The following is a 70,947-nucleotide window of genomic DNA, read 5'->3' on the forward strand; positions in this document are numbered from 1 at the left end:
GAAGGATAACACTAGACGGAGCAGGGGGCAACAGCCCTAGGCGGGGTCGGGGGGGCGACAGCCCTAGGTGGAGCGAGGGAATAGCACTAAGCGGAGCGAGGGAATAGCACTAAGCGGAGCGGGGGGATAGCAGTAGATGGGGGGGCACAGACCTAGGCGGGGAGGGGGGCGACAGCCCAAGGCGGGGCGGGGGGATACCAGTAGACGGAGCAGTGGGAAAGCACTAGGAGTGGGGGATAGCACTAGGCGAAGCGTGTGGGATAGCACGAGGCAGGGCCAAGGAGGGGGAGGGGCAGGTGGCCGACAGCCCAAGGCAGGGCGGGAGGCCGACAGCCCTAGGTGGAGCGGGGTGGTGGCAGCCCTTAGGGGCGGCAGGGGGATAGCACTAGACTGGAGAGGGAGATAGCACTAAGCAGGGCGGGGGGGTGACAGCCTTAGGCGGGGTAGGGGGGCGACAGTCCTAGGCGGGGCGGGGGAATAGCACTAGACGGAGAGGGGGGATAGCACTAGGCGCGGCGAGGGTTAACACTAGCGGAGTGGAAGGATAACACTAGACAGAGCAGGTGGCGACAGCCCTAGGTGGAGCAAGGGAACGGGGGATAGCAGTGGATGGAGAGCGGAAGCCACAGACCTAGGTGGGGAGGGCCGCGACAGCTCAAGGCGGGGCGGGGAGATAGCAATAGACAGAGTAGTGGGAAAGCACTAGGCGAAACGGGTGGGATAGCACTAGGCAGGGCGGCGGGCGGGGGGGGGGGGGCGACAGGCCTAGAGGGGGCGGTGGTCGACAGCCCCAGGCGGGGCCGGGGGCCGACAGCCCCAGGCGGGGCCGGGGGCCGACAGCACCAGGCGGGGCCGGGGGCCGACAGCAGCAGGCGGGGCCGGGGGCCGACAGCAGCAGGCGGGGCCGGGGGCCGACAGCAGCAGGCGGGGCCGGGGGCCGACAGCAGCAGGCGGGGCCGGGGGCCGACAGCAGCAGGCGGGGCAGGGGGCCGACAGCCCTAGGCAGGGCAGTGGGCGACAGCCCTAGGCGGGGCAGTGGGCGACAGCCCTAGGTGGGTTGGGGGGTGACAGCACTAGGCAGAGTCGGGGTGGGGGGATAGCACTAGGCCGAGCTGGGGGGACAGCACTAGGCAGAGCAGTGGGGGATAGCACTAGGCAGAGCAGTGGGGGATAGCACTACGCAGAGCAGTAGGGGATAGCACTAGGCAGAGCATACGGTGGTAGCACTAGGCAGAGCAGAGAGATAACACTAGATGGAGCAGGGGGATAGCACTAGGCGGAATGGGGGGACAGCACTAGGCAAAGCAGGGGGTATAGCACTAGGCAGGGGGAGATAGCACTAGGCGGGGAGCATAGCACTCGGCAGAGCAGGGGTGATAGCATTAGACAGAGTGGGGGGAATAGCACTGGGCAGAGTGGGGGGGATAGCACTGGGCAGAGCAGGGGGGGATAGCACTGGGCAGAGCAGGGGGGGATAGCACTGGGCAGAGCAGGGGGGGGTTGACACTGGGCAGAGTAGGTGGGGATAGCACTAGGCGAGGCTGGGGGAGACAGCCCTGGGGGGGGCAGGGCGCGACAGCCCTAGGCGGGGCGGGGGGGGGGGGGCGCAACAGCCCTAGGCAGGGCGGGTGACAGCCCTAGGTGGGGCGGGGAGGCGACAGCCTCATGCAGGGTGGGGGAGTGACAGCACTAGGCAGAGTGGGGGGGGGATAACACTAGATGGAGTGGGAGGATAACACTAGAAGGAGCGGTGGGGGGGATTAGGTGGGGACAGCCCTAGGCCGGGCAGGTGGGAGACAGCCCTAGGCGGGGTGAGGGAATTGCACTAGACAGAGAGTGGGGATAGCAGTAGATGGAGCAGGGGGATTGCAGTAGATGGAGCTCGGGGTGGGGGCGTGACAACCCTAGGCGGGGCAGGGGCCGAATGCCCAAGGTAGGGTGGGGGGATAGAAGTAGACAGAGGATGGGGATAGCACTTGGTGGTGCAGTGGGATAGCACTAGGCAGATCGGGGGTGATAGCAATAGGCTGGGCAGGGGGATAGCACTAGGGAGAGCTGGGGGGATAGCACTAGGCGGGGCAGGCGACAGCCCTAGGCAGGATGGAGGGCAACAGCCCTAGGCGGGTCGGGGGAATAGCACTAGACGGAGAAGGGGGATAGCACTAGGCGGGGCGGGGGGGATAGCAGTGGATGGACAGCGGGGACGACAGACCTATGTGGGGAGGGGGGCGACAGCCCAAGGCGGGGCGGGGAGATAGCAGTAGACAGAGCAGTGGGAAAGCACTAGGCGGAGTGGGGGGATAGCACTAGGCGAAATGAGTGGGATAGCACTAGGCAGGGCGGGGGGGGGGGGGGCGACAGGCCTAGAGGGGGCGGGTGGCCGACAGCCCAAGGCGGGGCTGGTGGCCAACAGCCCCAGGCTGGGCAGGGGGTCGACAGCCCCAGGCGGGGCCGGGGGTCGACAGCCCCAGGCGGGGCGGGGGCGTCGACAGCCCCAGGCGGGGCGGGGGCGTCGACAGCCCCAGGCGGGGCGGGGGGTCGACAGCCCCAGGCGGGGCGGGGGGTCGACAGCCCTAGGCGGGGCGGGGGGTCGACAGCCCTAGGCGGGGCGGGGGGATAGCACTAGGCAAGGCGAGGGGAGACAGCCCTAGGCGGAGCAGGGGGAGACAGCCCTAGGCAGGGCAGGGGGAGACAGCCCTAGGCGGGGCGGGGGGAGACAGCCCTAGGCGGGGCGGGGGGGAGACAGCCCTAGGCGGGGCGGGGGGGAGACAGCCCTAGGCGGGGCGGGGGGAGACAGCCCTAGGAGGGGCGGGGGGGAGACAGCCCTAGGAGGGGCGGGGGGAGACAGCCCTAGGAGGGGCCGGGGGAGACAGCCCCATTTGGGGTGGGGGGTGACAGCACTAGGCAGAGTGGGGGGATAGCACTGGGCTGGGCGGGGTGACACCACTAGGCAGGGTGGGGGGGCGACAGCACTAGGAGGGGTGGGGGGTGACAGCACTAGGCGGGGAGGGGGGGATAGCACTAGGCGGAGAGGGGGGCGACAGCACTAGGCAGAGCATGGTGGGGGATAGCAATAGGCAGAGCAGGGGGTGATAGCCCTAGGGGGAGCTGGGGGCGGCAGCAGTAGGCAGGGCGGGGGGCGACAGCAGTAGGCAGGGCGGGGGGCGACAGCAGTAGGTAAGGCGGGGGGGGCGACAGCAGTAGGCAGGGGGGATAGCACTAGTCAGGAGGGAAAGATAGCACTAGGTGGGGGGGGGGACAGCACTTGGCAGGGGCAGGGGGGATAGCCCTAGGCAGAGCGAGGGGGATAGCATTAGGCAGCGAGGGGGATAGCACTAGGCCTGGGGTGGGGGATAGCACTAGGCGGGGAGGGGATAGCACTAGGCGGGGAGGGGATAGCACTAGGCGGGGGAGAGATAGCCCTAGGCAGAGCAGTAGGGGATAGCACTAGACAGAGCAGGGGGCAGATAGCACTAGGCTGAGCGGGAAGATAGCACTAGGCGGAGCATGGGGTGGGGGGGATAGCACTAGGGGGAGCCAGGGGACAGCACTAGGTGAAGCAGGGGGGATAGCATTAGGCAGGGGCGCTATAGCACTAGGTTGGGGGGGGAAAAGCACTCGGCAGAGCAGGAGGGATAGCACTAGGCAGAGTACTGAGGGGATAGCACTAGGCAGAGCAGGGAGGGGATAACACTAGGCAGAGCAGGGAGGGGATAGCACTAGGCAGAGCAGGGGTGGATAGCACTAGACAGAGCCCAGGGGGGATAGCACTAGGCGGAGCCGGGATGGATAACACTAGGCAGAGCCGGTGTGGATAGCAGTAGGCAGAGCGGGGGGGGGGATAGCACTAGGCAGAGCGGGGGGGGATAGCACTAGGTGGGGGAAGGATAGCACTAGGCGGAGCGGGGGGGGATAGCACTAGGCGGAGCGGGGTGGGGGATAGCACTAGGCGGAGCAGGGGGGATAGCACTAGGAAGGGGGATAGCACTAGGAAGGGGGATAGCACTAAGAAGAGGGATAGCACTAAGAAGAGGGATAGCACTAGGTGGGGGGCATAGCACTAGGCAGAGCAGGGGAGCGATAGCACTAGGCGGAGCAGGGGGAACAGCACTAGGCAGAGCAGGGGGGATAGCACTAGGCAGAGTGGGGTGGGAGGATAGCACTAGGCGGGGCGGGGGGCAACAGCCCTGGGCGGGGGGGTGACAGCCCTAGGTGGAGCAGGGGGATAGCACAATACAGGGTGGTGGGATAGCACTAGGTGCAGCGGGGGGCAACAGCTTGGGGCGGGGGGCAACAGCCCTAAGTGGGGAGGGGGGGTGCGACAGCCCTAGGCAGAGTGGGGGGATAGCACTAGGCAGGGCGGGGGGATAACACTAGGCGGAGCGGGGGGGTAGCACTCGGCGGGGCGGGGGGATAACACTAGGCGGGTGGCTGGATAGCACTTGGCAGGGTGGGTGGCATAGCCCTAGGTGGGGCAGGGGGGCCACATCCCCAGGCAGTGCGGGGGGCAACAACCCTAGGCGGGGTGGGGGGCAACAGCCCTAGGCGGAAGGGGGGATACCACTAGGCTGAGTGGGGTGACAGCACTAGGCGGGGAGGGGGGGCGCAGCCTTAGGCGCAGGGTGGGGGCAGCACCAGGGTGAGCGGGGAGTGGCACTAGGCGGAGCAAGGTAATAGCACTAGGCAGAGCAGGGGGGCAACAACCCTAGGCGGGGCGGGGGGGGGGGGGGCGACAGCCCTAGGCAGGGCGGGGGGGCGACAGCACTAGGCAGGGCGGGGGGGCGACAGCACTAGGCGGGGGGGGATAGCACTAGGCAGAGCGGGGGGGGGGACAGCACTATGCAGTGGTGGATAGCACTAGTCAGGGGGTGGAATAGCACCAGGGTGAGCGGGGAATAGCACTAGGCGGAGCAGGGTAATAGCACTAGGCGGGGCGGGGGACAACCGCACTAGGAGAGCGGAGGGGGTAATAGCACTAGGTGGAGCAGAAGTAACAGTACTCGACGGGGCGGGCAGCAACAGCCCTAGGCGGGGCAGGGGGACAGCACAAGAGGCAGCGGGGGAAGAGCACTAGGCAGAGAAAGGGGATAGCACTAGGCAGAGTGGGGTGGATAGCACTAGGTGGGGCAGGGGGGCAACAGCCCTAGGCAGGGCTGGGGGTGACAGCCCTAGGTGGGTCAGAGGGATAGCACTAGATGGAGCTGGGGGGACAGCACTAGGCTGGGGGCAACAGCCCTAGGCAGGGCTGGGGGCAACAGCCCTAGGCTGGGCAGGGGGCTACAGCACTAGACGGAGCGGGGGAGACAGCACTAGGCGGGGGGCAACAGCCCTAGGTCGTGGGGGGAGACAGCCCTAGGCGGGGCGGAGGGGCGACAGCACTAGGCGGGGCGGAGGGGCGACAGCACTAGGCAGGGTGGATAGTACTAGGCAGAGCAGGGGGCGACAGCCCTAGGCAGAGTAGGGGACAGCACTAGGTGGAGCAGGGGGATAGCACTACGCAGGGCGGGGGGGCGGGGATAGCACTAGGCGGGATGGGGGGGATAGCACTAGGCGCGGTGGGGGGGATAGCACTAGGCAGAGCAGGGGGGAATAGTACTAGGCGGAGCAGGGGGATAGCACTGGAAGGAGCGGGGGGATAGCGCTAGACAGATCGGGGGGATAGCACTAGACGGAGCGGGGGGATAGCACTAGGCGGAGCGGGGGGGAAACAACCCTAGTCGGGGCAGGAAGTGACAGCCCTAGGTGGAGCGAGGGGATAGCACTAGACGGAGCATGGGGATAGCACTAGATGGAGCTGGGGGGACAGCACTAGGCGGGGGGGATAGCACTAGGCGGAGCCAGGGGGACAGCACTAGGCGGGGGGGATAGCACTAGGCAAAGCAGGGTGGGGATAGCACTAGGCAGAGCAGGGGGGGATAGCACTAGGCGGAGCATGGGGGCAACAACCCTAATGGGACCAGGGGGCGACAGCCCTAGGTGGAGCAGGGTGATAGCACTAGACGGAGCAGGGGGATAGCAGTAGGTGGAGCGGTGCGATAGCACTAGACGGAGCGGGGGGATAGCCCTAGACGGAGCGGGGGGAACAGCACTAGGCGGCTGAGATAGCACTAGGCAGAGCAGGGGGGGATAGCACTAGGCGGAGCAGGGTGATAGCACTAGACGGAGCAGGGGGGCAACAACCCTAGTCGGGGCAGGGAGCGACAGCCCTAGGCAGAGTCGGGGGATAGCACTAGACGGAGCATGGGGATAGCACTATATGGAGCTTGGGGGACAGCACTAGGCAGAGGAAATAGCACTAGGCAGAGCAGGGGGGAATAGCACTAGGCGGAGCCAGGGGGCGATAAGCGTAGTCGGGGTAGGGGGTGACAGCCCTAGGCAGAGTGGGGGCATAGCACTAGATGGAGCGGGAAGATAGCACTAGATGGAGAGGGGAGATAGCACTAGGCGTAGCAGGGTGATAACACTAGGCAGAGCAGGAGGATAGCACTAGGCAGAGTGTGGGGGATAGCCCTAGGCGGGGCAGGGGGGCAACAGCCCTAGCCTGGGCAGGAAGACGACAACACTAGGAACGGTGTGGGGGCGACAGCCCTAGGCGGGGCGGGGGGGCGACAGCCCAAGGAGGAGCGGGGGGATAGCACTAGACAGAACAGGGGGATAGCACTAGACAGAGCGGGCGGGGGGGTTGCACTAGACAGAGCAGGGGGGGATAGCACTAGACGGAGCGGGGGGGGTAGCACTAGACGGAGCGGGGGGGTAGCACTAGACAGAACAGGGGGATAGCACTCGACGGAGCGGGGGGGGTAGCACTAGGAGCAGGGGGGGTAGCACTAGACGGAGCGGGGGGGGTAGCACTAGACGGTGCGGGGGGCGGTAGCACTAGACGGAGCGAGGGGGTAGCACTAGACGGAGCGGGGGGGGTTGCACTAGACGGAGCGGGGGGGGATAGCACTAGACGGAGCGGGGGGGTAGCACTAGACGGAGCGGGGGGGATAGCACTAGACAGAATGGGGATAGCACTAGATGGAGCGGGGGGGGGTAGCACTAGGAGCAGGGGAGGTAGCACTAGACGGAGCAGGGGGGATAGCACTAGATGGAGCAGGGGGGTAGCACGAGACGGAGTGGGGGGGGTAGCACTAGATGGAGCAGGGTGGGGTAGCGCTAGACGGAGCGGGAGGTAGCGTTGACGGAGCGGGGGGGTTGCGCTAGACGGAGCGGGGGGGTTGCGCTAGACGGAGCGGGGGGGTAGCGCTAGACGGAGCGGGGGGGTAGCGCTAGACGGAGCGGGGGGGGTAGCGCTAGACGGAGCGGGGGGGTAGCGCTAGACGGAGCGGGGGGGAGCGCTAGACGGAGCGGGGGGGGAGCGCTAGACGGAGCGGGGGGGTAGCACTAGACGGAGCGGGGGGGTAGCACTAGACGGAGCGGGGGGGGTAGCACCAGACGGAGCAGGGGTGGTAGCACCAGACAGAGCAGGGGTGGTAGCACTAGACGGAACGGGGGGTAGCACTAGACGGAGCGGGGGGGGTAGCACCAGACATAGCAGGGGTGGTAGCACCAGACAGAGCAGGGGTGGTAGCACTAGACGGAACGGGGGGTAGCACTAGACGGAGCAGGGGGGGTAGCACTAGACAGAGCGGGGGGGTAGCACTAGACAGAGCGGGGGGGTAGCACTAGACAGAGCAGGGGGGGGTAGCACTAGATGGAGCAGGGGGGTAGCACTTGACGGAGCGGGGGGGTAGCACTAGACGGAGCAGGGGGGTAGCACTAGACAGAGCAGAGGGGTAGCACTAGACAGAGCGGGGGGGTAGCACTAGACAGAGTGGGGGGGTTGCACTAAACAGAGCAGGGGGGAAGCATTAGACGGAGCGGGGGGTAGCACTAGACGGAGCGGGAGGGGGAGCATTAGATGGAGCAGCGGGGGTAGCACTAGACGGAGCAGGGGGGGTAGCACTAGACAGAGCGGGGGGGTAGCACTAGGCGGAGCAGGGGGGGCAACAACCCTAGTCGGGGCAGGGAGCGACAGCCCTAGGCAGAGCAGGGGGATAGCACTAGACGGAGCATGGGGATAGCACTAGATGGAGCTGGGGGGACAGCACTAGGCAGAGGAAATAGCACTCGGCAGAGCGGGGGGTGGGGGGGGAATAGCACTAGGCGGAGCCGGGGGGCGATAACCGTAGTCGGGGCAGGGGGTGACAGCCCTAGGCGAAATGGGGGAATAGCACTAGATGGAGCTGGGGGGATAGCACTAGGCGTAGCGGGGTGATAGCACTGGGCAGAGCAGGAGGATAGCACTAGGCAGAGCGTGGGGGATAGCCTTAGGCGGGACAGAGGGGCAACAGCCCTAGGCGGGACAGGGGGGCAACAGCACTAGGAACGATGGGGGGGGAGACAGCCCTAGGCGGGGCGGGGGGGGGCGACAGCCCAAGGAGGAGCGGGGGGATAGCACTAGACAGAACGGGGATAGCACTAGACCGAGCCGGGGGGGGCGGGGGGGATAGCACTAGACGGAGCAGGGGTAGCACTAGACGGAGCAGGGGTAGCACTAGACGGAGCAAGGGGGGTAGCACTAGACGGAGCAGGGGGGGTAGCACTAGACGGAGCAGGGGGGGTAGCACTAGACGGAGCAGGGGGGGTAGCACTAGACGGAGCAGGGGGGGGTAGCACTAGATGGAACGGGGGGGTAGCACTAGTCAGAGCAGGTGGGGTACCACTAGATAGAGCGGGGGATAGCACTAGACAGAGCGGGGGGGTAGCACTAGACAGAGCAGGGGGGTAGCACTAGACAGAGCGGGGGGGTAGCACTAGACAGAGCAGGGGGGTAGCACTAGACAGAGCAGGGGGGTAGCACTAGACAGAGCAGGGGGGTAGCACTAGACAGAGCAGGGGGGGTAGCACTAGACAGAGCGGGGGGGTAGCACTAGACAGAGCGGGGGGGTAGCACTAGATGGAGAGGAGGGTAGCACTAGACGGAGCAGGGGACAACAGCCCTAGGTGGGGTGGGGTGCGAGAGCCCTAGGAGGGGCAGGGAGCCACAGCCCTAGGCAGGGCCAGGAGCGACAGGCCTAGGTGGGGAGGTGGGGGACAGGCCTAGGTGGGGCAGGGGGGCAACAGCACTAGGCGGGGCTAGGGGGGTGACAGCCCTAGGCAGAGTGGGGGGATAACACTAGATGTAGTGGGGGGATAGGAGTACGTGGAGCGGGGGGGATAGCACTAGGCGGACTGGGGGGGCGACAGCCCTTGGCAGGGCAGGTGGGGGGGAAACAGCCCGAGGCGGGGCGGGGGGATAGCTCTAGATGGAGCAGGGGGGATAGCACTAGGCCTAGCGGGGGTGTAGCACTAGGCGGAGCGGGGGGGGGATAGCACTAGGCCAGGCCGGGGGGGCGACAGCGCTAGGCGAGGCAGGGGGAGATAGCCCTAGGTGGGGTGGGGGCGATAGCCCTAGGTGGAGCGGGGGGATAGCACAAGGCGGAGCGGGGGGATAGCACTAGGCGGAGCGGGGGGATAGCACTAGGCGGAGCGGGGGGATAGCACTAGGCGGAGCGGGGGGGGGTATGGCCCTGGGGGGGGGTGAGGGGGGCAGCCCTAGGCGGGTTGGGGGCGCGATAGCCCAAGGCGGGGGGGGCGATAGCCCAAGGAAGGATGGGGGGGGGGGGCGACAGCACTAGGCAGAGCTGGAGGGAATAGCACTAGGGGGAGCGGATGATAGCACTAGACAGAGCCGGGGGAACAGCACTAGGCAGGGGGGATAGCACTAGGCAGAGCAGGGGGGGACAGCACTACACGGAGCAAGGGGCTAGCACTAGATGGAGGGGGGGCAACAACCCTAGTTGGGAAAGGTGGTGACAGCCCTAGGCGGAGCAGTGGTTGGGGATAGCACTAGGCGGAGCAGGGGGGCTACAACCGTAGTCCGGGCGGGGAGTGAAAGTGAAAGTGGAGTGGGGGTATAGCACTAGGCAGAGCGGGGGGATAGCACTAGGCAGAGCGGGGGGATAGCACTAGATAGAGCAGGGGAGACAGCACTGAGCGGGGGGGATAACACTACGAAAAGCAGGGGGGGATAGCCCTGGGCAGAGCAGGGGGATAGCACTAGACGGAGCGTGGGGGAAACAACCCTAGTCCGGGCAGGGGGCGACAGCCCTAGGTGGAGCGGGGGGATAGCACTAGATGGGGCAGGGGGAAAGCACTAGATGGAGCGGGGGGGATAGCACTAGACGGAGCGGGGGGATAGCACTAGACAGAGCAGGGGGATAGCACTAGACGGAGCGGGGGGATAGCACTAGACGGAGCGGGGGGATAGCACTAGACGGAACGGGGGTGGGAATAGCACTAGGCGGAGCGGGGGGATAGCACTAGGCGGGGCGGGGGGCGGCAGCCCTAGGCGGGGTGGGGGGCAGCAGCCCTAGGCGGGGCTGGGGGGGGGGGGGCGACAGCACTAGGCGAGGTGGGGGGGCGACAGCACTAGGCGAGGTGGGGGGGGCGACAGCACTTAGGCGAGGGGGGGCTACAGCGCTAGGCAAGGCGGGGGGCGACAGCGCTAGGCAAGGCGGGGGGCGACAGCGCTAGGCAAGGCGGGGGGCGACTGCGCTAGGCAAGGCGGGGGGCGACTGCGCTAGGCAAGGCGGGGGGCGACTGCCCTAGGCAAGGCGGGGGGCGACTGCGCTAGGCAAGGCGGGGGGCGACTGCGCTAGGCAAGGCGGGGGGCGACTGCGCTAGGCAAGGCGGGGGGCGACTGCGCTAGGCAAGGCGGGGGGTGACGGCTCTAGACGGGGTGGGGGACAACAGCCCTAGGCTAAGCGGGGGGATAACGCTAGATGGAGCTGGGGGATAGCACTAGGTGAAGCGGGGGGGGGAGGGCGACAGCCCTGGGTGGGGCGGGGGGGGACAGCCCAAGGCAGGGCAGGGGGATAGCACTAGGCAGAGCGGGGGGATAGCACTAGACGTAGTAGGGGGATAACACTAGATGGAGCGGGTGGGACAGCACTAGGCAGAGCCGGGTGGGATAGCACTAGGAGGAGCAGGGGAAAAGCACTATACTGAGCGGAGGCGCAACAACCCTAGACAGGGCAGGGGGTGACAGCCCTAGGCGGAACAGGAGGATAGCACTAGACAGAGCTGGGGGATAGCACTTGATAGAGCGGGGGGGGACACCACTAGGCGGGGGGGATAGCACTAGGCGGGGGGGAATAGCACTAGGCAAAGCAGGGGGCAACAGCACTAGGCTGGGTGGCGGGGGCGACCGCCATAAACAGGGCGGGGTCAACAGCCCTAGGCGGGGCGGGGGGGGCGACAGCCCTAGGCGGGGGGGGGGGGGGCGACAGCCCTAGGGAGAGCAGGCGGATAACACTAGATGTTGTGGGGGGATAGCACCAGGCAGAGCGGGGGGACGACAGCCCTGTGGGGCGGGGGGGGTCGACAGCCCTAGGCGGGGCGGGGGAGTCGACAGCCCTAGGGGGGCGGGGAGGCAACAGCCCTAGGTGGGGAGGGGGTGACTGCCCTAGGCAGGGCCGGGGGCAGCAGTCCTAGGCGGGGCAGGGGCGACAGCCCTAGGAGGGGTGGGGGGGCGACAGCACTATGCAGGGTGGGGGGTGACAGCACTAGGCGGGGCAGGGGGTGACAGCACTAGGCGGGGCGGGGGGGGGCGACTGCACTAGGAGACCGGAGCAGGTGATAGCACTAGGTGGGGCAGAACGGACAGTACTGGATGGGGCAGGTGGCGACAGCCCTAGATGGGTCAGGGGGATAGCACTAGAGGGAGCAGGGGGATAGCACTATGCAGAACGGGGGGATGGCACTAAGCAGAGCCGGGGGCGACAGCCCTAGGCAGGGCGGGGGGATAACACTAGACAGAGCATGGGAGCAGCAGCCCTAGGCAGGGCGGGGGGCAACAGCCCTAGGCGGGGGGGGGGGGGGAGATAGCACTACGTAGAGCATGGGTGGGACAGATAGCACTGTGCACAGTGGGGGGGTAGCACTGGGCAGAGCATGGAGGGGGTAGCACTAGGTGGAGCACGGGGATAGCACTAGATGTAGCAAGGGGATAGCACTAGGCAGAACAGGGGGACAGCACTAGGCAGAGCGGGGGGTATAGCACTAGGCAGGGGGAGATAGCACTAGGTGGGGAGCATAGTACTCGGCAGAGCAGGGGGGATAGCACTAGACAGAGCGGGGGGGTTAGCACTAGGCACAGCAGTGGGGGATAGCACTAAGCAGAGCAGGGGGGATAGCACTAGGCAGAGCTGGGGGGGATAGCACTGGTCAGAGTGGGTGGGATAGCACTGGTCAGAGCGGGGGGGGATAGCACTGGTCAGAGCGGGGGGGATAGCACTGGTCAGAGCTGATGGGGGATAGCACTAGGCAGAGCACTAGATGGGGCTGGGGGATACAGCCCTAGGTGGGGCGGGACAAGACAGCCCTAGGTGGGTTGGGGGGAGGGCAAAAGCCCATGAAGGATTGGGGGGTGACAGCACTAGATGGAGCAGGGGGATAACACTAGACGGAGCGGGAGGATAATACTAGAAGGAGCAGGGGGGCAACAGCCCTAGGCGGGGCTGGGGTGGGGCGACAGCCCTAGGCGGGGCTGGGGGGGAGCGACAGCCCTAGGCGGGGCTGGGGGGGGGGGGGGCGACAGCCCTAGGCGGGGCTGGGGGGGGGGGCGACAGCCCTAGGCGGGGCTGGGGGGGGGCGACAGCAATAGGCAGAGCTGGTGTAATAGCATTAGGCGGAGCGGGGGATAGCACTAGGCGGGGGTGATAGCACTAGGCAGAGCATGGGGGGATTGCACTAGGTGGAGTGGGGGGGGGTGACAATCCTAGTCGGGGTGGGGGGCGACAGCCCTAAGCGGAGCGGGGGGGGATAGCATTAGATGGAGCAGGGGGATAGCGCTAGGCGGAGCAGGGGGATAGTATTAGGTGGAGGAGGGGCATAACACTAGGTGGAGCAGGGGGATAGCACTAGGCAGAGCAGGGGAGATAGCACTAGGCACAGCAGTGGGGGTGACAGCACTAGGCACGGCGGGGGGGGTGACAGCCCTAGGCGGGGCGGGGGGCCACAGCCCTAGGCGGGGCGGGGGGCCACAGCCCTAGGCAGAGTGGGGGTGGGGATAGCACTAGGCGGAGCGGGGACGACGACAGCACTAGGTGGGGAGGGGAAGCACTAGGCAGAGGAGGGAGGAATAGTACTAGGCTGAGCGGGGGGATAGCACTAGACGGAGTGCGGGGATATCACTAGGCGGGGCGGGGGGGGCGACAGCCCTAGGCAATGTGGGGGGATAGCAATAGACAGAGCGGGGGGGATAGTACTAGGTGGGGCGGGGGGATAGCACTAGGCAGAACAGGGGGGATAGCACTAGGTGGAGCGTGTGGCGACAACCCTAGTCAGGGTGGGGGGATAGCACTAGACGGAGCAGGGGGAGCGTGTGGCAACAACCCTAGTCAGGGTGGGGGGATAGCACTAGGTGGAGTGGGGGGATAGCACTAGGCGGAGCGGGGGGATAGCACTAGGCGGAGCGGGGGGATAGCACTAGGCGGAGCGGGGGGATAGCACTAGGCGGAGCGGGGGGATAGCACTAGGCGGAGCACAGGGGGACATCATTAGGTGGGGGGGATAGCACTAGGCAGAGCAGGGGGCGACAGCCCTAGGAGGAGCAGGGGGCGACAGCCCTATGAGGGGCGGGGGGGGTGGCAGCACTAGGCAGAGCTGGAGGGTGACAGCACTAGGCAGAGCGGGGGGGAATAGCACTAGGCAGAGCGAGGGGATAGCACTAGACAGCCTGGTTGGGGGGGACAGCACTAAGCAGGGGGGATAGCACTAGGCGGAGCAGGGGAATAGCACTAGACGAAGAGCGGGGGCAACAACCCTAGTCGGGGCAGGGGGCGACAGCCCTAGACAGTGCAGGGGGATAGCACAAGACAGACTGGGGAGGACAGCACTAAGCGGGGGGGATAGCACTAGGCGAAGCAGGGGAATAGCACCAGATGGGGGGGGGGGGGGGCAACAACCCTAGTCGGGGCAGGGGGCAACAGCCCTAGGCGGAGTGTGGGGGGTAGCACTAGGCGGAGCGGGGGGATAGCATTAGACGGAGCTGGGGGGACAGCACTAGGCAGAGGAGGGGAGGATAACACTAGGCGGAGCGGGTGGGCAACAACCGTAGTCGGGGTGGGGGGTGACAGCCCTAGGCGGGGTGGGGGATAGCACCAGACAGAGGGGGGGATAGCACTAGGCGGAGTGGGGGGATAGCACTTGGCAGAGCGGGGGGGTAGCACTAGGCGGAGCGGGGGGATAGCACTAGGCGGAGCGGGGGGATAGCACTAGGCGGAGCGGGGGGATAGCACTAGGCGGAGCGGGGGCGACAGCCCGGGGCTGGGGGGCGACAGTCCTAGGTGGGGCAGGGGGTGACAGTCCTAGGCGGGGCAGGGGGTGACAGCCCTAGGAGGAGCAGGGGGGATAGCACTAAACAGAGCAGGGGGGATAGCACTAGGTTGGGGGGATAGCACTAGGCAGAGCAAAGGGGATAGCACTAGGCGAGGCGGGGGGTGACAACACTAGATGGAGTGGAGGGATAGCACTAGGCAGAGCCGGGGGACAGCACTAGGCAGAACAGGGGGGGATAGAACTAGGTGGAGCAGGGTGGGGATAGCACTAGATGGAGCGTGGGGGCAACAAACATAGTCGGGGCAGGGGGCGACAGCCCTAGGCAGAGTGGGGGGATAGCACTAGACGGAGCGGGGGTATAGCACTAGGCAGAGCTGGATGATAGCACTAGATGGAGCCGGGGGGACAGTGCTAGGCAGGGGTGGGGGTGGGGGATAGCACTAGACAGAGCGGGGGGTGGGGGGATAGCACTAGGTGGAGGAGGGGGGTGAGAACCGTAGTCGGGGCGGGGGGTGACAGCCCTAGGCAGAGTGCGGGGATAGCACTAGGCAGAGTGGGGGGTAGCACTAGACGGAGCAAGGGGGCAAGCACTAGGTGGGGGGGATAGCTCTAGGCAGAGCAGGGGAGGATAGCACTAGGCAGAGCAGGGAAATAGCACTAGACGGGGCGGGGGGAACAACTTTAGTCGGGGCAGGGGGTGACAGCCCTAGGCGGAGCAGGGGGGTAGCACTAGGCGGAGCGAAGGGATAGCACTAGACAGAGCGGGGTGGGAGAGCACTAGGCAGAGGAGGGGAGGATAACACTAGGCAGAGCTTGTGGGCAACAACCGTAATCAGGGCCGGGGGTGACAGCCCTAGGCGGGATGGGGGGATAGCACCAGACAGAGGGGGGGATAGCACTAGGCGGAGCGGGGGGATAGCACTTGGCAGAGCTGGGGGATAGCACTAGATGGAGCAGGGGGATAGCACTAGGCAGAGTGGGGGGATAGCACTAGGCAGAGCGGGGGGAAAGCACTAGGCAGAGCGGGGGGATAGCCCTAGGCGAGGCAGGGGACAACAGCACTAGTCAGGGCGGGGGGCGACAGCCCTAAGAGGAGCAGGGGGGATAGCACTAGGTTGGGGGGATAGCACTAGGCAGAGCAGGGGGGATAGCACTAGGCAGAGCAGGGGGGATAACACTAGGCGGAGCCGGGTGATAGCACTAGATGAAGCCAGGGGGACAGTGCTAGGCGGGGGGGATAGCACTAGGCAGAGCTGGGGGGGTGATAGCACTAGGCGGAGCAGGGGGGCGAGATCCGTAGTCGGGATAGGGGGTGACAGCCCTAGGCGGGGTGGGGATACCACTAGATGGAACGGGAGGAAAGCAGTAGGCGGAACGGAGGGATAGCACTAGGTGGAGCGGGAGGGATAACACTAGGTGGAGCGGGGGGATAGCACTAGGCAGAGCAGGGGGGATAGCCCTAGGTGGGGCAGGGGGTCGACAGCCCTAGGCGCGGCAAGGGACGACAGCACTAGGCAGGGTGGGGGGCGACAGCCCTAGGAGGGGCAGGAGGCAACAGCCCTAGGAGGAACGGGAGGATAGCGCTAGACGGAGCAGGAGGATAGCACTAGATGAAGCGGGGCGATAGCACTAGACGGAGTGGGGGGGACAGCACTAGGAGGGGGGATAGCAGTAGGCAGAGCAGAGGGGGATAGCACCAGGCAGGGCAGGGGGATAGCAGTAGACTGAGCGTGGGGGCAACAACCCTAGTCGGGGCAGGGGGCGACAGCCCTAGGCGGATCGGGGGGATAGCACTAGAGGGAGCAGGGGGATAGCACTAGAGGGAGCAGGGGGGACAGCACTAGGTTGGGTGGATAGCACTAGGCAGAGCGGGGGGGGGATAGCAGTAGGCAGAGCAGGGGGACAGCACTAGACAGAGTGAGGGGGGGAAGCACTAGATGGGGGTATAGCACTAGGCGGACCAGGGAGGCGACAATCGTTGTCAGGGCAGAGGGTGACAGCCCTAGGCGGAGAGGGAAAATAGCACTAGACGGAACGGGGGGAAAGCACTAGACAGAATGGAGGGAAAGCACTAGGCGGAGTCGGGGAGATAGCACTAGGTGGCGGAGAGGGGTGATCACCATAGGTGGGGCGGGGGGGGGTGACAGCTCTGGGGGGCCTGGGGGCGACAGCCCTAGGCGGGGCTGGGGGCGACAGCCCTGGGGGGGGGCGGGGGGGCGACAGCCCTAGAAGGGGCGGGGGGCGACAGCCCTAGACGGGGCAGGGGGGCGACAGCCCTAGACGGGGCAGGGGGGCGACAGCCCTAGACGGGGCGGGGGGGTGACAGCCCTAGGCGGGGCGGGGGGGTGACAGCCCTAGGCGGGGCGGGGGGCAAGAGCCCTAGGCGGGGCGGGGGGCAAGAGCAGCAGGCGGGGCGGGGGGCTACAGCACCAGGCGGGGCGGGGGGGCCGACAGCACCAGGCGGGGCGGGGGGCCGACAGCACCAGGCGGGGCGGGGGGGCCGACAGCACCAGGCGGGGCGGGGGGGCCGACAGCACCAGGCGGGGCGGGGGGGCGACAGCACTAGGCAGGGTGGGGGGCAACAGCACTAGGAAGAGCGGGGGGGGATAGCACTAGGTGGGGCGGGGGGACAGAACTAGGTGGGGCAGGGGGATAGCACTAGACGGAGCAGGGTGACAGCACTAAGCAGAACAGGCGGATAGCACTAGGCAGAGGGGTGGGGGATAGCATTAGGTGGGGCGGGGGGGGCGACAGCACTAGGCGGGGCTGGGGGCAACAGCACTAGGCAGAGCAGGGGGGGGATAGCACTAGGTGGGGCAGGGGGAGACAGCCCTAGGTCGGGGGGGGGGGGATAGCACTAGGCGGAGTGAGGGGATAGCACTAGGCAGAGCATGAAGATAGCACTAGACGGAGTGGGGGGATAGCAGTAGGCAGAGCGGGGGTGATAGCCCTAGGAGGGGCCGGGGATGACAGCCCTAGGCGGGGCCGGGGATGACAGCCCTAGGCGGGGCCAGGGATGACAGCCCTAGGCGGGGCCGGGGGAGACAGCCCTAGGCGAGGCCGGGGGCGACAGCCCTAGGAGGAGCAGGGGGGATAGCACTAGACAGAGGAGGGGGATTGCACTAGGTTGGGGGGATAGCACTAGGAAGAGCAGGGGGGATAGCACTAGGTGAGGCAGGGAGGTAACACCACTAGATGGAGCGGGGGGATAGCACTAGGCAGAGCGGGGGGATAGCACTAGGCGGAGAAGGGGGACAGCACTAGGCGGAGAAGGGGGACAGCACTAGGCGGAGCAGGGGGACAGCACTAGGAGGAGCAGGGGGATAGCACTAGGCGGAGTGGGGGGATAGCACTAGGCAGAGCCGGGTGATAGCACTAGACGGAGCCAGGGGGACAGTTCTAGGCGGGGGGGATAGCACTAGGCAGAGCAGGGGGGGGGATAGCCCTAGGCAGAGCGGGGGGGGGGGGGCGAGATCCGTAGTCGGGGCAGGGGGTGATGGCCCTAGGCAGCGGGGGGGATAGCACTAGATGGAATGGGGGGAATGCACTAGGCAGAGCGGGGGGATAGCACTAGGCAGAGCAGGGGGGATAGCCCAAGGTGGGGCAGAGGGTCGACATCCCTAGGTGCAGCAAGGGATAACAGCACTAGGCAGGGCGGGGGGTAACAGCCCTAGGCGGGGCAGGAGGCAACAGTCGTAGGAGGAATGGGGGGATAGCACTAGACGGAGCAGGGGGATAGCACTAGACGGAGCAGGGGGATAGCACTAGACAGAGAGGGGGGATAACACTAGACAGAGAGGGGGGATAACACTAGACAGAGCAGGGGGGACAGCACTAGGAGGGGGGATAGTAGGCAGAGCAGGGGGGATAGCACCAGGCAGGGCAGGGGGATAGCATTAGACTGAGTGTGGGGGCAACAACCCTAGTCGGGGCAGGGGGCGACAGCCCTAGGCAGATCGGGGGGATAGCACTAGACGGAGCAGGGGGATAGCACTAGAGGGAGTGGGGGGGACAGCACTAGGAGGGGTGGATAGCACTAGGCAGAGCAGGGGGAGATAGCAGTAGGCGGAGCAGGGGGATAGCACTAGACAGACTGGCAGGGGGGGAAGCACTAGGTGGGGGATATAGCACTAGGTGGACCGGGGAGGCGACAATCGTTGTCAGGGCAGAGGGTGACAGCCCTAGACAGAGAGGGAAAATAGCACTAGATGGAACAGGGGGAAAGTACTAGACAGAACGGAGGGAAAGCACTAGGTGGAGTGAGGGGATAGCACTAGGCGGAGTCGGGAGATAGCACTAGGTGGCGGAGAGGGGTGATCACCATAGGTGGGGTGGGGGGGGTGACAGCTCTGGGGGGCCTGGGGGCAACAGCCCTAGGCGGGGCTGGGGGCAACAGCCCTGGGGGGGGCGGGGGGCGACAGCCCTAGGCGGGGCGGGGCGCGACAGCCCTAGGCGGGGCGGGGGGGTGACAGCCCTAGGCGGGGCGGGGGGCGACAGCCCTAGGTGGAGGGGGGCGACAGCACTAGGTGGAGGGGGGCGACAGCACTAGGCGGGGCAGGGGGCAAGAGCCCTAGGCAGGGCAGGGGGCAACAGCACTAGGCAGGGTAGGGGGCGACAGCACTAGGCGGGGCGGGGGGGCGACAGCACTAGGCGGGGCAGGGGGGCGACAGCACTAGGCGGGGCAGGGGGGCGACAGCACTAGGCGGGGCAGGGGGCGACAGCACTAGGCGGGGCGGGGGGGCGACAGCACTAGGCGGGGCGGGGGGGCGACAGCACTAGGCGGGGCGGGGGGGTGACAGCACTAGGCGGGGTGGGGGGCAACAGCACTAGGAAGAGCGGAGGGGGGATAGCACTCGGTGGGGCAGGGGGACAGAACTAGGCGGGGCAGGGGGATAGCACTAGATGGAGCAGGGTGATAGCACTAAGCAGAACAGGGGGATAGCACTAGGCAGAGGGGTGGGGGATAGCATTTGGTGGGGCGGGCGGGCGACAGCTCTAGGCGGGGCTGGGGACAACAGCACTAGGCAGAGCAGAGGGGGGATAGCACTAGGTGGGGCGGGGGAGACAGCCCTAGGTGGGGGGGATAGCACTAGGCGGAGTGAGGGGATAGCACTAGGCAGAGCAGGAAGATAGCACTAGACGGAGTGGGGGGATAGCAGTAGGCAGAACAGGGGTGATAGCCCTAGGCGGGGCTGGGGATGACAGCACTAGTCAGGGCCTGGGGCGACAGCACTAGGCGGGGCCGGGGGCAACAGCCCTAGGCAGGGCCGGGGGCAACAGCCCTAGGCGGGGCCAGGGGCAACAGCCCTAGGCGGGGCCGGGGGCAACAGCCCTTGGCGGGGCCGGGGGCAACAGCCCTTGGCGGGGCCGGGGGGATAGCACTAGACAGAGGAGGGGGATTGCACTAGGTTGGGGGGATAGCACTAGGAAGAGCAGGGGGGATAGCACTAGGCGAGGCAGGGGTGTAACAACACTAGATGAAGCGGAGGGATAGCACTAGGCAGAGCGGGGGGATAGCACTAGGCGGAGCGGGGGGGAAAGCACTAGGCGGAGCGGGGGGAAAGCACTAGGCGGAGCGGGGGGACAGCACTAGGCGGAACAGGGGGACAGCACTAGGCGGAGCAGGGGGACAGCACTAGGCGGAGCAGGGGGACAGCACTAGGCGGAGCAGGGGGACAGCACTAGGCGGAGCAGGGGGACAGCACTAGGCGGAGCAGGGGGGCAAATAAACGTAGTCAGGGCAGGGGGCGACAGCCCTAGGCAGAGTAGGGGGATAGCACTAGATGGAGTGGGGGGATAGCACTAGGCAGAGCCGGGTGATAGCACTAGACGGAGCCAGGGGGACAGTTCTAGGCGGGGGGGGGATAGCACTAGGCAGAGCAGGGGGGCGAGATCTGTAGTCAGGGCAGGGGGTGATAGCCCTAGGCAGGGTGGGGGGATAGCACTAGACGGAATGGGGGGAATGCACTAGGCGGAGCGGGGGATAGCACTAGGTGGAGCGGGGGGGTTAGCACTAGGCGGAGTGGGGGGATAGCACTAGGCAGAGCAGGGGGGATAGCACTAGGCAGAGCAGGGGGGATAGCACTAGGTGGGGAAGGGGGGGCGACAGCCCAAGGCGGGGCAGAGGGTCGACATCCCTAGGTGCAGCAAGGGACAACAGCACTAGGCAGGGCAGGGGGCAACAGCCCTAGTCGGGGCAGGAGGCAACAGCCGTAGGAGGATTGGGGGGATAGCACTAGACAGAGCAGGGGGATAGCACTAGAAGGAGCAGGGGGATAGCACTAGAAGGAGCAGGGCGATAGCACTAGACAGAGAGGGGGGATAACACTAGACGGAGCGGCGGGGACAGCACTAGGAGTGGGGATAGCAGTAGGCAGAGCAGTGGGGTATAGCACCAGGCGGGGCAGGGTGATAGCAGTAGACTGAGCGTGGGGGCAACAACCCTAGTCGGGGCAGGGATCGGGGGGATAGCACTAGATGGAGCAGGGGGATAGCACTAGAGGGAGCGGGGGGGACAGCACTAGGTGGGGTGGATAGCACTAGGCAGAGCAGGGGGGGATAGCAGTAGGCGGAGCGGGGGGATAGCACTAGACAGACCGGGGGTGCGGGGAGAAGCACTAGGTGGGGGGGTATAGCACTAGGCGGACCGGGGAGGCGACAATCGTTGTCAGGGCAGAGGGTGACAGCCCTAGGCGGAGAGGTAAAATAGCACTAGACGGAACTGGGGGAAGCACTAGACGGAACAGGGGGAAAGCACTAGGTGGAGTCGGAGGGATAGCACTAGGTGGCGGAGAGAGGTGATCACCATAGGTGGGGCGGGGGGGGTGACAGCCCTGGGGGGGGCTGGGGGCGACAGCCCTAGGAGGGGTGGGGGGCGACAGCCCTGGGGGGGGCGGGGGGCAACAGCCCTAGGCCGGGCGGGGGGGCGACAGCCCTAGGCCGGGCGGGGGGGGCGACAGCCCTAGGCCGGGCGGGGGGGGCGACAGCCCTAGGCCGGGCAGGGGGGATAGCACTAGGTGGAGTGGGGGGATAGCACTAGGCAGAGCAGGAAGATAGCACTAGACGGAGTGGGGGGATAGCAGTAGGCAGAGCGGGGGTGATAGCCCTAGGTGGGGCCGGGGATGACAGCACTAGGCGGGGCCGGGGGCGACAGCCCTAGGCGGGGCCGGGGGCGACAGCCCTAGGCGGGGCCGGGGGCGACAGCCCTAGGAGGAGCAGGGGGGATAGCACTAGACAGAGGAGGGGGATAGCACTAGGTTGGGGGGATGGCACTAGGAAAAGCAGGGGGGATAGCACTAGGCGAGGCAGGGGGGTAACAACACTAGATGGTGCGGAGGGATAGCACTAGGCAGAGCGGAGGGATAGCACTAGGCGGAGCAGGGGGGATAGCACTAGGCGGAGCGGGGGGATAGCACTAGGCGGAGCGGGGGGATAGCACTAGGCGGAGCGGGGGGATAGCACTAGGCGGAGCGGAGGGATAGCACTAGGCGGAGCGGGGGGATAGCACTAGGTGGAGCGGGGGGACAGCACTAGGCGGAGCAGGGGGATAGCACTAGATGGAGAGTGGGGGCAAACAAACAGTCAGGGCAGGGGGCGACAGCCCTAGGCAGAGTGGGGGGATAGCACTAGATGGAGCGGGGGGATAGCACTAGGCAGAGCCGGGTGATAGCACAAGACGGAGCCAGGGGGACAGTGTTAGGTGGGGGGGGATAGCACTAGGCAGAGCGGGTGGGGGGATAGCACTAGGCAGAGCGGGGAGGCGAGAACCGTAGTCGGGGTGGGGGTTGACAGCCCTAGGCGGTGGGCGGGGGGGGATAGTACTAGACGGAATGGGGGGAAAGCACTAGGTGGAGCGGGGGGATAGCACTAGGTGGAGCGGGGGGATAGCACTAGGCAGAGTGGGAGGATAGCACTAGGCAGAGCAGGGGGGATAGCCTTAGGTGGGGCAGGGGGGCGACAGCCCAAGGCACGGCAAGGGACAACAGCACTAAGCAGGGCAGGGGGCAACAGCCCTAGGCGGGGCAGGAGGCGATAGCACTAGGCGTAGCAGGGGGATAGCACTAGACGGAGAGTGGGGACAAACAAACACAGTCAGGGCAGGGGGCGACAGCCCTAGGCGGAGTCGGGGGATAGCAATAGATGGAGCGGGGGGATAGCACTAGGCAGAGCCGGGTGATAGCACAAGACGGAGCCAGGGGGACAGTGTTAGGTGGGGGGGATAGCACTAGGCAGAGCGGGGGGCGGGGGGGATAGCACTAGGCAGAGCGGGGAGGCGAGAACCGTAGTCAGGGTGGGGGGTGACAGCCCTAGGCGGGGAGCGGGGGGGATAGAACTAGACGGAATGGGGGGAAAGCACTAGGTGGAGCGGGGGGATAGCACTAGGCAGAGCAGGAGGGATAGCCCTAGGTGGGGCAGGGGGGGCGACGGCCCAAGGCACGGCAAGGGACAACAGCACTAAGCAGGGCAGGGGGCGACAGCCCTAGGCAGGGCAGGGGGCAATAGCACTAGGCAGAGCAGGGGGATAGCAGTAAACAGACCAGCGGGGATAGCGCTAGGCGGGGCAGGGGGGCAACAGCTCTAGGTGGGGCAGGTGACGACAGCACTAGGCGGGGCGGGGGGCGACAGCCCTAGGCGGGGTTGGGGGCAATAGCCCTAGGAGGAGCCGGGGGATGGCACCCGACGGAGCCGGGGGATGGCACGCGACGGAGCCGGGGGATGGCACGCGACGGAGCCGGGGGATGGCACGCGACGGAGCCGGGGGATGGCACGCGACGGAGCCGGGGGATGGCACGCGACGGAGCCGGGGGATGGCACCCGACGGAGCGAGGGGGTAGCACTAGACGGAGCAGGGGGGTAGCACTAGACGGAGCAGGGGGGATAGCACTAGACGGAGCCGGAGGGACAGCACTAGACGGAGCCGGTAGGATAGCACTAGGCAAAGCAGTGGGGGACAGCACTAGGCAGAGCAGGGAGATAGCACTAGACGGAGCGTGGGGGAGACAGCCGGAGCTGAGGCAGGGGGTGACAGCCCTAGGCGGCGCGGGGGGCGATAGTCTTAGGCCGGGGGGGGGGGGGGCGACAGGCCTAGGCAGGGCGGTGGGGGGGGCGACAGCCCTAGGAGGGGCAGGGGGGAGACAACCCTAGGCAGTGCGGAGGGCAACAGACCTAGGAGGGGCGGGGGGGCGATAGCCCTAGGCGGGGCGGGGGTGGGGGGGAGACAGCCCTAGGCGGGGCGGGGGGGGGGGGGCGACAGCCCTAGGCAGGGCCGGGGGGCGACAGCCCTAGGCAGGGTGGGGGGGGGGCGACAGCCCTAGGCGGGGCGGGGGGGGGCAACAGCCCTAGGCGGGGTGGGCAACAGCCCTAGGCGGAGCGGGGGTATAACACTAGACAGAGCAGGGGGGACAGCACTAGGCAGAGCAGGGGGGGGATAGCACAAGGAGGAGCAGGGGGATAGCAGTAGACGGAGGTGGGGGCAACAATCCTTGTCGGAGTAGGGGGCGACAGCCCTAGATGGAGCAGGGGGCGACAACACTAGGCGGGGGGGATAGCACTAGGTGGAGTGGGGGGATAGCACTAGGTGGAGTGGGGGGATAGCACTAGGTGGAGCGGGGGGATAGCACTAGGTGGAGCGGGGGGGACAGCACTAGGCAGGGGTGACAGCCCTAGGCAGGGTGGGGGGCGACAGCCCTAGGAGGAATGGGGGGATAGCACTAGACAGAGCAGGGGGATAGCACTAGACGGAGCAGGGGGATAGCACTAGATGGAGCAGGGGGATAGCACTAGACTGAGTGGGGCGATAGCACTAGACGGAGCAGGGGGGACAGCACTAGACAGAGCAGGGGGATAGCAGTAGGCGGAGCAGGGGGGCAACAACCCTAGTCAGGGCAGGGGGTGACAGCACTAGGTGGATCAGGGAGATAGCACTAGACGGAGCGGGGGGATAGCACTAGAGGGAGCCGGGGGACAGCACTAGGCGGGGTGGATAGCACTAGGCAGAGCGGGGGGATAGAACTAGACGGACTAGGGGGGAAAGCATTAGGCGGGGGGTATAGCACTAGACAGAGCGGGGGGTATAGCAGTAGGTAGAGCGGGGGCGACAGCACTAGGTGAGGCGGGGGGTGACAGCCCTAGGCGGGGAGGGGCAACCACTAGGTGGGGCAGGGGGGATAGCACTAGGCAGGGCAGCGACAGCCCTAGGCGGGGCGGGGGGGGGGGAATAGCACTAGGCAGAGCAGGGGAGGAATAGCACTGGGCGGAGCTGGGGGGATAGCACTAGACAGGGCGAGGGGAAAAGCACTAGGCGGGGGGAATAGCACTAGGCAGAGCAGGGGGGGATAGCACTAGGCAGAGCAAGGGGGATAGTACTAGATGGAGCGAGGGGGAAAGCACTAGGTGGGGGGGATAGCACTAGGTGGAGCGGGGGGGATAGCACTAGGCGGAGCAAGGAGGATAGCCCTAGGCGGGGCAGGGGGGCGCGACAGCCCTAGGCAGGGCAGGGGGGTGCGACAGCCCTAGGCGGGGCAGGGGGACGCGACAGCCCTAGGCGGGGCAGGGGGGCGCGACAGCCCTAGGCGGGGCAGGGGGGCGCGACAGCCCTAGGCGGGGCAGGGGGGCGCGACAGCCCTAGGCGGGGCGGGGGGGCGACAGCCCTGGGCGGGGCGGGGGGGATAGCACTAGGTGTAGCAGGGGGATAGCACTAGATGAAGCGGGGCGATAGCACTAGATGGAGTGGGGCGATAGCACTAGATGGAGCGGGGGGGGGGGGGACAGCGCTAGGTGGGGGAGATAGCAGTAAGCGGAGAGCGGGATAGCAGTAGACGGAGAGTGGGGGCAAGAACCCTAGTCGGGGCAGGGGGCGATAGCCCTAGGCGGAGCAGGGGAATATCACTAGACAGAGCCGAGGGATAGCACTAGACGGAGCAGGGGGGACAGCACTAGGTCGGGGGGATAGAACTAGGCAGAGCAGGGGAGGTTAGCACTAGGTGGAGCCGGGGGACGACAACCGTTGTTGGGGCAGGGGGTGACAGCCCTAGGTGGAGTGGGGGGATAGCTCTAAGTAGGGGGGGGGGGATATCACTAGGCAGAGCAGGTGGGATAGCCCTAGGCGGGGCAGGGGAGCAACAGCCCTAGGCGGGGCAGGGGATTACAGCAGTAGGCAGGGCAGGGGGCAACAGCACTAGGTGAGGGGGGCGGGGCGACAGCCCTAGGAGGAGCAGGGGGATAGCATTAGACGGCGTGGAGGGCTAGCACTAGACAGCGTGGGGGGATAGCACTAGACGGAGTGGGGCAATAGCACTAGACGGAGCTGGGGGGACAGCACTAGACGGAGCGGGGGGACAGCACTAGACGGAGCGGGGGGACAGCACTAGACGGAGCGGGGGGACAGCACTAGACGGAGCGGGGGGACAGCACTAGACGGAGCGGGGGGACAGCACTAGACGGAGCGGGGGGACAGCACTAGACGGAGCGGGGGGGACAGCACTAGACGGAGCGGGGGGGACAGCACTAGATGGAGCGGGGGGACAGCACTAGACGGAGCGGGGGGGACAGCACTAGACGGAGTGGGGGGGACAGCACTAGACTGAGTGGGGGGACAGCACTAGACGGAGTGGGGGGACAGCACTAGACGGAGTGGGGGGGCAGCACTGGGGGGGGGTAGCACTAGCCAGAGCAGGGTGAGGGGGAGGGATAGCACTAGGCAGAGCAGGGGGATAGCCCTAGGCGGAGCGGGGGGGCAACAACCCAAGTCGGGGTATGGGGTGACAGCAATACGAGGAGTCGGGGGGATAGCACGAGATGCAGCAGGGGGATAGCACTAGGAGCGGGGGGTTAGCACTTGGCAGAGCTGGGGGTTAGCACTAGGTGGAGCGGGGGGTTAGCACTAGGCGGAGTGGGGGGTTAGCACTAGGCGGAGCGGGGGGTTAGCACTAGGCGGAGCGGGGGGTTAGCACTAGGCGGAGCGGGGGGTTAGCACTAGGCGGAGCGGGGGGTTAGCACTAAATGGAGTGGGGCGATAGCACTAGATGGAGCGGGGGGACAGCGCTAGGTGGGGGAGATAGCGGTAGGCGGAGCAGGGGGATAGCAGTAGACGGAGTGTGGGGGCAACAACCCTAGTCGGGGCAGGGGGCGACAGCCCTAGGTGGATCGGGGAGATAGCACTAGACGGAGCCGGGGGATAGCACTAGGCGAGGTGGGGGGGCGACAGTACTAGTCGAGGTGGGGGGGGGGGGTGACAGCACTAGGTGAGGTGGGGGGGGTGACAGCACTAGGCGAGGTGGGGGGGCGACAGCACTAGGCGAGGTGGGGGGGGGGCGACAGCACTAGGCGAAGCTGGGGGCAACAGCCCTAGACGAGGCAGGGGGGGAAAGCATTAGGCGGGGCGGGGGGGATAGCACTAGGCGGGGCAGCGACAGCCCTAGGGGGGGCGGGGGGGAATAGCACTTGGTGGAGCTGGGCGATAGCACTAGACAGAGCAAGGGGGAAAGCACTAGGCGGGGGGGATAGCACTAGGCAGAGCAGGAAGATAGTACTAGATGGAGCTGGGGGGGGCAATAACCCTAGTCGGGGCAGGGGGCGATAGCCCTAGGCGGAGCGGGGGGGAAAGCACTAGGCGGGGGGGATAGCACTAGGCAGAGCAGGGAGATAGTACTAGATGGAGCTGGGGGGGGGCCAATAACCCTAGTCAGGGCAGGGGGCGATAGCCCTAGGCGGAGCGGGGGAATATCACCAGATGGAGCCGAGGGATAGCACTAGACAGAGCAGGGGGGACAGCACTAGGTTGGGGGGATAGAACTAGGTGGAGCGGGGGGGATAGCACTAGGCAGGGCAGGGGGGCGACAGCCTTAGGCGGGGCAGGGGGGCAACAGCCCTAGGAGGAACGGGGGGATAGCACTTGACAGAGCAGGGGGATAGCACTAGACGGAGCAGGGGGATAGCACTAGACGGAGTGGGGCGATAGCACTAGACGGAGCGGGGCGGGGACAGCACTAGACGGGGGGGGGGATAGCAATAGGCGGAGCAGGGGGATAGCAGTAGACGGAGCGTGGGGGCAACAACCCTAGTTGGGGCAGGGGGCGACAGTCCTAGGTGGACCGGGGAGATAGCACTTGACGGAGCGGGGGGATAGCACTAGAGGAAGTGGGGGGACAGCACTAGGCGGGGTGGATAGCACTAGGCAGAGCGGGAGGGGGGATAGCAGTAGGCAGAGCTCGGGGATAGAACTAGACGGACCAGGGGGGAAAGCACGAGGCAGGGGGTATAGCACTAGACAGAGCAGGGGCGATAGCACTAGGCGAGGTGGGGAGGGGGGCGACAGCCCTAGGCGAGGGGGGGGGGCGACAGCCCTAGGCGGGGCGGGGGGGGCGACAGCCCTAGGCGGGGCGGGGGGGCGGGCATAGCACTAGGCGGGGCGGGGGGCATAGCACTAGGCGAAACGGGAGTATAGCACTAGACAGAGCAAGGGGATAGCACTAGGCGGAGCGGGAGGGACAGCACTAGGCAGAGCAGGGGGATAGCAGTAGGCGGAGCAGGGGAATAGCAGTAGGCGGAGCGTGGGGGCAACAACCCTAGTCGGGGCAGGGGCAACAGCCCTAGGCGGATCGGGGAGATAGCACTAGACGGAGCGGGGGGACAGCACTAGAGGGAGCGGGGGGACAGCACTAGGCGGGGTGGATAGCACTAGGCAGAGCAGGGAGGGATAGCAGTAGGCGGAGCGGGGGGATAGCACTAGACGGACGGGGGGAAAGCACTAGGCGGGGGGTATAGCACTAGGCAGAGTGGGGGTGATAGCACTAGGCGAGGTGGGGGGGGGCGACAGCACTAGGCGAGGTGGGGGGCGACTGCACTAGGCGAAGCTGGGGCGACAGCCCTAGGCGAGGCGGGGGGAAAGCACTAGGCGGGACGGGGGGGATAGCGTTAGGCGGGGTGAGGGGGATAGCTCTAGGCGCGGCGGGGGGGATAGCACTAGGCGGGGCAGCGACAGCCCTAGGCTGGGTGGCGGGGAATAGTATTAGGCAGAGCAGGGGAAGAATAGCACTAGGCGGAGCTGGGGGATAGCACTAGATGGAGCGAGGGGGAAAGCAGTAGGTGGGGGGAATAGCACTAGGCAGAACAGGGGGGGATAGCACTAGGCGGAGCAGGAGGGTAGTATTAGACGGAGCGAGGGGGAAAGCACTAGGCGGGGGGGATAGCACTAGGCAGAGCAGAGGGGCAACAACCCTAGTCGGGGCAGGGGGCGATAGCCCTAGGCGGAGCGGGGGAATATCACTAGACAGAGCCAAAGGATAGCACTAGATGGAGCAGGGGGGACAGCACTAGGTCAGGGGGATAGAACTAGGCAGAGCAGGGGAGGATAGCTGTAGGTGGAGCCGGGGCACGACAACCGTTGTTGGGGCAGGGGGTGACAGCCCTAGGTGGAATGAGGGGATAGCACTAAGCAGAGCAGGGGGATAGCACTAGGCAGAGCAGGTGGGATAGCCCTAGGCGGGGCAGGGGATTACAGCAGTAGGCAGGGCGGGGGGCAACAGCACTAGGCGGGGGGGGGGGGGCGACAGCCCTAGGAGGAGCGGGGGGCTAGCACTAGACAGCGCAGGGGGCTAGCACTAGACGGCGTGGGGGGCTAGCACTAGACGGAGCTGGGGGGACAGCACTAGACGGAGCTGGGGGGACAGCACTAGACGGAGCTGGGGGGACAGCACTAGACGGAGCTGGGGGGACAGCACTAGACGGAGCTGGGGGGACAGCACAAGACGGAGCGGGGGGACGGCACTAGACGGAGCGGGGGGACGGCACTAGACGGAGCGGGGGGACGGCACTAGACGGAGCGGGGGGACGGCACTAGACGGAGCGGGGGGACGGCACTAGACGGAGCGGGGGGGACGGCACTAGACGGAGCGGGGGGGACGGCACTAGACGGAGCGGGGGGGACGGCACTAGACGGAGCGGGGGGGACGGCACTAGACGGAGCGGGGGGGACGGCACAAGACGGAGCGGGGGGGACGGCACAAGACGGAGCTGGGGGGACGGCACAAGACGGAGCGGGGGGACGGCACAAGACGGAGCGGGGGGACGGCACAAGACGGAGCGGGGGGACGGCACAAGACGGAGCGGGGGGACGGCACAAGACGGAGCGGGGGGGACGGCACAAGACGGAGCGGGGGGGACGGCACAAGACGGAGCGGGGGGACGGCACAAGACGGAGCGGGGGGACAGCACAAGACGGAGTGGGGGGACAGCACTAGGAGGGGGGGTAGCACTAGCCAGAACGGGGGGGGGAGGGATAGCACTAGGCGGTGTGGGGGATAGCACTAGGCGGAGTGGGGGGGCAACAACCCTAGTTGGGGTATGGGGTGACAACAATACGAGGAGTGGGGGGAAAGCACGAGATGCAGCAGGGGGATAGCAAGAGACGCAGCGGGGGGATAGCACTAGGCGGAGCGGGGGGTTAGCACTTGGCGGAGCGGGGGGTTAGCACTAGGCGGAGCGGGGGGTTAGCACTAGGCGGAGCGGGGGGGTTAGCACTAGGCGGAGCGGGGGGTTAGCACTAGGCGGAGCGGGGGGTTAGCACTAGGCGGAGCGGGGGGATAGCACTAGGCGGAGCGGGGGGGATAGCACTAGGCGGAGCGGGGGGGATAGCACTAGGCGGAGCGGGGGGGGGATAGCACTAGGCGGAGCGGGGGGGGGATAGCACTAGGCGGAGCGGGGCGGGGATAGCACTAGGCGGAGCGGGGGGGGATAGCACTAGGCGGAGCGGGGGGGGATAGCACTAGGCGGAGCCGGGGGGGATAGCACTAGGCGGAGCCGGGGGGGATAGCACTAGGCGGAGCCGGGGGGGATAGCACTAGGCGGAGCCGGGGGGGGATAGCACTAGGCGGAGCCGGGGGGGATAGCACTAGGCGGAGCCGGGGGGGATAGCACTAGGCGGAGCCGGGGGGGATAGCACTAGGCGGAGCCGGGGGGGATAGCACTAGGCGGAGCCGGGGGGGATAGCACTAGGCGGAGCAGGGGGGCAACAACCCTAGTCAGGGTAGTGGTTGACAGCAATACGAGGAGTGGGGGGATAGCACGAGACGCAGCAGGGGGATAGAACTAGGTGGAGTGGGGGGTTAGCACTAGGCGGAGTGGGGGGTTAACACTAGGCAGAGTGGGGGGTTAACACTAGGCAGAGTGGGGGGTTAGCACTAGGCGGAGTGGGGGGTTAGCACTAGGCGGAGTGGGGGGTTAGCACTAGGCGGAGTGGGGGGGCAACAACCCTAGCCGGGGCAGGGGGCAACAGCCGTAGGCGGAGTAGGGGGGTAGCACTAGGAAGAGCGGGGGGATAGCACTAGATGGAGTGGAGGGGACAGCACTAGGCGGAGCAGGTGGGCAACAACCGTAGTCAGGGCAGGGGGTGACAGCCCTAAGCAGGGTGGGGGGATAGCACTAGACAGAGAGGGAGATAGCACTAGGCGGAGCGGGGGGACAGCACTAGACGGAGCGGGGGGACAGCACTAGACGGAGCGGGGGGACAGCACTAGACGGAGCGGGGGGACAGCACTAGACGGAGCGGGGGGACAGCACTAGACGGAGCGGGGGGACAGCACTAGACGGAGCGGGGGGACAGCAGTAGGCGGAGCGGGGGGACAGCAGTAGGCGGAGCGGGGGGACAGCACTAGGCGGAGCGGGGGGACAGCACTAGACGGAGCGGGGGGACAGCACTAGACGGAGCGGGGGGACAGCACTAGGCAGAGAGGGGGTGATAGCCCTAGGCGGGGCAGGGGACAACAGCACTAGGCAGGGCCGGGGGGCGACAGCCATAGGCAGGGCGGGAGGCAACAGTCCTAGGAGGAGCGGGGGGGATAGCACTAGACGGAGCAGGGGGATAGCACTAGGCAGGGGGAATAGCACTAGGCAAGGTGCGGGGGGCAGCGATAACACTAGATGGAGCAGAGGGATAGCACTAGGCGGAATGGGAGGATTGCACTAGGCGGAGCGGGGGGGGACAGCACTAGGCAGAGCAGGGGGCCATAGCACTAGGCAGAGCAGGGGGATAGCACTAGATGGAGCGTGGGGAAACAAACCTAGTCGGGGCAGGGGGCGACAGCCCTAGACGGAGTGGGGGGATAGCACTAGATGGAGCTGGGTGATAGCAGTAGACGGAGTGGGGGGACAGCACTAGGTGGTGGGGATAGCACTAGGCAGAGCAGGGGGGGATAGCACTAGGCGGAGCTGGGGGGGGCGGGGGTGAGAACCGTAGTCAGGGAGGGAGGTGACAGCCTTAGGCAGAGTGGGGGGATAGCACTAGACGGAATGGGGGGGAAGCACTAGGCGGAGCAGGGGGATAGCACTAGGGGAAGCGGGGGATAGCACTAGGCAGAGCAGGGGGGACAGCCCTAGGTGGGGCAGGGGGTCGACAGCCTTAGGCGCGGAAGGGGATGACAGCACTAGGCAGGGCGGGGGGCGACAGCCCTAGACGGGGAGGGAGCCAACAGCCCTAGGAGGAACAGGGAGATAGCACTAGACCAAGCAGGGGGATAGCACTAGACCGAGCAGGGGGATAGCACTAGATGGAGATGGGGGATAACACTAGACGCAGCGGGGGGACAGCACTAGGCGGGAGGGATAGCAGTAGGCAGAGCAGGGGGGGATAGCACTAGGTGGAGCAGGGGGATAGTAATAGATGGAGCGTAGGGGCAACAACCCTAGTCGGGGCAGGGGGCTACAGCCCTAGGCGGATCCGGGAGATAGCACTAGACGGAGTGGGGGGATAACACTAGACGGAGCGGGGGCATAACTACACGGAGCAGGGGGACAGCACTAGGCAGAGCAGGAGGGGACAGCACTAGGCAGAGCGGGGGGGGGGGACAGCACTAGGAGGAGTGGGGGGACAGCACTAGTCGGAGCAGGGGGCTAGCACTAGGCAGGGTGGGGGGCTAGCACTAGGCAGGGTGGGGGGATAGCACTAGTCGGAGCAGGGGGATAGCACTAGGTGGAGCAGGGGGTGGTGAGAACCGTAGTCAGGGAGGGAGGTGACAGCCTTAGGCAGAGTGGGGGGATAGCACTAGACAGAATGGGGGAAAGCACTAGGCGGAGCAGGGGGATAGCACTAGGGGGAGCAGGGGATAGCACTAGGCAGAGCAGGGGGACAGCCCTAGGTGGGGCAGGGGGTCGACAGCCTTAGGCACGGCAGGGGATGACAGCACTAGGCAGGGCGGGGGGCAACAGCCCTAGACGGGGCGGGAGCCAACAGCCCTAGGAGGAACAGGGAGATAGCACTAGACCGAGCAGGGGGATAGCACTAGATGGAGATGGGGGATAACACTAGACGCAGCGGGGGGGACAGCACTAGGCGGGAGGGATAGCAGTAGGCAGAGCAGGGGGGGATAGCACTAGGCAGAGCAGGGGGATAGCAGTAGATGGAGCGCAGGGGCAACAACCCTAGTCGGGGCAGGGGGCGACAGCCCTAGGCGGATCCGGGAGATAGCACTAGACGGAGTGGGGGGATAACACTACACGGAGCGGGGGGACAGCACTAGGCAGAGCAGGAGGGGACAGCACTAGGAGGAGTGGGGGGGACAGCACTAGGAGGAGTGGGGGGACAGCACTAGGCAGGGCGGGGGGATAGCACTAGGCAGGGCGGGGGGATAGCACTAGGCAGGGCGGGGGAATAGCACTGGGCAGAACGGGGGGGATAGCACTGGGCAGAGCAGGGGGGGATAGCACTGGGCAGAGCAGGGGGGGATAGCACTGGGCAGAGCGGGGCGGATAGCACTGGGCAGAGCGGGGGGGGGATAGCACTGGGCAGAGCGGGGGGGTAGCACTGGGCAGAGCTGGGGGGGATAGCACTGGGCAGAGCTGGGGGGATAGCACTGGGCAGAGCAGGGGGGGATAGCACTGGGCAGAGCGGGGGGGATAGCACTGGGCAGAGCGGGGGGGATAGCACTGGGCAGAGCGGGGGGGATAGCACTGGGCAGAGCGGGCGGGATAGCACTGGGCAGAGCGGGCGGGATAGCACTGGGCAGAGCGGGGGGGATAGCACTGGGCAGAGCGGGGGGGATAGCACTGGGCAGAGCGGGGGGGATAGCACTGGGCAGAGCGGGGGGGATAGCACTGGGCAGAGCGGGGGGGGGATAGCACTGGGCAGAGCCGGGGGGGGATAGCCCTGGGCAGAGCCGGGGGGGGATAGCCCTGGGCAGAGCCGGGGGGGGGGATAGCCCTGGGCAGAGCCGGGGGGGATAGCCCTGGGCAGAGCCGGGGGGGATAGCACTGGGAAGTGCTGGCGGGGATAGCACTGGGAAGAGCCGGGTGGGGAGGGTAGCACTGGGAAGAGCCAGGGGGGATAGCACTGGGAAGAGCCGGGGGGGATAGCACTGGGAAGAGCCGGGGGGGGATAGCACTGGGAAGAGCCGGGGGGGGGATAGCACTAGGCAGAGCGGGGGGGATAGCACGAGTCGGAGCGGGGGGATAGCACTAGGCGGAGCGGGGGGATAGCACTAGGCGGAGCGGGGGGATAGCACTAGATGGAAGGGGACAGCACTGGACGGAGGGGGATAGCACTAGACGGAGGGGGATAGCACTAGACGGAGGGGGATAGCACTAGACGGAGTTGGGGGATACCACTAGACGGAGCGGGGGGACAGCACTAGGCTGGGGGGATAGCACTAGGAGGAGTGGGGGGATAGCCACTAGGTGGTGTGGGGTGATGGCACCAGGCAGAGCCAGGGGGGATGGCACCAGGCAGAGCCGGGGGGGGTGGCACCAGGCAGAGCCGGGGGGGGTGGCACCAGGCAGAGCCAGGGGGGGACGGCACCAGGCAGAGCCAGGGGGGGACGGCACCAGGCAGAGCCAGGGGGGGACGGCACCAGGCAGAGCCAGGGGGGGACGGCACCAGGCAGAGCCGGGGGGGAAACGGCACCAGGCAGAGCCGGGGGGGAAACGGCACCAGTCGGAGCGGGGGGGACGGCACTAGTCGGAGCGGGGGGACGGCACTAGTCGGAGCGGGGGGACGGCACTAGGCGGAGCGGGGGGACGGCACTAGGCAGGGCGGGGGGACGGCACTAGGCAGGGCGGGGGGACGGCACTAGGCAGGGCGGGGGGACGGCACTAGGCAGGGCGGGGGGACGGCACTAGGCAGGGCGGGGGGGATGGCACTAGGCAGGGCGGGGGGACGGCGCTAGGCAGGGCGGGGGGACGGCGCTAGGCAGGGCGGGGGGACGGCGCTAGGCAGGGCGGGGGGACGGCGCTAGTCGGAGCGGGGGGACGGCGCTAGTCGGAGCGGGGGGGACGGCGCTAGTCGGAGCGGGGGGACGGCGCTAGTCGGAGCGGGGGGACGGCGCTAGTCGGAGCGGGGGGACGGCGCTAGTCGGAGCGGGGGGACGGCGCTAGTCGGAGCGGGGGGACGGCGCTAGTCGGAGCGGGGGGACGGCGCTAGTCGGAGCGGGGGGACGGCGCTAGTCGGAGCGGGGGGATGGCGCTAGTCGGAGCGGGGGGATGGCGCTAGTCGGAGCGGGGGGATGGCGCTAGACAGAGAGGGATAGCACTAGACGGAGAGGGGGGATAGCACTAGACGGAGAGGGGGGATAGCACTAGACGGAGAGGGGGGATAGCACTAGACGGAGAGGGGGGATAGCACTAGACGGAGGGGGGGGGATAACACTAGACGGAGCGAGGGGGATAACACTAGACGGAGCGAGAGGGATAACACTAGACGGAGCGAGGGGGATAACACTAGACGGAGCGAGGGGGATAACACTAGACGGAGCGAGGGGGATAACACTAGACGGAGCGAGGGGGATAACACTAGACGGAGCGAGGGGGATAACACTAGACGGAGCGAGGGGGATAACACTGGGCAGAGCCGGGGGGGATAGCACTGGGCAGAGCCGGGGGGGGATAGCACTGGGCAGAGCCGGTGGGGATAGCACTGGGAAGAGCCGGGGGGGATAGCACTGGGAAGAGCTGGAGCACTAGTCGGAGCAGGGGGATAGCACTAGACAGAGAGGGATAGCACTAGACGGAGGAGGATAGCACTAGACGGAGAGGGGGGATAACACTAGACGGAGCGGGGGGGATAACACTAGACGGAGCGGGGGGGATAACACTAGACGGAGCGGGGGGGGATAACACTAGACGGAGCGGGGGGGATAACACTAGACGGAGCGGGGGGGGATAACACTAGACGGAGCGGGGGGGGATAACACTAGACGGAGCGGGGGGGAAACACTAGACGGAGCGGGGGGGAAACACTAGACGGAGCGGGGGGGAAACACTAGACGGAGCGGGGGGGATAACACTAGACGGAGCGGGGGGGAAACACTAGACGGAGCGGGGGGGATAACACTAGACGGAGCGGGGGGGATAACACTAGACGGAGCGGGGGGGATAACACTAGACGGAGCGGGGGGGATAACACTAGACGGAGCGGGCGGTTAACACTAGACGGAGCGGGCGGTTAACACTAGACGGAGCGGGCGGTTAACACTAGACAAAGCGGGGGGAACAGCAATAGTAGTGGGGGATAGCACTTGGCAGAGCAGGAGGGATAGCACTAGGCAGAGCAGGGGGATAACACTAGGCTGAGAAGGCGGATAACACTAGGCTGAGCAGGGGGATAGCACTAGGCAGAGCAGGGGGATAGCACTAGGCAGAGCAGGGGGATAGCACTAGGCAGAGCAGGGGGATAGCACTAGGCAGAGCAGGGGGATAGCACTAGGCAGAGCAGGGGGATAGCACTAGGCAGAGCAGGGGGATAGCACTAGGCAGAGCAGGGGGATAGCACTAGGCAGAGCAGGGGGATGGCACTAGGCAGAGCAGGGGGATGGCACTAGGCAGAGCGGGAGGATAGCACTGGGCAGAGCGGGAGGATAGCACTGGGCAGAGCGGGAGGATAGCACTAGGCGGGGGCTGATAGCACTAGGCAGGGAGTGATAGCACTAGGGAGAGCAGGGGGGGATAGCACGAGGCAGAGCCGGGGGGTGGCGGGGGGGATAGCACTAGGCACAGCCCGGGGGGGATAGCACTGGGCAGAGCCGGGGGGGATAGCACTGGGCAGAGCCGGGGGGGATAGCACTGGGCAGAGCCGGCGGGGATAGCACTGGGAAGAGCCGGGGGGGGATAGCACTGGGAAGAGCGGGGGGGGGGATACCACTGGGAAGAGCCGGGGGGGATAGCACTGGGAAGAGCGGGGGGGGGGATACCACTGGGAAGAGCCGGGGCGGGGAATACCACTGGGAAGAGCCGGGGGGGGGGGGATACCACTGGGAAGAGCCGGGGGGGATACCACTGGGAAGAGCCTGGGGGGGATAGCACTAGGCAGAGCGGGGGGATAGCACTAGGCGGAGCGGGAGGGACAGCACTAGGCTGGGGGGATAGCACTAGGAGGAGTGGGGGGATAGCCACTAGGAGGTGTGGGGTGAAAGCACTAGGCAGAGCCGGGGGGGATGGCACCAGGCAGAGCCGGGGGGGATGGCACCAGGCAGAGCCGGGGGGGATGGCACCAGGCAGAGCCGGGGGGGATGGCACCAGGCAGAGCCGGGGGGGATGGCACCAGGCAGAGCCGGGGGGGGGTGGCACCAGGCAGAGCCGGGGGGGGGGGTGGCACCAGGCAGAGCCGGGGGGGGTGGCACCAGGCAGAGCTGGGGGGGGGGTGGCACCAGGCAGAGCCGGGGGGGGGTGGCACCAGGCAGAGCCGGGGGGGGGGGTGGCACCAGGCAGAGCCGGGGGGGGGGGGTGGCACCAGGCAGAGCCGGGGGGCGGGTGGCACCAGGCAGAGCCGGGGGGGTGGCACTAGGCAGAGCCGGGGGGGGACAGCACTAGGAGGAGTGGGGGGACAGCACTAGTCGGAGCGGGGGGATAGCACTAGGAGGAGCGGGGGGATAGCACTAGGCAGGGCAGGGGGATAGCACTAGTCAGAGCAGGGGGATAGCACTAGGAGCAGGGGGTTAGCACTAGTCGGAGCGGGGGGATAGCACTAGTCGGAGCGGGGGGATAGCACTAGACAGAGAGGGATAGCGCTAGGCGGAGGGGGATAGCACTAGACGGAGAGGGGGGATAACAGTAGACGGAGCAGGGGGGAAACACTAGACGGAGAGGGGGGATAACAGTAGACGGAGCGGGGGATAACACTAGACGGAGGGAGGGGGATAACACTAGACAGAGGGAGGGGGAATAACACTAGACGGAGCGAGGGGGATAACACTAGACAGAGCGAGGGGGATAACACTAGACGGAGCGAGGGGGATAACACTAGACGGAGCGAGGGGGATAACACTAGACGGAGCGAGGGGGATAACACTAGACGGAGCGAGGGGGATAAAACTAGACGGAGCGAGGGGGATAAAACTAGACGGAGCGAGGGGGATAAAACTAGACGGAGTGAGGGGGATAAAACTAGACGGAGCGGGGGGATTACACTAGACGCAGGGGGTTGTTACACTAGACGCAGGGGGGGATAGCACTGGGCAGAGCCGGAGCACTAGTCGGAGCGAGGGGAATAATACTAGACGGAGCGGGGGGATAATACTAGACTGAGCGGGGGGATAACACTAGACGGAGCTGGCGGGATAACACTAGACGGAGCGGGCGGTTAACACTAGACGGAGCGGGGGGGCAGGGGGGACAGCACTAGGCGGAGCCGGCAGGGATAGCACTAGGCGGAGCCGGCGGGGATAGCACTAGGCGGAGGGGGTAGCACTAGACGGAGTGGGGTGATAACACTAGACGGAGCCGGGGGGACAGCACTAGGCGGGGGGGATAGCACTAGGAGGAGTTGGGAGATAGCACTAGGCAGAGCCTGGGGGGATAGCACTAGGCACGGCGGGGTGATAGCACTAGGAAGAGCGGGGGGATAGCACTAGGTACAGTGGGGGGGATAGGCACTAGGTGGGGCAGGGGGGATAGCACTAGGCGGATCGGGGGGTAGCACTAGGCAGAGCGGGGGGATAGCACTAGGCAGAGCGGGGGGATAGCACTAGGTGGAGCACGGGGGACAGCACTAGGTGGGGGGATAGCACTAGACGGAGCTGGGGGGTGACAACCGCAGTTGGGGCCGGGGGTTAAAGCAATAGGCAGAGTGGGGGGATAGCACTAGGTAGAGCGGGGGATAGCACTAGGCGGGGTGGGGGGATAGCACTAGACCGAGCAGGGGGGACAGCACTAGGTGAGGGGGATAGCACTAGACAGATTGTGGGGGGGGCGGGGGCAAAACTATTCGAGGCGGGGGGTGACAGACCTAGGTGGAGCGAGGGGGATAGCACTAGGAGGAGGGGGGGATAGCACTAGATGGAGCAGGGGGGTGACAGCCCTAGGCGGGGCTGTGGGCAACAGCACTAAGCGGAGCAGGGGGACAGCCCTAGTCGGGGCAGGAGGGGTGACAGCTGTAGGTGGGGTGGGGGTGACAGCCGTGGGCGGGGCAAAGGGCAGTAGCACTAGGCACAGCTGGGGGGAATAGCACTAGGCGGAGCAGGGAGATAGCACTAGGTAGAGAAGGGGGCACAGCACTAGGCATCAGGGGATAGCACTAGGCAGAGCAGGGGTGGGGGGGCTAGCACTAGGCAGAGCCGGTGGGGATAGAACCAGGCAGAGCAGGGAGGGATAGCACTAGGCAGAGCGGGCGGGGGGGTGGGGGGGATAGCACTAGGCAGAGCCAGGGGGGCAATAGCACTAGGCAGAGCAGGGGGGGATAGCACTAGGCAGAGCTGGGGGGGGGGGATAGCACTAGGCAGAGCCGGGGGGGATAGCACTAGGCAGAGCCGGGGGGGGATAGCACTAGGCAGAGCCAGGGGGGGATAGCACTAGGCAGAGCCGGGGGGGATAGCACTAGGCAGAGCCGGGGGGGGGATAGCACTAGGCAGAGCCGGGGGTGGATAGCACTAGGCAGAGCCGGGGGTGTGTGTGTGGGGGGGGGATAGCACTAGGCAGAGTCGGGGGGAGGGGGGATAGCACTAGGCAGAGATGGGGGGGATAACACTAGGCAGAGCAGGGGGGATAACACTGGCCAGAGCTAAGGGGGGATAGCACTGGGCAGAGCCGGGGGGTGGGGGATAGCACTGGGCAGAGCAGGGATGGACAGCACTGGGCAGAGCGGGGGGGACAGCACTAGACAGAGCAGCGGGGGGCAGCACCGGGCAGAGCAGGGGGTACAGCACCGGGCAGGGTGGGGGGGTACAGCACCGGGCAGAGCGGGGGGGGGACAGCACCGGGCAGAGCGGGGGGGCGACAGCACCGGGCCGGGCGGGGGGGGGGCGACAGGACCAGGCCTGGCGGGGGGGGCGACAGGACCAGGCCTGGCGGGGGGGGGGCAACAGCACCAGGCCGGGCGGGGGGGGTCACGGCACTAGGCAGGGAGCAGGGGATAGCACTACGCAGAGCCGGGGGGCAACAGCACTAAGCAGAGCAGGGGGCAACAGCACTAAGCAGAGCAGGGGGCAACAGCACTAGGCGGGGGGGATAGCACTAGGCAGAGCAGGGGGGGATACCACTAGGCGAAGCAGGGGGATAGCACTAGACGGAGCTGGGGGATAGCATTAAACAGAGCTGGGGGATAGCACTAGACGGAGCTGGGGGATAGCACTAGACGGAGCTGGGGGATAGCACTAGACGGAGCTGGGGGATAGCACTAGACGGAGCGGGATATAGCACTAGACGGAGTGGGGTATAGCACTAGACGGAGCGGGGTATAGCACTAGACGGAGCGGGGGTATAGCACTAGACGGAGCGGGGGGATAGCACTAGACGGAGCGGGGGAAATAGCACTAGACGGAGCCGGGGGGACAGCACTAGCCGGCGCCGGGGGGGACAGCACTAGCCGGAGCCGGTGGGGGGACAGCACTAGCCGGAGCCGGGGGGGGGGGGGATAGCACTAGCCGGAGCCGGGGGGGGATAGCACTAGCCGGAGCCGGGGGGGGATAGCAGTAGCCGGAGCAGGATATAGCACTAGACGGAGCGGGGTATAGCACTAGACGGAGCGGGGTATAGCACTAGACGGAGCGGGGGGATAGCACTAGACGGAGCGGGGGGATAGCACTAGCCGGAGCCGGGGGGGGGGGGGGGGGAATAGCACTAGCCGGAGCCGGGGGGGGATAGCACTAGCCGGAGCCGGGGGGGGATAGCACTAGCCGGAGCCGGGGGGGGATAGCAGTAGCCGGAGCAGGATATAGCACTAGACGGAGCGGGGTATAGCACTAGACGGAGCGGGGGGATAGCACTAGACGGAGCGGGGGGATAGCACTAGACGGAGCGGGGGGGTAGCACTAGACGGAGCGGGGGGGTAGCACTAGACGGAGCGGGGGGGGTAGCACTAGACGGAGCGGGGGGGTGGCACTAGCCGGAGCGGGGGGGTGGCACTAGCCGGAGCGGGGGGGGTGGCACTAGCCGGAGCGGGGGGGTGGCACTAGCCGGAGCGGGGGGGTGGCACTAGCCGGAGCGGGGGGGTGGCACAGACGGAGCGGGGGGATGGCACTAGACGGAGCGGGGGGATGGCACTAGACGGAGCGGGGGGATGGCACTAGACGGAGCGGGGTGATGGCTCTAGACGGAGCGGGGTGATGGCACTAGACGGAGCGGGGTGATGGCACTAGACGGAGCGGGGTGATGGCACTAGACGGAGCGGGGTGATGGCACTAGACGGAGCGGGGTGATGGCACTAGACGGAGCGGGGTGATGGCACTAGACGGAGCGGGGTGATGGCACTAGACGGAGCGGGGTGATGGCACTAGACGGAGCGGGGTGATGGCACTAGATGGAGCGGGGTGATGGCACTAGATGGAGCGGGGTGATGGCACTAGATGGAGCGGGGGGACAGCACTAGGCAGAGCGGGCGGTATAGCACTAGATGGAGACAGGGGATAGCACTAAATGGAGCAGGGGGATACCACTAGGAGAAGCGGGGCGATAGCAGTAGGCGGAGAGGGGGGATAGCACTAGGTAGGGCGGGGGGGATAGCACTAAGCAGGGTGGGGGGATAGCACTAGATGGGGCGGGGGGGGCCACAGTCCTAGGCAGTTGTGGGGGGTGATAGCCCTAAGCGGGGAGGAGGGCAACAGTCCTACACGGGGGGGCGGGAGGGGTGGGCGACAGCCCCATGCAGGGTGGGGGAGTGACAGCACTAGGCGGAGCAGAGGGATAACACTAGAAGGAGTGGAGTGGGGGGCGTGACAGCCCCAGGCGGGGCGAGGGGATTGCATTAAGCGGAGCGGGGGGATAACAGTAGACAGAGCAGGGGGATAGCAGTAGATGGAGTGGGGAGGCGGGGCGACAGCCCGAGGCGGGGCGGGGGGCAACAGCCCAAGTTGGGGCAGGAGGATAGCAGTAGACAGAGCAGAGGGATAGCACTAGGTGGAGAGGTGGGATAGCACTAGGCAGAGCGGGGAGCATAGCACTAGGCTGGGCAGGGGGGATAGCACTAGGGAGAGTGCAGGGGATAGCAGTAGGTGGAGTGGGGGGCAACAGTAGTAGGCAGAGCAGGGGGCGACAGCAGTAGGGGGGGCGGGGGGCGACAGCAGTTGGGGGAGTGGGGGAGGGAAGCACTAGGCAGAGCTGGGGGGGGGGACAGCACCAGGCAGAGTAGGGATGGATAGCACTAGGAAGAGCATGGGCAGATAGCACTAGGCAGAGTTGGGGGATCGCAATAGATGAAGCAGTGGGGGTGACAGCCCTAGGCAGGGCAGGGGCCAACAGCACTAGGCGGGGCGGGGGGGGCCTACAGCACTAGGCGGGGCAGGGGGGGTGTCACAGCACGAGGCCGGGCAGGGGGCAACAGCACTAGGCCGGGCAGGGGGTGACAGCATGAGACCTAACAGGGAGTGGGGGGGACAGCACGATAGCGGGGGCAGTAGGACCCGTTGGAGCAGGGTGGGGGTGTGGTAGCACCAGTCAGAGCAGGGACAATAGGACCAGTCAGAGCGGAGTGGGGGTGCGATAGGACCAGTCGGAGCGGGGGCGATGGTGGGGGGGGGGGCGCAATAGGAACAGTCGGAGCCGGGGTGGGGGATAGGACCAGTCGGAGCGGGGGTGGGAAAGGACCAGATGGAGCGGGGAAGGAAGGACCAGACGGAGCAGGGGGAGGGTGGGGGGGGAGAGAGGATAGAACCAGTCAGTGGGGGGGAGATAGAACCAGATGGGGGTGGGGGGGGGATAGAACCAGAAGGAAGATGGGGGATAGAACCAGTCGTAGCCGGGGACGATAGGACCAGTGGGAGCAGGGGGGTGGCGATAAGTCCAGTCAGAGCGGGGGGGATAGATCTATAGCTCTTGACCGAGCGGAGGAAACAAAACTAGACAGAGCAGGGGGAAAGAACTAGCCAGAGCCAGGGGACTAGAACTAGAATGAGCAGGAAGGATAGAACCAGACCAGGGGCAATAAGACCAGTCGGAGTGGGGGCTGGGGTGTTGGGGGGGGGGGGCAAAGGACCAGAAGGAGTGGGGGGGCATAGGACCAGATGGATCGTGGGGGGGGGGGGGGGGTGCGGCGGCGCCCCAATAGGACCAAAGTGTGTGTGTGGCGGGGGGGGGGGGGGATAGGACCAGTTTGATAGTTGTGAAAGTACCGATTATGCAGGGTAAATTATTAAGCACTGGAAGTTGCCTCCTCTAAATCTAGAACAGACGGTCATGGAAATAGGCATTGGAGTCTGTGAGAGAAGGGAATTATTGTTGCGGAGCGGATGACAGACCAAGTTAAATTACTTCTCACTGGCCATGATATCATTGAGGTGGTCCTATTTCCAAGATTTCCCTCAGCGCACCGCGTGGAGTGATTGGTCTGATGGTGCTCCTGCAAGTTGAGAAGGAAACTCAAATGATGCAGTTTCTCCAACATAGAGACATTTCTCCAACATCCTGCAAATCAGCCTAGTTTTCAATAGGCATGAGAGAACAGCCGCAGAAGCCTGGATCCTCCACTCTTCCCTACCCCTGTCACTGGATCCCCACACTCCCACGTTGGAAGAGGCCTGGACTTAAACAACAACAAGTCTCCAGTACAAAGGCAGACTAAACAAGAGGAGTGGTAAGACTTGCAATACTCCATACCAAACCCTTCTATGCTACCTACAAAGATACAAGTTGGAGGCTACAGAACTCCACAGGAGAATAGGATGGGTGGGGACACACAGACACACACACACACACGCACACTTTATTTTCCCTTCCAACTCACCCATGCATTTAGTCCCACCCACCAAGCAATGAAGCATTCACCCCACAGAAATTAGGTACATGTACTCAGCTCTTTCACTTGTATTGTTAGCTGGGACTCTTCAGTAAAGTGATGCTGGACCTAGAATATTGAAAAGAAATTATGTTACAATATGTAAGACATGCCTAACAAAGTCTCAGGAAAGGAGACACCATAGTGAGGAGACAAGTGAGGACAAGTGTGCTGTGGTGGTGAGTCAGGGCTACAGGGAGCACATCTGCTAATTCCCCTGCACTGTACCATCCCCAAGCACTTAGGTTAGTGCTCTGCATGTAGGACACATTCCAGTATCATTCATTCATTCAATCGTATTGAGTGCTTACTGTGTGCAGAGCACTGTACTAAGCGCTTGGGAAATACCAGTTGGCAACATCTTAGAGACGGTCCCTACCCAACAGCGGGCTCACGTCAATTGACTGCAGGAGCCCAGTGTCTATTAGAACTAACATAGCCACAGCAAGAAGCTGAGGAATGGAGAGGTGGCCAGGAAGCCTTCCGATATGGAGTGCTAGGCCCTTCACCCCTCTACCTACCCCTGACCCCCAACACAGGCATGAATGAGATCAGTATAGGTGAAGGATGATATCCCCCATAAACAGCCCCGGGGAAAATTGGGGAAATTTCCTGGCCTAGGAGAGCTCCTGGCTAGCAAGCCAGAAAGCACCTAGCCAGCTACACTCAAACACTAGACTCTCCCCTCCTCCCATCCCTACCCCTCGACTTCCCCCCGACTCCCTCAGAGGCATTCACTGTCATGCACAGAGGGGTTCCAACTCTGGAAGGACTGAGGATGTGGCAGGGTGACCCTGTGGAAGGGGCTGTGGGTTCAGGTAGGATTGATTGATCCATCTAAAGAATTAAGGACACTGGGTCTCCTCAGGTCCACCATCAACTTCCCTTAGAGATGGAAGCTCAGCTCATTCTTCCTCACCATGGAAATCAGCTCATCTGGGTCCTCACTGAAGGAGGACACTTGGACCACATCCATCCACAATCCACACATCCTCCCCCCTGGAACTCCCACCCCCTACCCACACAGTGGACATATCAGCAGTCTCCCAAATCTTTACAAGCCCTACTGAAATTGTTTCTTTTCCAACAAGCCTTCCCTGACTAAAGCTCTCATTTCTCCACACCCCAGACACACGAACATACACTTGATTTTTCTTCCAGCTCACCCATGCACTTACTCTCACCCACTAAACCCTGAAGCATCAACTCCCCCCACCCCCCCTTGCTCCCATTAAGTACATATCCTTTTACTCAAATCCCTCCCTTACCTGTATTGTATCATCTGGAAACACCCCCCACCTTCCCCCACTGGACCTATAAGATTGAAAGGGAACTCTCTCAGAATTGCAGACAAGTGGGGACAGGTGTGCTGAGGTGGGTGAAAGAGGGTGGCAGGCAACAGGTGGGATTGTTCTGTTGCATTGTATTCCCCCAAACAGTACAGTCCTCTGCATATACTTAGCACTCACACACCACTGATGGATTGCAGGAGCCAAGTGTCCTTTAGAACTTCCCCAGCCACAGCGAGAAGCTGGAGAACAAAGAAAGAGCATGTTTGAGTGGACAGGAAGCCTTCTAAGAGGGAGCCTTAGGCCCTTCAACCTACTACCCGCCCTCCACCCCCAGCAAGGGAATGAGTAAGGTCAGCATCCATGAAAATGAAACCCCCACATAATAGTTCTGCAGCGAGGGCCTTGGGGAAGTTTTTGAGCCTGGAAGAGCTCACATCTAGCAAGCCAAAAAACACCTGGTCAGCTTCACTGTTAACACTAGGCTTTCCCCCCACTCCCCTGTTTCCCCACACCCTCCTAACTCCCTCAGAGGCAGTCATTGTCAAGCACAAAGGGGTTCCACCTCTAGAGGAGCTGAGGATTTGCAGAGTGACCCTGTAGACAGGACTGTGGGTTCAGGGAGAAATGACCCTTCTATAGAATTAAGGCTCCTGGGTTTTCTCAGTCCCACAGTCAAGTCACAGAACCAGTTCCCTATGCAGAGCCTTAGCCCCAGTGGGTAGAACCAACCACAGTACTGAGAGTAACACACCCCTCTCTACACCTTGCCCTCCTCCTGCAGTAACCCCTAGTCATGCCCCCATCACCTTCCCTTAGGGATGGAAGCTCAGCTCTTGATTCCTCATCTCCATGGGGATCAGCTGCTCTGGGTCCTCACTGAAGGGGCAACAGTCCTCATGACCAGGAAGGGTGGTGAGGAGCTTCTGGGAGGAGAAATAAGTTGGTCCTTCTCTTCTGCTCATCAGGACTCCTTTGACATCCACCTTCGAATGGCACTCACCTGGGATTAGGAAAAGCCTGAGAGTTCCAGCCTGCTCCTTATGCCTCTCTTGGACCACATCCCCCCACCCCACCACCTACCAGCCTTCTCCCACATCTTTAAAAGCCCTACTAAAATTGTTCCTTCTCTAACAAGCCTTCCCTGATTTAAGCTCTCATCCCCCCTCCACCCCCCGCCCCCGACTCCCTGGCCCCCAACACCCCCACCACTCCAAACACACACTTTAATTTCTTTTCCAGCTCACCCATGCACTTACTCTCACCCACTATACCCTGAATGATTAACCCCACATTCATTAAGTACATATCTTTTTACTCAGATTCTTCCCTTACCTGTATCATATCATCTGGGTCCCCCTCATTATACTGATGCTGGACCTATAAGATAGGAAGAGAATGCTATTAGAATTGTAGACAATTGGGGACAGATGTGCTGAGGTGGATGAGTGAGGGTGGTAGGCAACAGGTGTACTACATCAGTTGCATTCTACTCCCCAAAGCACTTAGTACAGTTCTCTGTAGGGTGACCCTGTGGACAGGACTGTGGGCTCAGGAAGGAATGACCCATCTATAGAATTAAGGGTGCTGGGTCTTCTCAGTCCCCCAGTCTAGTCAGAAAGAACCAGTTCCCTACACAGAACCTTAGCCTCAGATGGTGGAACCAGCAACAATACTGAGACTGACATGCCCCTCTACACACCCTGTAGTCCTCCTGCAGTAACTCCTAATCATCCACACATGCCCTAACTACCTTCCCTTAGAAATGGAAGCTCAGCTCCTGATTCTTCCTCTCCATGGGGATCAGCTGCTCTGGGTTCTCATTGAAGGGGTAACAGTCCTCATGGCCAGGAAAGGTGGTGAGAAGGTTCTGGGAAGGGAAAACAATCAGTCCATCTCTTCCCATCATCAGGATTCCTTCGACATCCACCTCCGGACCGCCTAAACTAAGGCGACTAAACTAAACTAAGGGGATAAGGAAGAGCCTGAAAACTCCAGCTTGCTCCTTATGCCTCACATGGATCACCATCCACCCTCAACCCATCCCACACATCCTTTCCTCTCGACTCCCACCCCGCACCGACCCAGTGGATCTACCAGCCATCTCCCACAGCTTTAAAAGCCCTACTGAAATTGTTTCTCCCAACAAGCCTGCCCTGACTAAAACTCTCATCCTCCCTGGCCCCCAATGGCCCCACCCCTTCCACCACACACTTTCTTTTCTCTTCCAGCTCACCCATGCACTTAATCCCACCCTTTAAGCACTGAAGCCTTCGCCACACATCATGTACATATCTTTTTACTTATATCCTTCCCTTACCTATGTTGTATCATCTGGGACTCCCCAACAAACAGATGCTGGACCTATAAGATTGAAAGGGAACTCTATTAGAATTGCAGTCAAGTGGGGACAGGTGTTCTGAGGTGATGAGTCAGGGTGGCAGGCAACAGGTGTGCTAGATCTGTTGCTTTTTTTCCCTCTTCTCCAACACTTGATACAGTGCTCTGTATATACTAAGCACTCACATACCACTGATGGATTGCAGGAGCCAAGTGTCCTTTGCAACTTCGACAGCCACAGTGGGAACCTGGAGAACAAAAAGGCAGTTTGAGTGGACAGGAAGCCTTCTGAGAGGGAGCCTTAAGCCCTTCACCCCAGTACCAACCCCTAACCCTGAACCCGGGCATTAATGAGGTCAACATCCCTGTGGATGATACCCCCACGGAACAGCCCTGCAGGGAGGACCTTGGGGAAATGTCCCGGGCTACAAAGCCTCACATCTACCAAGCCAGAGAACACTTAGTTTCAGTCCTAACACTAGGCTCTTCCCCCCTCCCTCCCACCTTCCCAACTCCTTCAGAGGCAGTCACTGTCAAGCACAGAGGGGTTCCACCTCTAAAGGAGCTGAAGATTTGCTGAGTGACCCTGTGGACAGGACTGAGTCTTCCTGCAGCAACCCCTAGTCATGCCCCCATCACCTTCCCTTATAGATGGAAACTCCACTCTTGATTCCTCATCTCCATGGGGATGAGCTGCTCTGGGTCCTCACTAAAGGAGTGGTAGTCCTCATGGCCAGAAAGGTTGGTGAGAAGGTTCTGGGAAGGGAAATCCACTGATCCATCTCTTCCTGTCATCAGGAAGACGGGAACCTTGGTGTCATCCTCGACTCCGCTCTCTCATTCACCCCTCACATCCAAGCCGTCACCAAAACCTGCCGGTCTCAGCTCCGCAACATTGCCAAGATCCGCCCTTTCCTCTCCATCCATACCTCTACCCTGCTCATTCAAGCTCTCATCCTATCCCGTCTGGACTACTACATCAGCCTTCTCTCTGATCTCCCATCCTCGTGTCTCTCTCCACTTCAATCCATACTTCATGCTGCTGCCCGGATTATCTTTGTCCAGAAACGCTCTGGGCATATTACTCCCCTCCTCAAAAATCTCCAGTGGCTACCAATCAATCTGCGCATCAGGCAGAAACTCCTAACCCTGGGCTTCAAGGCTCTCCATCACCTTGCCCCCTCCTACCTCACCTCCCTTCTCTCCTTCTACAGCCCAGCCCGCACCCTCCGCTCCTCCACCGCTAATCTCCTCACCGTACCTCGTTCTCGCCTGTCCCACCATCGACCCCCGGCCCACATCATCCCCCGGGCCTGGAATGCCCTCCCTCTGCCCATCCGCCAAGCTAGCTCTCTTCCTCCCTTCAAGGCCCTGCTGAGAGCTCACCTCCTCCAGGAGGCCTTCCCAGACTGAGCCCCTTCCTTCCTCTCCCGCTCGTCCCCCTCTCCATCCCCCCATTTTACCTCCTTCCCTTCCCCACAGCACCTGTATATGTGTATATATGTTTGTACATATTTATTACTCTATTTATTTATTTATTTTACTTGTACATATCTATTCTATTTATTTTATTTTGTTAGTATGTTTGGTTTTGTTCTCTGTCTCCCCCCTTTAGACTGTGAGCCCACTGTTGGGTAGGGACTGTCTCTATATGTTGCCAATTTGTACTTCCCAAGCGCTTAGTACAGTGCTCTGCACATAGTAAGCGCTCAATAAATACGATTGATGATGATGATGATGATGATCAGGACTCTGACATCCACCTTTGAACGGCACTCACCCGGGGTTAGGAAAAGCCTGAAAGCTCCAGCCTGCTTCTTATGCCTCACTTGGACCACATCCACCCTCAACCTATCCCACACGACCTCCCACCCCACACCCACCCACTGGATCTACCAGCCTTCTCCCACATCTTTAAAAGTCCTCCTGAAATGGTTTCTTCTTTAACAAGCCTTGCCTGACTTCAGCTCTTATCCCCCCAGCCCCCAATGCCCCCACCCCTCCAAACGAACTTTACTTTCCCTTCCAACTCACCCAGGCACTTACTCTCACCCACTAAACCCTAAAGCATTAACCCCCCGCCCCCCGCCACCATTAATTAAGTACATATCTTTTTACACAGATTCTTCCCTTACCTGTATTATATCATCTGGGTCCCCTTCATTATATTGATGCTGGACCTATATGATAGGAAGAGAATTCTATTAGAATTGCTGAAAAATGGGGACAGGTGTGCTGAGGTGGGTAGGCAACAGGTGTACAACATCTGTTGCATTCTACCTCCCCAAGCACTTAGTACAGTGCTTTGCATACACTAAGCCCTCACTTACCATTGATGAATTGCAGGAGCCAAGTGCCCTTTGGAACTTCCACAGCCACAGCAAGAAACTGGAGAGCAAAGAGGCAGTTTGAGTGGCCAGAAAGCCTGGCGAGAGTGGTAGGCCCTTCACCCCAGTACCCAACCCTGACCCCAAACCCAAGCATTAATGAGGTCTACTACATCTGTGAGGTTGATACCCCCACAGAAAAACCCTGCATGGAGGGCCTTGGGGAAGTTTCCTGGCCCAGAAGAGCTCACATCTAGCAAGCCACAGAACACTTTAGTCAGCTTCACTCTTAACACTAGGCTCTTCCCCACTCCCCCTGCACCCTCCCAACCCCCTCAGAGGGAGTCACTGTCAAGCACAGAGGGGTTCCACCTCTAGAGGAGCTGAGGATTTGCAGGGTGACCCTGTGGACAGGACTGTGGGTTCAGGGAGAAATGACCCTTCTATAGAATTAAGGATCCTGGGTTTTCTCAGTCCCACAGTCAAGTCACAGAACCAGTTCCCTATGCAGAGCCTTAGCCCCAGTGGGTAGAACCAGCCACTGTACTGAGAGTAACACACCCCTCTCTACACCTTGCCCTCCTCCCACAGTAACCCCTAGTCATGCCCCCATCACCTTCCCTTAGGGATGGAAGCTCAGCTCTTGATTCCTCATCTCCATGGGGATCAGCTGCTCTGGGTCCTCACTGAAGGGGCAACGGTCTTCACAACCAGGAAGTGTGGTGAGAAGCTTCTGGGAGGACAAATAAGTTGGTCCTTCTTGTCTGCTCATCAGGACTCCTTCGACATCCACCTGGGATTACGAAAAGCCTGAAAGCTCCAGCCAGCTCCTTATGCCTCACCTGGACCACATCCACCCTCAACCCATCCCAAACATCCTCCCAGCAGGCACTCCCACCCCCCACCTACCCTGTTGACACACCAGGAGTCTTCCATCTCTATAAAAGGCCTTCTGAAATTGTTTCTTCTCTAACAGGCCTTCCCTAAAGTTCTCATCTCCCCACCCCCTCCCTAAAAAACACACTTAATTTTCCCTTCCAGCTCACCAATGCACTTAATCCCACCCTCTAAGCACTGAAGCCTTCACCCCACATCAATTAAGTACCCAGAATCTCCCCTTACCTGTTGTATCATCTGGATCCAAACCCCCGCATTATTCCAATACTGGACCTATAGAGTTAAAAGGGAACTATGTCAACATGCACAAGACAGGCCTATCTGAAGGTTTAAGGGAAAGCAACACCATAATGAGAGCAGAGAAGAGGGGACAGGTGTGTTGAGGTGGTGAGGCAAGGCTGCAAGAAACATGTCTGCTTAATCTGTTCTATTAGACTCCCCCAAGCGGTTAGTACAGTGTTCCTCCTGAAGGAAGCTCTCAAATACTGTTGATTGATTGCAGTAGCAAAGTGTCCCTTAGAACTTCCACAGCCACAGAGAGAAGTGGGGGAACAAAGAGGCAGTTTGAGTGAACAGGAAGCCTGCTAAGATGGAGTAATAACCTCTTTAGCCCACTAACCACCCCTGCCCCCCAATGCAGGAATTAATGAGGTCAGGATAGAGTAAAAATACCCTCTCAGTCCAGCCCTACAGACAGGATTTTGGGATAATTAAGTAACCTCGAAAAACTCCCAGCTACTAAGCCAGTAAGCACATCAAAGCCTCTTTGCAAACCCCCCCACCCCCTTATTCTCCCAAACCCAGCCACTACCATGATTCAAAGACAACCAGCCTTGAAAAAAGTAGGGCCCTGCAGGCTTATATAGGGCAGGAAGAGTATGGGGGTGGGGCGTGTGTGCCTTAGTCACTAATTCCCCTGATTGGAAGCAGCTGGGGTAGAAATCAGTTGTCCCTGAGAGATGGCCCAGCTGCATCATTGGATACGGTATGGCTGCCAAAATGATAGAGTAGGACAGGTAGGCCTTTCCAGACTGAGCCCCCCTTTTCCTCTGCTCCTCCTCTTCTCCCCATCGCCCCTACTCCTTCCCTCTGAGCTACCCACTTCCCTGCCCCACAGCTCTTGTGTATAGCTGTACATAATTGTTATTCTATTTATTTTATTGTTGTGTATATATCTATAATTCTGTTTATCTATTCTGATGCTAGTGACGCCTGTCTACTTGTTTTGTTTTGTTGTCTGTCTCCCTTTCTAGACTGTGAGCCCGTTGTCGGGTAGGGATTGTCTCTATCTGTTGCCAAATTGTACTTTCCAAGCGCTTAGTACAGTGCTCTGCACATAGTAAGTGCTCAATAAATACAGTTGAATGAATGATTAGGATAGGATGAAAGGGTCTGTCCAGAGAAACACTAATTCCAAACACCTCTCCAGCCAGTCTCATCTCCGGCCCCACCCCTACCCCCCTTTCCTGTCCCGTCTCAGTTCCTTCCTCATAACCCCACGTCCAGGCCACTGACACCGGGCCCGAGGAATGGCCAGAAAAGCCTGTCCCTTCAAATCAAACAGCCCACCGCTCTCCCCATCTTCGGAGCCCTCTTAAAATCACATCTATGCAGCACGGATCAGTGGAGAGAGCACAGGCTTGGGAGTCCGAGGATGTGGGTTCTAATCCCGGCTCCTCCACTTGGCTGCTGTGTGACCTTGGGGAAGCCACTTAACTTCTCTGTGCATCAGTTACCTCATCAATAAAGTGGGGATTGAGGTTAAGATTGTGAGCCCCATGTGGGACAACCCTAGTACCTTTTATCTACCCCAGCGCTTAGAACAGTGACTGACACATAGTAAGCACTTAACAAATGCCAGAATTATTATCATATTATTATATCCTCCAAAAGGTCTTCCACAACTAAGTTCTCATTTCCCCTAATTGCTCTCCCTTCTACATGGCCTGTACACTTGGATGGTATCCCTCTAAGCACTTGCCAGTCCCAGGTGGCCATCTCCTCTCTCTCTCATTTATTTCAGTGTCTGTCTTCCCTTGTAGACCGCAAGCTCCTTAAGGATCGGGATTATGTCCATCAACTCTATTGCAGTGTACTTTCCCAAGCACTCAGTACAGTGCTCTGCACAGAGTAAACGCTAAATAGATACGATCGACCGATAACCGATCGACGGTGGCTCGGGCTGCGGGAGGCCAGCGGGCGACCCCCGTATCGCGACGGGCTCCGGTGGCTCGGTCTAGGGTGTGGCAGGGGGTTAGCAAAGGAAACCCCAGGCCTACAGCCTAGACCCAGCCTTCCTGCTCCCGCCTGCCTCCCCTCCTTTCTGGCCTCGAATCGGGGGAGTGTCATCATCACACTCCCGTGACAATGAAATGTTTTTCCATGAAAAATCAATGTTTTTCCATGAAAAATACAGACCCGGGTCTGGGAGTCAGAAGGTCATGGGTTCTTATCCCAGCTCTGCCACTTGTCTTCTGTGTGACCTCGGGTAAGTCACTTCACTTCTCTGGGCCTCAGTTCCCTCATCCGTAAAATGGGGATGAAGACTGTGGGCCCCAAGTGGGACAGGGACTGTATCCAATGTGATCAGCTAGTTTCCGCCCGAGCAATTAGTACAGGGCCTGGCGCATAATAAGGACAAAAAATTCCTACGAGTCACAGTGTCTGACCAGGTGCGCCAGAATCCCGGATAGGTGGGCCGAACACAGTTTGACACAGTTCTCGTCTGCCCGTCGACGGTCTCGGAGACTATACGTGGCAAGGCCTAGTGGACAGAGCCCAGGCCTACGAGGCAGAAGGACCTGTGTTCTAATCCTAGTTCCGCTACTTGTCAGCTATGTGTCCTCGGGCAAGTCGCTTCACTTCTCTGGGCCTCGGTGACCATGGGGGTTAAAACTGTGAGCCCCACGGGGGACAGGGACTCTGTCCGACCCGATTTTTTCGTATCAACCCCAGCACTTAGAACAGTGCCTCGCACATAGTAAGTGCTTAACAAATACCACTCAAAAAACACAGTCAAGAAAAAGTCTTTCACCAGTTCTCCCTCCATCCCTTAACTTGTGTGGATCACTTGAGGTTCTCTTCTGAGACCCTTTCTGTCTGACTTTACACTCACTCCCTCAGGGAGCTCATTCACTTCCATGGTTTGAACTATTGCTGTTCCAGGTGAGATTTTTGGAAAATACCCTGGGCGATAGAGAGACTGGAGGCAGAGGGACCAGCGAGGAGACCGATACAGTAGTCAAGATGGGATGGGACAATATTTACCGGACTCTGTGGGCCGTCAGGAGATGACATTTGCAAAATGTTTTGAGCTTCTCGTCAGAGAGCCACAAAATACAGCCAAAGCTTGAATACCCATATTAATGGTGAGAAGCAGAGTAGCCGAGAGGATAGAGCCTGGGCCTGAGAGTCAGAAGGACTGGGGTTCTAATCCCAGCTAGCTCTGTCACCTGTCTGCTGTGGGTCCTTGGGCAAGTCACTTCCTTCTCTGGGCTTAGGTTCCATCTTCTGGAAAATGGGGATTAAGGCCATTAGCCCCATGTGGGACATGGACTGCATCCAACTGGATTAGCTTCTATCTACCCCAGCACTTAGTACAGTGCCTGGCACAGAAGCGCTTAACAAACACCATAACAAAAGAAAAAAAGACAAGGCTATCCAGAATTTTGTAAGCTCGTTGTCGAGAGCGAATGTGTCCATTTGGTGTTGTTTTGTACTGTCCCAAGTGCTTGGTGCAGTGCTGTACACACAGTAGGCACTCAATAGATTCGATTGAATAAATGACTGAATAAATGATCATGAATCAATAATCCCATTAGGTTCCATTCCTTCTCCCTCTGCCTCCTAAAATCTTTCTAACCAATGGAAACATGGACTAATTTGATTTTCCCCACCTCTACCTACCCCAGGGCACTTTATCCTTCTAGAGATCCTGCATCATTAGGCCATAAGCTCCTAAAAGACCAGGAGGTGTCAGGCCTTATAGGTTTTTTATGCTCCCAGCCATCTAGTAGAGTGCTCTTGCAAAAAGCAGGCATTAAATAAATGCTGCTGAGGATGATGATGGATAAGCCTCACTTTTCTTCATCTTCCACTCCCTTCTGCATTGCCCTAACTTGCTCCCTTTGCTCTTCCCTGCCCACCCCCTCCCCCACAGCAGTTATGTATATATCTGCAATTTTATCTATTTGATGCCCATCTCCCCTCTACCCCACACCGGACTTTGAGCTCATTGTGGGCAGGGACTGTCACTGTTGACCATTGTATTGTTCCTACCCGAGCACTCAGTACAAGTGTTCTGCACACAGTAAGTGCTTAAGAAATACGACTGAATGAATGAATTGCTCAATCAAAGGCATTTAATAAGTGCTTACTGTGTGTGCAGAGCACTGGACTAAAAACCTGGGAAAGTACAGTAAAGCAGAGTTGGCAGACATGTTCCCTGTCCACAGGGAGTGTACAGTCTACAGGTAAAAGAACAACAAACTCTGCAATATTTACTAGTGAGTCCTTGGCACTATTCTCAGTATTTCAAGCAGGAGAAGCAGCATGGCCTAGTGGGTATGGCAGGGGTCTGGGAGGCAGAAGGGCTTGAGTTCTAATCCTGTCTCTACAACTTGTCTGCTGTGTGACCTTGAGCAAGTCACTTCACTTCCCTGGGCCTTAGTGACCTTATCTGTAAAATGGGGATTAAGACTGTGAGCCCCATGTGGGACAGGGATTGTGTCCAATCTGACTTGCATCTACCCCAGTGCTTAGTACAGTGTCTGGCACATAGTAGGTGCTTAATGAATTCCATTTAAAAAAAAAAAGGAAGAAAATGGTTTGAATGCAGGCAGCCAGGAGGAAACTGATGAGCTCCCAGGTGACAGGGATAAAAATGGAGGTAAAACAATCCTCTTTCCACAGTTCTTATCTTACAGCATAATTACTACAGTATACCATTCGATTCGCAGTGTTGTGAACACCACAAGTATTGAGAACACGTAGGCGCAGATAGGGTCATCAATCTCATATTCTGACTAAAAGGAAACAAATCAAGTTTATTATTATTTTTTTTTAATGGGACAGAAACAGAACTTTGGCTCAAGACAAACACTTAAAACACATGAAAAATGAATACAAAATTCCCTCCCTGGTATCTCTAGGGAGCTGTAATTAAGGGAATATATCTATACTGAGTTGGATATACCCCTACCCAAATTTGTCGTATGGTCCAATCAGAGGCCTGGAGGGAACTTTGAGAGGTTGTCTAGAATATTCCCCTGCCTCCTGGCAAGGTTACTTTTAAACCATCCCAGACAAACAACACTGAACCCTTCTTTAAAAGATCTCCAAAGTCTCTTCCACTGGGTTCTTTGCTGATGCTTCAATAATTATTGTGGCATTTGTTAAGCCCTTATTATGTGCCAGGTGTTGTACTAAATGCTGGGGTAGATACAAGCTAATCTGGTCGGACAGGGTCCCTGTACCCACATGGGACACACAATCTTAATCCCCATTTTCCAGTTGAGGTCACAGAGGTCCAGGGAAGTGAAGTGACTTGCCCAAGGTCAGGGAAGTAGCGTGGGAATCAGAAATCATGGGTTCTAATCCTGGCTCCACCACTTGTCAGCTATGTGACTTTGGGCAAGTCACTTAACTTCTCTGGGCCTCAGTTACCTCATCTGGAAAAAGGGGATTAAGACTGTGAGCACCATGTGGGACAACCCGATTACCTTGTATCTACCCCAGAGCTTAGAACAGTGTTTGACACATAGTAAGCGCTTAACAAAAAACAAAAAAAAAGGTCACACCGTGGACAAGCAGCCGAGCCGGGATCGGATCCCAGGTACTTTGATTCCTAAGCCCGTATACTTTCTGCTAGGTCATGCGCTTCACTGTATCTCTACCCAGCCCAGAATCTTCCTAATGGCTTCAATTTTGAACAGTGTTTGACACATAAGAAGTGCTGAACAAACACCACAATTATTAATTTTTTCACTTTCAATCAAATACTGACTATGAAATGCTCTGGATCATTGTTGCGGTTTTTCGGTTCATTTTTCTTTTTTTTTTAATAGTATTTGTTAAGCACTTATCATGTGTTCTAAGCATTGAGAGTTATCAGGTTGGACACAATCCTCATCCCACATGGGGCTCAAAGTCTAAGTAGGAGGGAGTAGGGTTCAATTCCCAGTTTACAGCTGAGGAAACTGAGGCCCAAAGAAGTGAAGTGACTTGCACAAGGTCACATAGCAGGCAACGGACAGAGCAACTGACAGACGAAACCGGAGGAGACGGTTATCAGTTGTCTAGAACAACGGCTTACCATCACTCATATGATATCCATTCATTCCATCATATTTATTGAGTGCTTACTGTGTGCAGAGCACTGTACAAGTGCTTGGGAAGTACAATTCAGCAACAGATAGAGACAATCCCTACCCAACAACGGGCTCACAGTCTAGAAGATATCTAGAAGATATGCTATTCCTTCACACCCTTGGGTTCCGTGATTAAGGCCTCTCACGTTCTCCAAGCAGGGAAACCCGTTTTTAATCTTGCTTCTAATCTTTCTTTCATTTAACCTTACAGTGCTATTTTAAACATTTCTATCATTCTGTTTTGGTTCCTCCAAATAGTCCATATCGCGCTTCAGCTTTGGGGTTCCTCAGAGAACTATATTCCCAGATAGAGGCATGATCGATACCGATTATAAAGGGGGAAGGAAGATTAGCAGGAAAAGCAACGTGGCTAGTCGATAGAGTGCGGGCCTGGGAGCCTGAAGGACCTGGGTTCTAAATCGGGCTCCGCTGCTTGTCTGCTGGATGACCATAGGCAACTCACTTCAAATCTCTGGGTCTCAGGGACCTCATCCGTAAACTGGGGATTAAAACTGTGAGCTGTGGAAGCACAGTGGTCAAGGTCATGCTTTGGTCCACCCTTCTCTCTGACCTTTCCCTCTGCCTAGACCGGCTTCACCACACCGGGTGTGGCTGATGGGTCGATTGACTCCAGGCTTGGTTAATTGATTCAAGCCAGTCAAGCCCAGTAGTTTGATTAAGTCATACTACCTGGTGACTTGATTTACTCAAAGCCAAGCCCAATCATTTGATTGACTCAAATAACTTGGCCATTTGATTGACTCAAGTAACTTGGTTATTTGATTGACTCAAATATCTTGGTTTCATGATTTACTCAAATTGAGGAGCCAAGCTTGATCTGAGTCAAGCACATTACATTACTAGATAAGGGGACTGAGGCAGGTTGGCCTAGCATGAGCCTCGGCATCAGAAGGGCCTGGGTTCATTCATTAATTAATTCATTCATTCATTCAATCGTATTTATTGAGTGCTTACTTTGTGCAGAGCACTGTACTAAGCACTTGAGAAGAACAAGGTGGCAACATATAGAGACGGTCCCTACCCAACAGTGGGCTCACAGTTTAGAAGGGGGAGACAGAGAACAAAACAAAACATATTAACAAAATAAAATAAGTAGAATAAATACGTACAAGTAAAATAAATAGAGTAATAAATATGTACAAACATATATACAGGTGCTGTGGGGAAGGGAAGGAGGCAAGGTGGGGGGATGGAGAGGGGGAGGAGGGGGAGAGGAAGGAGGGGGCTCAGTCTGGGAAGGCCTCCTGGAGGAGGTGAGCTCTCAGTAGGGCCTTGAAGGGAGGAAGAGAGCTAGCTTGGCGGATGTGCGGAGGGAGGGCATTCCAGTCCAGGGGGATGGCGTGGGCCGGGGGTCGACAGCGGGACCGGTGAGAACGAGGCACGGTGAGGAGATTAGCGGCAGAGGAGCGGAGGGTGCGGCTGGGCTGTAGAAAGAGAGAAGGGAGGTGAGGTAGGAGGGGGCGAGGTGATGGAAAGCCTTGAAGCCGAGGGTTAGGAGTTTCTGCCTGATGCGTAGGTTGATTGGTAGCCACTGGAGATTTTTGAAGAGGGGAGTAACATGCCCAGAGCGTTTCTGGACAAAGACAATCTGGGCAGCGGCGTGAAGTATGGATTGAAGTGGGGAGAGACAAGAGAATGGGAGATCGGAGAGAAGGCTGATACAGTAATCCAGACGGGATAGGATGAGAGCTTGAACGCGCAGGGTAGCGGTTTGAATGGAGAGGAAAGGGCGGATCTTGGCAACGTCGCGGAGGTGAGACTGGCAGGTTTTGGTGACAGCTTGGATGTGAGGGGTGAACGAGAGAGCGGAGTCGAGGATGACACCAAGGTTGCGGGCTTGTGAGACGCGAAGGACGGTAGTGCCGTCAACAGCGATGGGGGTTCCAATCCCAACTTTGCCACTTGTCTGCTGTGTGAGCTTGGGCGAGTCACTTCACTTCTCTGGGCTTCAGTTCCCTGATCTGGAAAATGGGGGTGAAGACTGAGTGCCCCAGGTGGGACAAGGAACTGTGTCCAACCTGACAACAGTGCATCTACCCCAGCATAAGCTCTTAACAAATACTATTATTATTATTATTTATTATTATTATTACAGTGCCTGGCACATAAGTGCTTTAACAGATACCATTTAAAAAAGGGAAGTGACTTGCCCAATTTCCCCTAAGAGTTGGTATTAGAATCCAGCTCTTTCCGACTCCCAGGCCCAGGCTCTAACTGCTAGGCCATGCTGACTCCTCCAACTCTCTCCAAGCACTCCTTGAATGGAAGTGAGAGGATCAGCTGCACCCAGTTCATTCCCACTTCTCCCCCTCACCTCCTCCACACTCAGAAAAATGCCCTCTCCCCTCACCGCCACCAGGGAGCCAGGGACTGCCAGTGGCTTGAGGGCACGTCCATTACTGCAGGCAGAGGAGGAGAGATACAATTTTGGTCACCCTAAGACTCCCACGGGCTTTCGATCTGGAGCAAGGAGCAAGGGAAGTGGCCACAGTCCTGGAATACTCTTTTTTTCTGGTATTTGTTAATCACTTAGTATGTGTTAAACATTATTCTAAGCACTGGGTTGGCACAGGTCAATTAGGTCGGACACAATCCCTGTCCCTCATGGGTCTCACAGTCTAAGTAAGAGGGAGACCAGTTATCGAATCCCCGTTTTGCTATTTAAGAAACTGAGGTCCAGAGAAGTCAAGCCATTACCCAAGGTCACACAGCAAGCGAGTGGCGGAACCGGAATGAGAACCCAGGCCCTCTGACTCCACGGCCCGTGTTCTTTCCACTGTTTTTTTTGGGATCGCTGGAAATTTCACAGTGCTTGAAGAGCAGTCTGCCAATGTTTGGGGAATCCATGTGAGTCGACCTCAGTGTGGCCAGCCGAGGAAGGGTCTAACCATCTGGTCTTCCGTGATCTGGCCTGAACTTCCAGGTAGGACCCAACCCGGCCCAAATGTCCTCACTCTGGCCAGATTCCTCATCATCTGGGAAGGTTCGTGGGATCGGGTTTTGATGACGCTTGTCTCATTGTCTCCCCCTTTAGTTTCAGGCCCTTAATGTATGAGCCCTTCTCTGGGGATTGTCTCCCCTTTCAATTCAAGTGCTCAAGGTAGGACCCTGTCAAAGGGGAATCGTCTCCCCTTCGGTTTGAGGCGCTCAGAAACAAGTTCAGAAGTGAAACCGAGCCACCACAATATGCAGCAGAACAGTGTATCCCACGCTTGGCCTAATTGAAAGGGGGATAGATGCCTACAGACACTCACACATTCACAATTATGGCAAAAAAATAGCTACCAATCTGACTGGCTTCCCCGAGGTTTTTGAAGATAGTCCCATGTCAGAGGAGTTTCAAGGAAGCCGGAGGTAGGATGTGAGGGATAGGTCGGCGGTGAGATAGATGCGATCGAGGTACAGTAAGAAGGTGAGCACCAGAGGAGCCAAGCGTGTGGACTGGGTTACAGTAGGAGAAAAGTAAGGTGAGGTAGGAGGGAGCAAGGTGGTTAAGTGGTTTAAAGTGAATGGTGAGGAGTTTTTGCTATAGTCACAGGGAAGCTTGACCTATCTGTCGAATTAAGGGCCCTGGGGTTTCTCAGTCCCAATCAAATCAGCTTCCTGCACAGAGCCCCAGTCCCTGTTCTGCTATGAGTGGCAACCACCTCAACACTCTTCCTCCCCACTATTATTCACAAACACACACACACACACACACACACACACACACACACACACACACACACACACATACTTCCACTCAGTAATGGGGTAAATCTGGGAGTTGAATGTGCCCACAGTGTAAGAGGCCAAGGAGAAGTACTGAACAGCAGCTTTGGAGAAGATTCCTCTGGCCCCTGGAACCAGAACCAGCCTCTGTTCTGAGAGCAGCAGCCTGCCCCCTGGTGGCACCCAGTCGTTATTCTGGGAGGCCGTGCCTCTCTATTAACTCTGGTGACACCAGGCTTGTTCAGAGAGGCTGTGCCTGGTGACAGTGTAGTATGGCATAGTAAAGCGGGAGGCTTGTTCTGGGAGGCTGCTTCTCTCTACCACCCCATGGTTGTTCTCTATCTACACTCCCTCCCTTGGTGAATTCATGGCTTCAACTATCCTTGCTACGCTGATGACACCCAAATCTACATCTCTGCGCCTGCTCTCTCTCCCTCCCTTCAGGCTCGGGTCTCCTCCTGCCTTCAGGGCATCTCCATCTGGATGTCTACCCGCCATCTAAAACTCAATATGTCCAAGACTGAACTCCTTATCTTCCCTCCCAAACCCTGCCCTCTCCCTGACTTTCCCATCATTGTAGACAGCACTACCAACCTTCCCGTCTCACAAGCCCGCAACCTTGGCGTCATCCTCGACTCCGCTCTCTCGTTCACTCCTCACATCCTGTCCGTCACCAAAACCTGCCAGTCTCACCTTGTTTGTACCCACCCCACATAGTAAGCACTTAACAAATGCCATCATTATTATTATTATTATTACCACCGTAAACAGCGGCACACTTTATCTCATGCTTAGTCTAATTAAAACGGGGGTAGAGGTGGACACACTCACACACCCACACACAATTATGAGCAAAGAGAGCTACCAATCCTACTGGCTTCCCCAAATTTCCTGAAGATAGTCTCACATCAGAGGAGTTTCAAGGAGTCCGGCTGCCCGCAGCACACCATCCTGGTAAAGTCTTAGGTGCTTTGGCCTCGGCCCCAATAAGGTGTCTCGGCGCAGGTCTTAGATATTTCTTTTCTTTGTTCTGCGGCCCCAGAGGGGCCAGTTCTTTCCCCCTTTTATCGGTTGTGGGTTTTTTTGGGGGAGGGGGGTCAGGAAGGGGGAGTTGTGGCAGAAGTTCCTTTTGCTGCTCCGATTCCCTCCTGCCTGCAGCTCAGGTGGTTTATTACCAGGAGAAGCCAGGGAGGACCACGACCCTGACTTCCCCATGCTTACTTACCCCTTGGGCTCAAACCCATCTTGCAGCCTTTATAGTAAGTGCTTGACAAATGCCATCATTGCTATTATTATCGTTATTATCTTGTATCTACCTAAGCACTTAGTATAGTAGTATCAAGTAAGCACTTCACAAATATCAAAATTATTATTATTAGATAGAGCATGGGCCTGGGAGTCAGCAGGACCCGGGTTCTTATCCCAGCTCCAGTACTTGTCTGCCGCTTGACTTCGGGTAAGTCACCTACCTTCTCCGTGCCACAGTCACCTCAAGTAAAATGGGTATTAAGACAGTGAACCTCATGTGGGACAGGGACTGTGTCCATCCCAATTTGCTTCTATCTATCCCAATGCTTTTAGTACAGTGCCTGCCACACTGTACTGAGAAGTAGCATGGCTTAGTGGAAAGAACACGGGCTTGGGAGTCAGAGGTCGTGGGTTCTAATCCTGGCTCCGCCCCTTGTCAGCTCTCTGACTTTGGGCAAGTGACGTAAATTCTCTGTGCCTCAATTAGCTCATCTGTAAAATGGGGACGAAGACTGTGAGCGCTTAACAAGTACCAGCATTATTGTTATCCTAGTATGCGCTTAACAAACACCACAAAGATGATGATGATGATGATGATGATGATGATTACCTACAATGCTTTCCCACTCTGGTGCCCCCAGTAGCTCTGGGCTTTCAAAACAGGTACGTTTGAATCCCGGCCCTTCCGGATCCCGTGTTTGGTCTTACCCTGCTTGACCGGTCACCCCAGTTACTTCCCCAGGGAACGGTTTCTGCCGCTTTCACGATATTCCGAAAGCAGCTTGCCCCTGCTGCCCGCTGTTAAACAATAGGTGAAACAGCAAAATGTAAATGTAGATTCTTTCCTTCCAGAGCGAAGGAATTCCTTCTTCATCTAGTTGCTCCCACATGTGCACAAACATGGAACTCAGTCCTATATACAAGATGATGATTGTGGAACTTTAAGTTCTTACCTTGGGCTAAACACTGAACTAAGCAATGGGAATTAGACCTAGCTGAGCACCCTAACTGAGGCCCAGAGAAGCAAAATGACTTGCCCAATTCATTTTATTCATGATGAGTATCTATCTATAATTCTATTTATTTATATTGATGCTATTGATGCCTGTCTACTTGTTTTGTTTTGTTGTCTCCACCCTTCTAGACTGTGAACCCATTGTTGGGTAGGGATTGGGATTGTCTCTGTTGACAAATTGTACTTTCCAAGTGCTTAGTACAGTGCTTTGCACACAGTAAGCCCTCAATAAATACGATTGAATGAATGAATGAATAAATGAACGGTCACAGAACTGACATGCGGTGGAGGTAGGATTAGAACCCAGGTCCTTCTGACTCCCAGGCCCGGGCTCTGTCCACTAGGGCCATGCTGATTCTACCCCTCCCTCCGCTCCTCAGAATGCCAGGTGCTGGCTACACAGATGGCCACACGCCACCCTATGGGACTTGCCACCCTCTGGTGGCATGGCCACCCCTGTTGGGATCAACCATTAATCGATGGTACTTATTGAGCGCTTACTCTGAGCAGAGCCCTCTAGTAAGTGTTTGGGAAAGGACAATAGAACAATAGAGCACAGGCCTGGGAGTCAGAAGCACCTGTATATATATATATATATATATATATATATATATATATATATATATATATATGTATGTTTGTACGTATTTATTACTCTATTTATTTTATTTGTACATATTTATTCTATTTATGTTATGTTGTTAATATGTTTTGTTTTGTTCTCTGTCTCCCCCTTCTAGACTGTGAGTCCACTGTTGGGGAGGGACCGTCTCTATATGTTGCCAACTTGTACTTCCCAAGTGCTTAGTACAGTGCTCTGCACACCATAAGCGCTCAATAAATGCGATTGAATGAATGAATGAATGAATGGGCTCTAATTCTGGCTCTGGCACTTACCTGCTGTGTGATTTCCCTTCTCTGGGCCTCAGTTCCCTCATCTGTAAAATGGGGATTCAACACATGGACTTGTATCCAACCTGATCTACACTAGCGTGAAGGACAGTGCCTGATACAGTGCTTATAAATACCAGTTAAAAACTCGTATCATCAAAAAGAGAGAAACTGCTGCCACCTCTAGACTTCTTTTCTCCTCAGAGTCTCCCTCACTTCACCCAAATGACAGAAATGGAGCGGGCAGGGTCTCTGACAACAAGACTTCCCTCGGCATGGCATCCAAAAGCCCTCGGGGGCAGGTGGCTGGGATGATCCCCACCGACCCCCAGATCTCACCATCCATGCAGGGGCATTTTGGGCAAGAGGAAGAGGAGGAGAGAGCAGAGACACACCTGAGCGTGGTGTGGCACGTGGGACACCTGGGCATCGCCTGCTACGACACGGGTGACCCCATCGTCTACTTTATGCCAGATGCCCCAGACCATGAAAATCTCCAACCCCTCCAGTGAGTCGTGGATGAGATCGGGCCTTGGTCCATCGTGACCTGCATGAAACGGGATGAGAACATGACTCGGTTCCTGGAAGGATTGGCCTCCCCAGGTTCTGGCAACAACGAAGTGATGGGAAGACCTGAAGTAGTCCTGTTTCCCAGCGTGGATTTCCGCCTGGAGATCAGCAAGCAGCGCCTGCTCTCTGTCTCCTTCTGCTTCATCACGGAGCCCATAAGCCCCACAGAGAAGATTCTTTTCCTCGCATCCATCATGCCATTCGACTGTCCCGTGACAGTCCGTGCTCTCGGGGGATTGCTAAAGTTCCTGGACCAGAAGAGAATAGGGGTGGAGCTGGAAGAAAGCAGTGGGGTCGTCCCCATCCTCGGCTTCAAGAAGTTTGTCCTGACAAATCTAGTGAGCGTGGATCGGGACACCTACTACGTGCTGCAGATACTCAAGAGTGAGGCCCATTCATCGGTATACAAGCTGGCCCCAGGCCTGAAGGAGGGACTCAGTGTGTTTGGACTCCTGAACAGGTGCCGCTGCAAGTGGGGAGAAAAACAACTCAGGCTGTGGCCGATGCGCCCGACCCGGGACCTGAGTGAGTTGAACGCCCAGCTGGATGGCATCCAGTTCTTTCTGCAGCCCTGGAAACTGGAGATGGCCCAGGCGCTCCACGGCCTACTGGGGAACATCAAGAACGTGCCCCTGATCCTCAGACGGATGACACTGTCTCACACCAAGGCCAGCGACTGGCAGGCCCTGTACAAGCCCAGCCCGCACCCTCCGCTCCTCTGCCGCTAATCTCCTCACCGTGCCTCGTTCTCCCCCGTCCTGCCGTCGACCTCCGGCCCACGTCCTCCCCCTAGCCTGGAATGCCCTCCCTCTGCACATCCGCCAAGCTAGCTCTCTTCCTCCCTTCAAAGCCCTACTGAGCGCTCACCTCCTCCAGGAGGCCTTCCCAGAATGAACCCCCTCCTTCCTCTTTCCCCTACTCCCCCTCCCCGTCCCCCCCGCCTTACCTCCTTCCCCTCCCCACAGCACCTGTATATATGTATATATGTTTGTACATATTTATTACTCTTTTTATTTATTTATTCTATTTATTTTATTTGGTTTATATGTTTTGTTTTGTTGTCTGTCTCCCCCTTCTAGACTGTGAGCCCGCTGTTGGGTAGGGACTGTCTCTATATGTTGCTAACTTGTACTTCCCAGCGCTTAGTACAGTGCTCTGCACACAGTAAGCGCTCAATAAATACGATTGAATGAATAAATGAATGATGATGATGATGGAATGTGTTAAGCGCTTACTACGTGCCAGGCACAGAACTAACCGCTGGGATGGATACAAGCAAACCCAGTTGGACACAGTCACCGTCCCGTGTGGGGCTCCCAGTCTCAATCCCCATTTTACAGATGAGGTGAGGCACAGAAATGTGAAGTGACTTGCCCAGGGTCACACGGCAGACAAGCGGTAGAGCTGGGATAAAAATCCATGACCTTCTGACTCCTAGGCCCGTTGCTCTATCCACTATGTCATGCTGCTTCCCCAGCATGCTGGACCTCTAATCCCAGTCACTGGCCTGCTCTGTGTGACTTTCATCATCAATCATATTTATTGAGCTCTTACTGTGTGCAGAGCACTGTACTAAGCGCTTGGGAAGTATAAGTTGGCAACATATAGAGACAGTCCCACCCAACAGTGGGCTCACAGTCTAAAAAGGGGAGACAGAGAACAAACCCAAACATACTAACAAAATAAAATAAATAGAATAGATATGTACAAGTAAAATAAATAAATAAATAAATAGAGTACTAAATATGTACAAACATATATACATATATACAGGTGCTGTGGGGAAGGGAAGGAGGTAAGATGGGGGGTTGGAGAGGGGGACGAGGGGGAGAGGAAGGAAGGGGCTCAGTCTGGGAAGGCCTCCTGGAGGGGGTGAGCTTTCAGTAGGGCCTTGAAGGGAGGGAGAGAGCTAGCTTGGCGGATGGGCAGAGGGAGGGCATTCCAGGCCCAGGGGATGACGTGGGCCGGGGGTTGATGGCGGGACAGGCGAGGACGAGGTACGGTGAGGAGATTAGCAGCAGAGGAGCGGAGGGTGTGGGCTGGGCTGCAGAAGGAGAGAAGGGAGGTGAGGTAGGAGGGGGCGAGGTGATGGACAGCCTTGAAGTCCAGGATGAGGAGTTTCTGCCCGATGCGCAGATTGATTGGTAGCCACTGGAGATTTTTGAGGAGGGGAGTAATATGCCCAGAGCGTTTCTGGACAAAGATAATCCGGGCAGCAGCATGAAGTATGGATCCAAGTGGGGAGAGACACGACAATGGGAGATCAGAGAGAAGGCTGATGCAGTAGTCCAGATGGGATAGGATGAGAGCTTGAACGAGCAGGGTGGCAGTTTGGATGGAGAGGAAAGGGTGGATCTTGGCAATGTTGTGGAGCTGAGACCGGCAGGTTTTGGTGACGGCTTGGATGTGAGGGGTGAATGAGAGAGCGGAGTCGAGGATGACACCAAGGTTGCGGGCTTGTGAGACGGGAAGGATGGTAGTGCCGTCAACAGAGATGGGAAAATCAGGGAGAGGGCAAGGTTTGGGAGGGAAGACAAGGAGTTCAGTCTTCAAAATGTTTAGCTTAAGGTGGTGGGCAGACATCCAGACGGAGATGTCCTGAAGGCAGGAGGAGATGAGAGCCTGGAGAGAGGGGGAGAGAGCAGGGGCGGAGATGTAGATCTGGGTTTCATCAGCGTAGAGATGATAGTTGAAGCCGTGGGAGCGAATGAGGTCACCAAGGGAGTGCGTGTAGGTCGAGAACAGAAGGGGACCAAGCACTGAACCTTGGGGAACCCCCACAGTAAGAGGATGGGAGGGGGAGGAGGAGCCTGCAAAAGAGACTGAGAAAGAACAACTGGAGAGATAAGAGAACCAAGAGAAGACGGAGTCTGTGAAGCCAAGGTCGGATAGCGTGTTGAGGAGAAGGGGGTGGTCCACAGTGTAGAAGGCAGCTGAGAGGTCGAGGAGGATGAGGACAGAGTATGAGCCGTTGGATTTGGCAAGCAGGAGGTCATTGGTGACCTTTGAGAGGGCAGTTTCCGTGGAATGTAGGGGACAGAAGCCAGACTGGAGGGGGTCGAGGAGAGAGTGGTTGTTGAGGAATTCTAGGCAGTGCGTGCAGACAACTCGTTCAAGGAGTTTGGAAAGGAATAGTAGGAGGGATATGGGGCGATAACTAGAAGGTGAGGTGGGGTCAAGAGAGGGTTTTTTTAGGATGGGAGAGACATGGGCATGTTTGAAGGCAGAGGAGAAGGAACCAGTGGAGAGTGAGCTGTTGAAGATGTGACTTTGGACAACTCTTCTCATTGCCTTAGTTTCTTCCTCTGTAAAATGGTGATTAAATACCTTTTCTTTTTCCCTATTAATTAACTAATGTGGCTTTAATTATGGTGCTTGTTAAGCACTTACTATGTGCCAAGCACTGTTCTAAGCATTGTGGTAGATATGAGGTCATAATAATAATAAGAAGAACAGTATTTGTTAAGCGCGTACCATGTGCCAAGCACTTTTCTAAGCACTGGGGGTGGGGGGATACAAGGTAATCAGGTTGTCCCATATGGGGCTCACAGTCTTCACCCCCATTTTACAGATGAGGTAACAGGCCCAGATAAGTTAAGTGACTTGCCCAAAGTCACACAGCTGACAAGTGGCGGAGCCAGGATGAGAACCCATGACCTCTGACTCCCAAGCCCGTGCTGTTTCCATTCATTCGTTCATTCAACCATATTTAATGAGCGCTTATTGTGTGCAGAGCACTGTACTAAGTGCTTGGGAAGTACAAGTCGGCAACATATAGGGACGGTCGCAACCCAACAACGGGCTCAAAGTCTAGAAGGGGGAAATGTATCAAGCACTGTTCTAAGCCCTGGGGGAGATACAAGTTAATCAGTCCAGCTACAGTCTCAGTCCCACACGGGACTCACAGTCCAGTAGGAGGGAGAACAAGTACTGAATCCCCATTTTGGAGCATGGACTAGGGAATAGAGCACGGGCCTGGGACTCAGATGGTCTGGATTCTAATCCTAGCTCCGCCACTTTCATTCATTCATTCAATCATATTTATTCAGCGCTTACTGTGTGCAGAGCCCTGTGCTAAGCACTTGGGAAGTACAAGTCGGCAGCGTACAGAGACGGTCCCTACCCAACAACGGGCTCACGGTCTAGAAGGGGGAGAAAGGCAACCAAACAAAACATGTAGTCAGGTGTCAAAACCGTCAGAATAAATAGAATTACAGCTACATGCAGATCATGAATTAGAGTAGCAAATATGTACAAGTAAAATAAATAGAGTAATAAATATGTACAAATATATAGAAATGCTGTGGGAAGGGGAAGGCGGTAGGGCAGAGGGAGGGGAGGAGAAGAGGAAAAAGGGGGCACAGTCTGGAAAGGCCTCCCGGAAGAGGTGAGCTCTCAGTAGGGCTTTGAAGGGAGGAAGAGAGCTAGTTTGGCGGATGTGTGGAGAGTGGGCATTCCAGGCCAGGGGAAGGACGTGGGCCAAGGGTCAATGGCGGGACAGGCGAGAACGAGGCACAGTGAGGAGGTTAGTGGCAGAAGAGTGGAGGGTGCGGGCTGGGCTGTAGAAGGAGGGTAGGAGGGGGCGAGGTGATGGAGAGCCTTGAAGCCGAGAATGGGGAGTTTTTGCTTGATGTCACCCAGCCACTTGTCTGCTGGATGACCCCGGGCAAGTCACTTGACTTCTCTTGGCCTCAGTTCCCTCATCCGTAAAACAGGGATTAAGATCGTGAGACCTGAGAAGCAGCGTGGCTCAGTGGAAAGAGCCCGGGCCTTGGAGTCAGAGGTCATGGGTTCGAATCCCGGCTCCGCCAATTGTCAGCTGTGTGACTTTGGGCAAGTCACTTAACTTCTCTGTGCCTCAGTTCCCTCATCTGTAAAATGGGGATTAAGACTGTGAGCCCCCCGTGGGACTACCTGATCGCCTTGTAACCTCCCCAGTGCTTAGAACAGTGCTTTGCATCAAACCCTTCTTTAAAAGATCTCTAAAGGCTCTTCCATTGATTTATTTGCTGATGCTTCAGTAATTATTGTGGCATTTGTTTAGCCTTTACTATGTGCCAGGCTCTGCACTAAGAGCTGGGGTAGATAAAAGCTAATCCAGTTGGACAGAGTCCCCATCCCATGTGGGACTCCCAATCTTCATCCCCATTTTCCAGATGAGATCACAGAGGCCCAGAGAGATGAAGAGACGTGCCCAAGGTCACACCGTGGACAGGTGGCGGAGCCGGGATCGGAATCCAGTTCCTTTGAGTCCCAAGCCTGTGTACTTTCTGCTGGGCCATGCGTTTCAATGGGTCTCCACCCAGCCAAAAATCTTCCTTATGGCTTCAATTTAGAGCAGTGCTTGACACATAGGAAGTGCTGAACAAATACCACAATTATTAATTTTTATCATTTTCTATCAAATACTATTTTCTATCAAATATCCCTGATAATTGTTGGGGTTTTTTGGTTCTTTTTTGTTTCTAATAATATTTTTTAAGCACTTACTATGTGTCAAGCACTGTTCTAAGCACTGGAGTTTTCAAGTCAGATACAATCCTTGTCCCACATGGGGTTCAAAGTCTAAGTAGGAGGGAATAGGGTTTAATCCCCATTTTACAGCTGAGGAAACTGAGGCCCAGAGAAGTGAAGTGACTTGTCCAAGGTCACACAGCAGGCGACCGGCAGAGCTGGGTTTAGGACGCAGTACTCTGAATCCCAGGCCCTTACTCAATCCACTAGGCCACACTGCTCCACAACATTGGATGAGATGATTATCAGATTTCAAGAACAACTGATGACCATCACTCATACAATATTCCTTCACACCCTTGGGTTCCATGATTAAAGCCTCTCACATTCTCCAAGCAACGAAACCCCAGTTTTTAATCTTTCCTCTGAGTTATTTTAAGCAGTTCTATCTTTCTCTTTTGGTTCCTCTAAATTCTGCATACCACACCTCAGATTTGGGGTTCCTCAGAGAACTATGTTCCCAGAGAAAGGTCTGATCGATGCTGATTATAAAGGGGGAAGGAACATAGGCAGGAGAAGTGGCATGGCCTAGTCGATAGAGCTTGGGCCTGGGAGCCAGAAGGACCTGGATTCTAAACTTTGCTCCACGGCTTGTCTGCTGGATGACCTTAGGCAAATCACTTCACTTCTCTAGGCCTCAATGTCCTAATCTGTAAAATGGGGATTAAAACTATGAACTGTGGAAGCACAATAGTCAAGGTCCTTCTTTGGTCCACCTTTCTCTCTGACCTTTCCCTCTGCCTAGACCTGCTTCACCAAGCTGGATGTGGCTGATAGGTTGATTGACTCCAGGCTTGGTGACTTGATTCAATCAAGTCAAGCCCAGTAGTTTGATTAACTCAAACTGCCTGGTTACTTGATTTACTCAAAGCCAAGCCCAATCATTTGATTGACTCAAATAACTTCATTTCATGATTTACTCAAATGGAGGAGCCAAGTTGGAACTGAGACAAGCACATTACACTGCTAGATAAGGGAACTGAGGCAGGTTGGCTTAGTGGATAGAGCAGGAGCCTGGGAGTTCAGAAGGACATGGGTTCCAATTCCCGCTTTGCCACTTGTCTGCTGTGTGAGAGTGGGCAAGGACCTAATAATAATAATAATTATGGTATTTGTTAAGCACTTACTAGGTGCCAAGCACTGTTCTAAGCACTGGAGGACTGTTCTAAGTGATGGGCTTCAGTTCCCTCATCTGGAAAACGGAGAT

The 70,947-nt window shown here is 59.6% G+C and overlaps 1 long non-coding RNA gene and 1 pseudogene across 2 annotated transcripts; one reads left to right on the forward strand and one right to left on the reverse strand.

The window, feature by feature from the left end:
• Window positions 1–42,889: 42,889 nt before the first annotated feature.
• LOC119923329 lies at window positions 42,890–47,614 on the reverse strand. 2 transcript variants are annotated; one of them, XR_005448823.1, is made up of 6 exons: window positions 47,369–47,614; window positions 47,159–47,202; window positions 46,174–46,218; window positions 45,019–45,080; window positions 43,540–43,618; window positions 42,890–43,114 (listed from the first exon to the last, which is right to left on the reverse strand). It is a non-coding gene; the product is annotated as an uncharacterized LOC119923329 (long non-coding RNA). The 2 variants fall into 2 exon arrangements; XR_005448824.1 differs by lacking the exon at window positions 45,019–45,080.
• Window positions 47,615–63,775: 16,161 nt separating this feature from the next.
• LOC119923325 overlaps window positions 63,776–70,947 on the forward strand; it is a 16,818-nt pseudogene continuing 9,646 nt past the window's right edge.

Source organism: Tachyglossus aculeatus, unplaced genomic scaffold (genome assembly GCF_015852505.1).
Source record: "Tachyglossus aculeatus isolate mTacAcu1 unplaced genomic scaffold, mTacAcu1.pri scaffold_175_arrow_ctg1, whole genome shotgun sequence".
NCBI classification, from domain to species: Eukaryota; Metazoa; Chordata; class Mammalia; order Monotremata; family Tachyglossidae; genus Tachyglossus; species Tachyglossus aculeatus.